Source organism: Ursus americanus, chromosome 22 (genome assembly GCF_024610735.1).
Source record: "Ursus americanus isolate L20-20 chromosome 22, mUrsAme1.1.p, whole genome shotgun sequence".
NCBI lineage: Eukaryota > Metazoa > Chordata > Mammalia > Carnivora > Ursidae > Ursus > Ursus americanus.
The window spans coordinates 15,272,351-15,337,174 of record NC_142148.1 but is presented as its reverse complement, the minus strand read 5'-3'; the positions used below and the strand labels follow the sequence as shown (position 1 = coordinate 15,337,174).

The window sequence follows — 64,824 nt, the reverse complement described above, 5'->3', positions numbered from 1 at the left end:
ACTTTAAAAGCTTCCACCATTCTTTCTTTTCCCTCTGCCATGAGATTAGCACATCCTGGCTGCTCCTTCAGCCTATGTCCACAGAAACAGCTGAAGCCAACCCATGACAAACACAAACACATAAGGATCAAGAAGTAAATCTTTGTTGTTGAAAGCACTGAGATTTTGACAGTGTTTGTTACTGCAGCATAACCTGACCTACCATGACGAACGAGCTCTGCTCTATAATTGCTACTTTGTTACTTTCGGGGGGGGGATGGCATTGGGGAGCAGGGCTCACAGGGGACTTTAATTTTTAATCTTTAATATTTTAGTTTTCTTACAATGCAAGTATATGCGTGCATCACCATGTAACAAAAATACATTATTTAAAATGAATACAGCAGGTGTTTTCTTACTTAAAATTAAATGTTAAAAAATATCATTCTTAAAATACACACACAAACACCCAACAAATTAATGGTTCTTTTTGCCCAGCTGGTACTCTGAAGAAACAGACTGGAGGCGGATAGCTCCGCGAACTTTCCAGGGCTAGAGGAAGTGCTAAAGCATGACAATGCCTTGCCATTTTCTCTGCAGGTAGAAATCTGCAAAACCTAGACACACTGTGAAACTTATTTCTGGTCCAGTTATCATGAAATTGAAATGCAGACTCACAATCTCTCACTCTCTCTCTTTTTAGGTTACTGATACCTGCCTTCCCAATGACCTCATTGTGAAAGCAAAGGTGATTATGTGACCAAAATTCAATTCAGCGATCTTGGAGATTTCTCGTCTCCTGATACAGTCTACTCTTCTGTGGCAAAGTTAGTGAGAGCCATGGGGGCTCTGTTTCTGATCATACCGGTAGACCTAAGTCAGGATCTCAGCCTGTGTTCCATCAAAACAAAAAGCCAGAACGGATTGGATGGTAGTCCTAGACTACCCCACAATTTCAACTTCTTATTCAAGCCAGACAACAGCTCTCCGGTCTTTGGAAACAAATTACTTTGGGAACAAATGTCAGTGGCCAGAGTCTCTGATCCAGTGTCCAGTCCCCAGCTTCGCCGGGTCGGGAAGCCATGGTGGCAGCAGTAGGAGGAGCCCTAACAACGCTGACCTCTCAATCACAGCTGTGGTGACTTTGAAACAAGAGTTGTCCCTCCCCTCCCTGCCCCCTTCCCACCCTCCCCCAGTTGGCAGTGCCAACTCTCTCAATGAGTCTGCAAGCACCTAATTTCCTATATTAAATTCCTTTCTGCTTAAAATATCTAGAGTGGTTTCTGCTTCCGTCTCCTACACAGAGCTCTGACTAAATACAGGTTGGAAGATGATCTTCAGAAAGGAGACCCAAACACACACACACACACACACACACACACACACACACACACACGAAACATAAGAGAAGGAGAAAAAACAATGATATTAGAAAATCATTCCAAGAGCTCAGATATGTGAATAAGTGGGAGTTCCAGAAAGTGAAGACGTAGAAAATAGGGAGATGGAAGAAAGACATCTTCAAAGAAAGAATTCCTCAAAATATCCCAGAGCTGAAGGAAGTGGGTTTTCAAATGGAAAGAGATCATTGAGAAACAATTAGACATTATATGCCTTCGATATGATGCCATAGGAAATACACACTCTCACCTGTAAAATATTCTTGCCAAAAACGGAACTGGAATCTTTTTTTTCTTTAGATTTGTATTTATTTATTTGACAGAGAGAGAGAGATAGCCAGCAAGAGAGGGAACACAAGCAGGGGGAGTGGGAGAGGAAGAAGCAGGCTCCCAGCAGAGCAGGGAGCCAGATACGGGGCTTGATCCCAGAACCCTGGGATCAAACCCTGAGCCAAAGGCAGATGCTCAATGACTGAGCCACCCAGGTGCCCCTGAACTGGAATCTAATACAGGATATTCAAGGCATGGTGTCACATTTTAAAAACACCACGAGGGGCCAATCATCAAAATTCAAACTGAGAAATTCTATAGGATAATTTACCCAGTTTTTTCAACAAATCACTTGTATTTTTTAAAAAAGAGGAGTAATTATTTCAGATTAAATGAGAATTAGCAACTAAATACAATTGGTAGACCTTGAATCCTGACTTAAGTAAGCCAATATAAAAAAGTCATTTTGGGGGGCACCTGGGTGGCTTAGTCGTTAAGCGTCTGCCTTTGGCTCAGGGCGTCGTCCCGGCGTTCTGGGATTGAGCTGGCATCAGGCTCCTCCACTGGGAGCCTGCTTCTTCCTCTCCCACTCCCCCTGCTTGTGTTCCCTCTCTCACTGGCTGTCTCTTTCTCTCTGTCAAATAAATAAATAAAATATATTTTTTTTAAAGTTGTAAATTCTTTTAAAAAAAAGTCATTTTTGAGACAATTAGGGAAAATCAAACATGGACGGTATGTTAATTTCCTTAAGTGAGATCACAGAATTGTGGTTATGTCATTATTAGTTTTTAAATTCTCATCTGTTAGAGCTACATACTAAAGTATTTACAATGATAAAATATCTGGGACTTGCTGTAAAATCCTCTTGCAAAAATGGGCACCTAGTTGGCTCAGTTGGTTAAGAATCTGACTCTTGATTTTGGCTCAGGTCATGATCTCAGGGTCATGAGATCAACCCCCACACTGGGCATGGAGCCTGCTTTAAATCCTCTCTCTCTCTCCCTCTCCCTCTGCCCTTCCCTGTGCATGTGTTCTCCCTCTCTCCCTCTTTCTCTAAAAAAAAAAAAAAAGGTATAAAGGATAGATCAAATATGAAAATAAAGCTGGGTGATGGGTACGTGGAGTTTACTGTACTGTTATACTTCTGTGTTTGAAAATTGTTGTCATAATAAAAAGTGAAAGAAAGGAAGAAAGGAGGGATGGAGGAAATAAGGAAAGAAAAGGAAGGGAGGGGAAGTGAAGGGGAAGGAAGGAAGGAAGGAAGGAAGGAAGGAAGGAAGGAAGGAAGGAAGGAAGGAAGGAAGACCACTGGGTGTCTAAAGGCTATTAACCATGAAATATCAGAGTAATAGGAACAAAAAGAAATTTAAGAGAAACAAATTAGGTTCTTGCTTTACATATCTACGTAAGAATGGCTGAAATAAAAAACAAAACAAAAACAACAAAACCTGACAATACCAAATGCTGACATGACCAGGAAGCATCAGGCACTCTCTTTCCCTGCTGGTGGGAATTCCACTGCTGGTGGAAATTTGAAATGGTACAGCCTCTTTGGAAGACAGTTGACCATCTTTTACAAAGCTCAACATAGTTTTAACATGTGACTTAGCAATCATGCTCCTAGTTCTTCACCCAAATGAGCTGAAAACTTTTGTCCACACAACAACTTGCACACAGAGGTTTCTAGCAGTTTTATTCAGAATTGTCAGAAACGGAATCAAGATAGCTGTCCCTGAGTAGGTAGTATTCCTAGGGCGGCTGGAAGAAAGTACCACGAACTGGGTGGCTGAAAACAATGGAATCTATTCTCTCACAGTTCAACAAGCTATAAGTCTGAAATCCAGGTGTGGGGAAGGCTGACAGGGTCAGAGGTCCCCACCCCACCCCCCCAACCGCCCCTAGACTCTGGGTAGAGTCCTTTCCTGCCTCTTCCTGGTTTCAGGTGGTGGTTATGGGCCCTTGGCGTTCGTCAGCTTTTGGCTGCCTCTGTCACCACAGGGCCTTTTCCCTTTTTTTTATGAGGCCATCAATCATATTGGATTAGAATCCACCCTAATGACTTCATCTTGCCTAGATTACATCCGCAAAGGCTTTTCCAAATAAGGCCACGTTCACAGGTACCAGGGACTAGGACTTCAACGTATCTTTTTGGAAGACATGAGTCAGTCCGTAATAGCAGGTGAATGGCCAAACTGTGGTGCATTCATACAATGGAATATTATTTAGTGATTAAAAGAAATGAGCTATCAAGCTATAAAAAGACCTGGAGGAACCTTGAATCATACTGCTTAGTGAAAGAATCCAGTCAGTAAAGTCTTCAGACTGTATGATTCCAACTATATGACATCTGGAAAAGGCAAAACTAAAGCCAGTGTAAAAGAGAAGTGATTCCCAAGGATTGGGGTGAGGGCAGGGGGTGAGGGTTGAATAATTAAACAGTTGAGGTTTTTTTGTGGTTTTTGTTTTTTGGGTTTTTTTGTCTTTTATTTTTTGCTTTTAGCCTAAATGTTATTTAAAGAGAGCACAGGCCCCCTGGGGACAGGATGGAGCAAAACAAGCAGGCAATTCTGCCTCTTGCTCAGCATCTTCCCTTATTACCCAGGGGGCAGAGGGCACAGAGGAGCTTTAAGGCGGTGAAAGTGTTGTGTATGATACTGTAACGGTAGATACCAGACATTATGTATTTGTCAAATCCAATGAACTGTACAACGAAAAGAATGACCCCTGGAGAACCTGGGTTGCTGGTCTGGTTAAGCCTCTGACTCTCGATTTCGGCTCAGGTCATGATCTCGGGGTCTTGAGATCGAGCCCTGAGTTGGGCTCCACGCTAAGCATGTAGCCTGCTTAAGATCCTCTCTTTCCTCCCCTCTCTCTCTGCCCCTCCCCGACCCCCACTCATGCTCTCTTTCTCTAAATAAAAGACCCTATCGTAAACTATTGAGTTTAGTTAATAATAACACATCAATATTGGTACATCAGTTGTAACTGATGTACGACACTAAGCTGTTAATATTAAGGGAAACTGTGGGTGGGCAGAGATTGGGTCTATGGGAATTCTCTGTGCTATCTTTTTAATTTTTCTATGAATCTAAAACTGCTCTAAAAAAGTCTATTAATTAAAAAAATAAGTCCTTTATGGAACCTAAAGCTCAAGTATCTTCCCTTTCAGAAAGGCTTTCCTGCTCTCCTACCACACTCCCCTTCCAAGATGAGTTGGGGCCCTTCCCAGGCTCCCATAATATCCTGGGCCTATATATTCTTATAGCTGCATCTGTAACATTGTATTTTATGTCTGTCAATTAATAGCTGTGGTTTGCTGACCTCTGGCCTAGAACACAGAGATGGTGAAAGCAGGTAATCCATGCAACCCGAGAGCAGACACTCAGGGATGCCTGGCAAAAGGGCACTTCTGTTCCCTCAACGTAATGATGACATCATTTGGGTGTAATTATCATAAGCCCTCTGACCCATCAAGGCATTTTCTGGATGGGGACAGAAGGCACAGTCAGATTACATTAAGTCTTATTTCAACCTGGGCAATCTCTAGATTATTGATCTTTTTAGTTTGCCAAAGATGGATTCCCAAGGAGAAGTTTTTGCACTGGGAAACTCTTCCAGGGTTCAAAATCCTGTGGTTTTAACGTCAAATCCATGCTGTTTACACTATACAACATTCTCTTTCACTCTTGCTCAAGTTAAAAGTGTAGGGGCCACTGGCCCAAATGCCTTATGACAGATAACATAAATGGGAAAAGCAGACTCAGGTCAGGAGGGGACCCTGACACTTTGAAAAGTCTGTGCCTCACCTAGTGTGGGCAGCCTCTCCTTGGCCTCAGCCACACAGAAATGTAGACACAGTGCTGCCAGACAAGGCACTGATGCAGATTTCTGGTCACACAGAAATCGCTCAGTCTTTAAAAAATGTTGGCAACGAACAGAAATGGTTTAGAAATACTGGAGCTGGCATGGTGGGAGGATAAGGCATCATCCAATTGAAATGGGGTTTTAGGATGGTGGGGAAGTAGCAGAGAAAGGGGCAAGGTTAAGGGTGGCTTCTGGAGAACCTCGACTGTCACACTCAAGAAGCTTATCACTTGTCTTCCAGGACTGAGTAATCACCAAAGGATTTAAGCAAGAAAGTGAAGATAAGAATGGCATTTTTTAAAGATCGCTTTGGCAGCCGATGGGGGCAGGGCTGAGGGCAGGGTGATGAGTTAGAAGTCTATCATTCAGCTAAGTAAGGGTAAAGGAGAGATGACAAAGGCCTATTTACTTTGTTCTTTCTCCTACCAGACTGTAAACTCCAGGACAGCAGGGCCCGGCTGTCTTGCGCTTGTGTGTCTCCAGCACTAAGCACAAAGCCTGCTCCATAAATATTTGTTGAAAGAATGAATGAAAGGGCGGGAGAGGAGGTGAGAGACATTCTGGAGAACTGAGTGAGGGGCTGCAGAAGCCGGTTTCCTTTCCTTGAGCTTCCCGTAGAAGCCTTGGGAAGGGCGTGTCTCAACGAAGAGATCAGAGACACGGGATTCAAAAAAAACAAAAGACTTGGCCGGTTCGAGTCCTGGCACTTCACGTGGCCTCTCCTGTCCACAAAAGGAGAAAATGATGAGTGCCTCGAAGGGCTGAAGGGAAGATTAAGCGAAAATTGAGGGATGAGCAATTTCTGTCCTTTCCTAGGTCCAGTATTCCCAAAGCACACAGCCAAAAGGGATTGACCTCAGCCTCCGACTCGGTGGCGATTCCTTTTTGGCTGGGGAGGGAACCGATGACCCCGACGTCTGTGGGATTGGCCCTGCCGGGTTTCCGAGCCCAAGTTGGGAGCGCAGCACCGGGGGCTCGGGCCCGCCCAAACCTTCGCCTCGCCCAGTACCCCCGGTTCCCACACTTCCCCCTCTCCCAGCCCCAGCTCCGCCCCCTCTTCTCCCACTGCCTCTTTCCGCCCCCCGCCCCCATTTCCGTCTCCCTCCGCCCGCCCCCTCCTCGCTCCCCGTCCGCAGCGTCCGGGCCTCCGCTCTCCTTCCTTCTCCCTCCGTCAGCGCCCCTCTCGGGCGGCCGGGGCAACCCCGTGCCCCGCTCGCCCAATGAGGAGCCGGCGCAGGGGCGGGGCGGGGCTCGGGCCGGAGCGGAAGTGGTGACCGGAGCGGAAGTGGAGCTGCCGCCACCGCCGCCGCCGATTCCGGAGCCGGGGTAGCTGCTGCCGCCGCCACCACTGCAGCCGCCGCCGCTGCCGCCTGAGGAGTGGGCCTGGGAAGGAAGCGGTCACCGCGCTCGGAGCTTCGCTCACAAGCGTCTTTGCCTCCTTTTGCCCTCCCCCGGTGAGTGCGGCGCAGGGTCCGCCCGGGGCCCCTGGGGGCCCAAGCGCGAAGCTCCCTCCGGGCGGCGACGGCCGCGGCGACGCGGGCGACCCCGCGGGTGGGCCCGGGAGGTGGTGGCGCGCAGCTTTTCTGGCCCCGCGCGGCCGCCTGCGGCGCGGGCCCGGCCTGGCCGCGGCCCCTCCCTGTTTCCGGGGCCGGGCCCCTTCGCTCTTGGAAAGGCCCAGGCAGCCCTCGCCGCCTGCGGCCCTGCCCTGCGGGCGGGGTGCGGCTCCGTATGGGGCCGGAAGGGACCTTAAACCGCGGACCCCCGACCCTCCTTCGCCACCTACCTTCGATCCCCGCGCGACCCCTCCCTGTTCCTCGGGCGGCGAAAACCAGCCTTTTAAGCCCTGTCACCCCTGCTCCTTGCTTTCTGGTTTTCAGAAATTAAAATTTAACCAAATACGGGCGAGTTTTCGAGCCCCAGGGTCTCTGTTGACTCTCTGGATGGGTAAGGGGTTTAACCTTGGGAGAGAGCAGAGGGAAAACCCCCTCCCACTTTGCAGTAAAGTCATTTTATCATCGTTCGCTGGTTTGGGAGCCTAGCAGGACCCGAGATTCCCTGAGAAGCACAGGGTTGAGGTTTGAGTCAAGAAAATGCATTTGTTGGAACCGGTTACTGAGTCAGGCCCGATCCCCAGGATAAAAAGATCAGAGGCTGGAAATCGGGAGCGTTTTCCCACGGTATTTACCGTCATTTAATGCTAGAGTCTTTTGTGTTCTCACCCCAGATTCCCCCATACTGTGTGTTAGCACGTTTTTAGGACTGAAATTTGCCTGGTGGCCTCCCTGGTGGTGGGGAAGGGATAGGATTGATTTGGGCCCCTTTTCTTCGGAGGATTGAGTACATCTTTGTCTATTGCAAATGGAGAACTGCATGTAATGGGGTTTTCAAAGGTGGCAGTATTGGTAAGACAGTTTGTCAACCTGTCTCTAAAGATGCACGTCTCTTGTCCTTGTCTTCACTCCCTTTTCTTTTTGCTAAGGCTAGATAGCATCAGACTCTGATTTTACTTGCCCTGTGTGGGAGAAGAGATTTGGCAGGATGATGTTACGAACATACAAAATCAGGAGGCCACAGGATCCAGAAAGAAAGATGAAGCACTTTCAAGAATAATGAAAATTGTCTGTATTTCTCACTGTGTCTCAGTTCATATGAAACCACACACATAGGCAGTTTATAGAACTGGACACGTGGCTACTCAGCTTTTTGCATTTTCTCTTTGGAAATGTATATGTATAAATAATGTTGATTCTTAATGGTTTTCTTCTTGACTGCTTCCAGTGTATCCCATTTCTCGGTTAGGAATATCTCAGTTGTCTGAGCCCTCATTTTTCTTGGATCTATTTCTTTAGCATACAGGAAGGTGAGGGTAAAAACCTGTCCGTTTTTTCTAGACCCAACTTAGAATTTTAGGTGTGGTCTTCCAAATGGAAGAGTAATAATCCAGCAGCAACTGCTGAATGATTTTCCTACCCTCTCTTTTCAGTGAGATAAGAAACCATTCACCCATATTACAGATGAAGTCTTTATGAGAAATGAGGTAATTTGGCCTAGACCACATGCCTAGTTTTTAGATTGAATATCCTCATTCATCAGGAGCAAATATTTCTGGACTGACAGCCCCTGGAGTATGGCTCCTACCCTATAATCTTCTGTACATTTCCCATCATGCAGTGCTTGTGTTATGTTGAAGCCATTTTAGAATTGGAGCTCTATAGATCAGGGAGGCAGCCTCCATAAAACCAGGCTGAGCAAATTCCCATGATGCTAGTTCCGGAGGCAGAGTCTCCAGAGATTTGAGCCACTGCGAAAAGTGCCTTTTGCCCGTTTGGCTGTGGATACAGAAACAAAGAGCACTGGACCTGGAGTCAGATAAATTTGATTCAGGTCTTGCCTGCAGCATTTTCTAACTGTGGGATATTCAGTATGTTACTTAATGTCTGATTCTTAGTTTCTCTATCTCCAGAATTGTCTTGGGGCCTTTTTACAGACTGTAAACTGTTAAATATAAGCTTTTGGTTTTGTTTTTTTAATCACAGAATTCACTATTAATGGTTTTCTTTTTTTCTCCAGCTGCATTCTGATGAGACCCATCCCTGCTTTGTGTACATGTTGCTTTCAAAAATTGATGCATTATTGTAGAACTTTATTTTGTGTACAGCATCTCCAGTCTTTCTGAGCCTATTTTCTCATCTGTACAATGCAAATGGTAATAGTCTTTGTTGCATTCTTGTGATAAACTCAATAATCAAAATAAGCATTTGGGATATAGTAGGTGTTTAATATATGTTATTTGATCATATCCGTGAATATACATATATAGAGACTAGATACAGCATATATGCTATATAGCATAGACACATTATCTGTTTGTGATTTATTCACCAACTGATGAGGTAGCATCAGGACAGTTAGTCTATAACAATAATAATAATAGCTATCACATCGCCTACTATGTGCCAAGCTTTGTTCTAAGTCCTTTACACCTACTAAAGAAGCCTTCATAACAACCAATGATAGGTAAGTACTGTTAGCCCCATTTTACAGATGAGGAAACTGAGGCATAGAAGAGTTAAATAATTTTCCCAGGGGTGTACACACACACACACACACACACACGCACGCACACACACGACAAGGTAAGTAAGTGCTGGAGCCAGGAGTCAAACCAGGCAGTCCGGCTCTAATGTTAAGTGTCTACCTGTGGTGGAGGATGTTTCATGGGAACACCATTTAGTCCTTAATTTTTCTTACATGTATCCTATTAAAGTAAATGTGTTCGCACAGGAATTTTAGCTGTTTCCGAAGATACATATGTGATTTTTGGGCGGACTATATTCATTCTGGCCTGTGGGATGATACTGCTGATGTGCATCAGGAAGCAAGCTTGTGAAAAACCCAGTGTTTCTAGCATTTGCTTCATACTAGTGAGAAAGTTCATCAGTTACTTTGTGGCATGCTGATTTATTCTAACACTTGGTTCTTCATCTAACAGAATTTGGTCAGGACTCCCATCAGTAATTTTGGTTTATCATACTATTTTTTCTGTAGATTTTTAGATTTTTCCATATTTCATTGGGGAGGAAGAGATGAGGAAATAGTAAATTATAATTGTAAAGTATAATGTTCTATTAGGCTACCTGTTCTTTCAATGATGTCAAACTGGGCAATTTTCCTTTACGGAATAAGGATACCCCAGAATAAACTAAGATTTACTTGTAAAGGGACTTTCCGTTCCTTGGTTCCTACATTTTTCTAGGGAAAGGTGACAGACAATTCACACTAGCCATGGGACAAGAAATTCATTGGATAAAAGCAACTTTTAGGCATCACAACCATCTTGGTCCCTACACGAATATGGTTCTGGTAGTCATCTGTATGTCATGAGGGAGAAACTTAACAGTTGGAGCTGGATTCTAAGGGAATTTTTCTAAGGGGAATACTTAGGAAAAAGAGACCAAAGTACTTTCTATTTTGGGATACATGTGCTAAAAGCCAAGTAAGAGAGCTTACTGCTTTCTGGGCTAAAAGGTCTTCTAATACAGGCATAGTTATGTGTTTCTAATATGTACTTATAATGAGATGAAATTGATTGATGGCCTCAAGAGAACAAGTCATTCCCAGCAGACTGTAGGTTAGAGAGAGGACTTTTTTTTAAATATGGCCAGTTCTCTCTTATGTAAGTTTCTTCCTGTTAGTTTTATTTCATTGTTTTCATCTAAGAGACCCAACAGTAAAAGTTATTTCTGAATGGCCTTGACCTGGACAAAGGTGACAATAAAGTAGATATGAGTCCTGGCCATTGTTACTATTTGCCTACAAACTTCACCTTAAAGCTTGTTTGACAGTCTGTTGAGCTTTGGGCAAATGCTGTTTTTAACTTAGTTTTATTTTGATTTTTAGAGCTAGATAAATTAACTGGAGGCCAATCCCTGAAACCTCACGGTAATAACTCTGTATAGTTTTTTTTTTTTTTTTTTTTAATTGTCCATCCTGTCTTTTCCAAAAGTAAGCATTGAGAATCATAGTTGATCGTTAGGAGCTAATAGAGGAAAGCGCGTGTGCCCGTTTTACCTCCGTGACCCTGGGCAAGTTACTCTTGGCATCCATCTATTAAAGGGGACCTGCCTCATAGGATGTTTAGGATTAAATGAGTTGATAAGAAAGCCCTAGTGCTTTACACATTTGGGTAAACTATAAATGATGGGTATTTTTGTTATGTTTACTAAATCAGTTAGCTGGTATGGACTTTTGAAAAGAGGAGATAGACAGAAAGTACTCCAAGGGCTTGTTGAAATTCACTTTGAATCTGTAAGTACAAAAATTGGTAGCTGAGAAACATCAGTCAGAAACTATAGTGTTGTTCCTGATTGGAGCTGGGGTGGCTTTATTCTAAAGTAGACTAAGGCAGAGGATAAATATAGTCTGTACTTTATAGGTCAGGTGTGGTCTACTTACCTCTGTCCACATAGGAAATAATAGCCTTGTTCACGTCTTTTAAAAAGTGCACCAAGTGGGGGCGCCTGGGTGGCACAGCTGTTAAGCGTCTGCCTCCGGCTCAGGGCGTGATCCCGGCGTTCTGGGATCGAGCCCCACGTCAGGCTCCTCCGCTATGAGCCTGCTTCTTCCTCTCCCACTCCCCCTGCTTGTGTTCCCTCTCTCGCTGGCTGTCTCTATCTCTGTCAAATAAATAAATAAAATCTTAAAAAAAAAAAAAAAAGTGCACCAAGTGATCAAATAGTCAAACTCAGCATGGCACACATTGGGTGCCCAAAGATCAAAGTCTGGGTTCCTACCTTAAGCTCACAATCCAGTGTGGGAGTCAGTAAAGATGTTTACAGTAAACTATGCTAAGTGCTACTTCAGAAATAGGCATAGGTAAGTTAACATGTGCCTTTCATTTAAAAGTCTTTAAAGAAATCCATCTGGATGTAAAAGAAATGAGGTGTGTAGTAAGTGTCCCTTCCCTGGCTGACCACATTTGGTAGACTTGTGTGTGGCTGCCATTTGAGTGCTTACAGCGTGTAGAGACTTAAGTATTTTGCGTCATGAACTAACTTACTCTTTCCAAGAACCATACAAAATAGATTTGCCTGTTCTATGCACGAGAAAACACAGAGATCAAGGAACCTATGGCGTTGGTGTGTGGTACTGGTAAATTGGGCTAGGTCACTCCATTACATTGGTGGGCTCAAAGCTTTTGAACCCTATTCACAGAATTGACCAACGGAGCTGTGTTTATGGATCAGAATTAGCAGGTTGTCTTTTGGGATTGATCACCTAACGCCAAGAGGTCAATTTATTGTCCTATCTGCTGTTGATTCACAGTGTGTGACCTTGGGCATATCATTCAATATCTCCATTTTTTAAAATTTAATTTTGGCTATTTGGACATCATTAACAGTGATACTCAACAACTGATGTGGAAGAGGGAAGAGATTTTTGAAATGGAAGTGAAGTTTCCCTCCACAATTCTGTGTTTGCTGGACATCAGTGCTAATGATTTTGTATTTAGGACATGCTGTGTTTCATTTTCTAACACAGAGCCAGCAAATGTTTGAATGGAGTTCGGTTTATGACAGGACTGTGAAATTTGTGTGTAGAATGGCACACAGACATTTTTAGAGTGGGTGTTTTTCAGTGAGTAGTTTTCTTTAAGAGCTAGGAGTACTTCACTTTTTCTGGGTAACACCCCCTAACCACCTGGCCCCACTGCCTTTCTCAAGTCCCTCCTGCTGTAGCTTGGCATCTGTTTTTCCTTCAGCGGAGTGACTCCGGAACTCTTAACTTTGGCCTTGTGGCTCTGTGGATCCTCTGTCTGGAATGGTACGACTGTGCACACGAGTCAGAATTTACTGTCAGTTCCTTACCCCATGGAAGCTTGGGAGTCTAGATTTTTAAGATGCTCCTGTCAGTTTTCTCTCCAGGTTCATAACTCTGCTCATCTCTTTATCTACTTTGGCCTTCGATTTCTTCAGTTTCATCTAGAAGAACATAATATGCTCTTTATTCATACATCAGTGTTTCCTGTCCCTACCTGGAGTATCCTTTTCCTCTCCTGGCAGAACCCTTCCAGCCCAGAAAACCAGTGAGGACACAGGCACTTTTTAAACTAAACCTCTTCCCTCTAATTCTAGCTGCTTGCTTTTTCAAGAAGCTTTATAACCCTCAAATATGGGCCGTCTTCTGTTCCTCCTGGGGGAGTGTAAGCTCTCAGAGGTGAGGACCACGCTATTGTAATTGTATTTCTTGTGAATTCCAAGGAAAGTTCCTGGACATACTGGTAGTGTTTTCATTTACAGTGATTTCAACACTCAATTAAATTATATGCACTTCATTTTTCTGAAGTAATAAGAGTAAGAATGTGTTGGAGCGCCTAGATGGCTCAGTCAGTTGGGTGTCCTACTCCTGATTTCATTTCAGGTTATGATCTCAGGGTCATGAGGTCCAGCCCTGCATCAGGCAGCATGCACTGAGCATGGAGTCTGCTTGAGATTATCTCTCCCTCTCCCTCTGTCACCCCCCCCATAACCCAAACCAAAACAAAAAGAGTAAGAATGTGTCTGTTGAGCCTTTACTCTGACCATCACCATCTAGCCATTTTTTGGTAAATCCTTGATAGCTGCTAATGTCTCCTTTTGACATTTAAGGAAACAGGTTCAGAGAAGTTACTCCAAAAATCACCTAATTTCTCTGTAGAAGGCTAGATTTGTAGTATGTAGGGCTTTCCTAGAAACAAATTCCACTGGTGTGTGTTTCATAATAGAGGTTTAATAATCCTCACACATGATAGACAATGGAATCCTCAATTTTAAATTTCTAGGAAATAATCAAATTCAATTAAAGCTCAGTATTTCAGAATTGAGCATGGGGCGCCTGGCTGGCTCAGTCAGTAGAGCATGCAGCTTTTGATCTCAGGGATGTGAGTTCAAGCCTCACGTTGGGTGTGGAGCCTACTTAAAAAAAAAGAAAAAAAGGAATTGAGCCGGTTCTTTTCCTTGAAAACAAAACATAGCTGAAAGTTCAATACTTCTAAAGGCCACATTTCACGAGGTCATTCTCTTTATTTGCAAGGCTGCTTTTTTTTTTTTTTTTAATATGGATTAACAGGGTAGTCACTTGTATTTTTACTTTTTTCTTCTCTTATACTTGGATGTCTGCCTCTGGCCACTGGGAGATGGCCTCTCAGTATTCTGAACCTGGCTAAGAGAAATCCCTTAGGGAAAGAATTTTGAAATAGAGGGCCTTGGTGGGTTCATAGATACTCTAGTTTCACCATTTACTGTCAGACTGGAGGTTTCATGTATTTGAAGGAAATCCTGTTATTTCACGGGCACCCTTAGAATTATTTTTCATAGTATTTTTAGGCGTGTTTTACAAAAATGAAATACTTTTGTACATCTTTTTCTTCTTCGTATTGTATATATTTCTTTAACAGATCTATGACATTAAATCTCTTCTTTTGACAGCCATATAGTCTTGTACCACCTATCCCTCTTCTTAACCACTCCCCTATTAGATATTTAGATGGTTTCCAGTTTTTCACTAAGCATTGCTGACTTAATCAGCACATGCTTCCCATTCCTCTAAAGCGCTGCATGCAGTGGCTTAGAACAGACAGACACCCGTCGTCGTCCTGTGGCTGTGCTTGAGAACGCTTCAGAGGCATCTCTGTTTCTTCCTGATCTGTGCCCAGCACAAGGAGAAGTTTGCTCTAGTGTCTTTGTGCTATTAGTGCCAGGCCTGATGGTGAAACTGCAGTCTTTTAAGGTTTTTTAAGAGGCAAAGGCTCTCTTGCTGAGTTTTTTCTTGGTAGGACATTGGTTGAAAGTCTCAGAAGAAAAGTAGGTCCTGATTATAAACCATCACTTCTTAGCATTCAATTCAAGAAAATCCAATTAGGAACTAATGGATAAAAGTGTTACAGTTAACATGCGTGTCCGTTGTGAGGCTGTTGGAGGGTGGAGTCCTATCTAAGAATGTTAACACTGTAACACATTCACTTCCTGTACCAGATGAATCTAGACTTGCTTTCCTTCTCATGGGTTGTATGTTAAGTAAGAAAGAATCTAAACTCCCATTGTGGACTGAAACAGTGATGTGTAGATCCTGTGAGCTGCATAATAGTACTTCCATTTGGTTTGCACTATGCGTTTTTTAAAAAAATTTCCTTTAATTCCCTGCATCTCCTCTTCACAACATGTCTTCTGAGGAGGATGCTCTGTCTTCAGTGTAGGGATTGGAAGGCTGAGCTCGAACACATTCACGTGGCTTTGTCGTACACGTCCCGCTCTTAGACCTAGGCTTGCTGCCTTTCTGCCATCCCGAATACAGCCGCCCTGGGTTCTTCCTGCTCTCTCAGTACTGATTTGTTGAAAAAATTTACAGCTACTTATCTGAGCATTAACTTTCTGCTTGGCACAGTGTGAGACGTTAAATGAGAAACAAATGTGAAGCTTTCCTTTGAGGACATATACACGTGGAACTGGTTGTAAAGAGACACTACTCCTCATCTCTGCCAGAAAACACACGGTGTAGGCCCTGGACTGTATGATAGGCTGCAAGTACATTTGGATTCACGGGCCGGTACGTTAGCAGGGGCCGGGGTAGCCGTGGAAGACTTTCTAGCCAGTTGGATGGATACGATTTGCATAGGCAGGAAGTAAATGGGAGAGCATTCTAGACGAAGGAACTAGAAAATTAATATCAGGGGTGTTTGAGCATGACATTTCTATGGTGTTCGAGGTGTTCAGCGGAGGGAAAGGCACATTTTGGAGAGCGGCCGATGATGAAGCCTGACGGATTTGGAGGAGCCAAAATCACGAAGGACTTTGAAGGCCAGGCAGAGTTTAGATGGAGCTGCCAAAAGAGAGTCATTCGAAGTGACTGAGTGAGGGTGACAGCAGGACTACGAGTCACTTTGCTGTTCTTCTTTTTTAATGGAAGTATAGTCGATATGCAGTGTGGTACATTAGTTCTGGTGTATGAGGTAGTGATTCAGCAAGTCTGCATGTTAATTCTGTGCTCACCCGAGTGTAGCCACCATCGTCGCTGAACGACGCAGTTACAGTACCACCACCACCGTTCCCTGTGCCGCACCTTTGGTGGAGTAACTTTGAAGTAGGATGCAGGAGTACATGGAATGAGGTGCACACATTATGAGGATTTCATGTGCTTGTGAAGAATAGGTGCTTTGAATTATTTGAGCAGAGCGAAAACTGTGCCAAATTTGCAGTTTTATTCTTTCATGTGGGTATCTGTTCATTCAGCAGATGCTTGTTCATACCAATGATGTGCAAGACGCTGTGGGAGATCTGCCCTAAAAGAGTTGGTGTGGCGAGGGACTTGAAGAGATATACAAATAATTGTAGTGCTGAAGAAATGTGATAGGACCTCAAGAGAGGTATAGATGAAATGCTTTGTTGAGAATATTTGAGAAGTGAAATTTAATTGTTTTTTAAAGTTGAACTCCATAGATCCAGAATATTACGGTTTCCACATGTGACACTAGCTACATGTGGCTGGTGGCTAGCATATTAAGACATCTCCAGCTTAGTGGCTTCAGATAGGCTTCGTGAAGGGGATGGCACTTGAGCCATGCTCTGAAGAATTTTGTATGCCGAGTAAATGGGAGAGGACATTCCAGGCAGAGGGAGTGGTTTGGTGAGCAAAGACAAGGAGACAGAAAAGCAGACTCTGTAAGAAGACCATTTTGGCAGAAGCACAAATTGTGTGGAAGGCGTGTTCTGGCAAAAGGCTGGGAAGATAGGTTGGAAAATCTTCAATGACAGGAGGGAATCTGACTACTATCAGCAGGAAGGAACTTAAAAGAATTTTGAGCAGGAAGTGACTTGATCAGAGTTTTAAGAATGAGTCTGATCGAAGAGACACGAAGGGGACTGCAGGTAGTGGGTCTGGGGAGAGAGTGAATGGGAGGCTATTGCAGATGTAGAACTAGGAACAATTCCAGATCTCCCTTGTCTCCTGCCTTCTTCCAAACTGCTGGGTGTTGTGTAACCCATTTCCTGTTGAAATTGGTCTAGCTGCTTCAAAATCCGTGTTATATAAGTCAAAAGTTATGTAAGCAGTAGTCATCAGGACATTTAGCTGTGGCTTTTGTTTGTTGTGGTTGTTTTGTGTGTGTGCACGTGGAATTAAATTTTTTTAAACAGATACATTTTTTAAGGCATGCGTTTGGTCTTACCATATCATGATGGCTTTCAATGTCCAAGGGCTCTTGCAGAGATCCTGAAGAAGCTTAAAATAGTTGGCTCCCCAAACAGGCCACATCTGATTTTGAGAGAAGCTGGGTGTGTACTTTTGGGAGCTCCCAAGAAGTAGGATTCTTCAGAGAGGTATGATTTAACTTTTAACGTTTGGGAGGGGCGCTTAATTGGGGGGCTTCGTAAGGCCCAAGGGTTTCATGGCATCTTGAGCAGTGTTGATCCTTTGTATTTCTCTGTTACTCTTTTATTATCCTGCACGGGATGGCTTAGCTCTGAATTGGCTTTTGGCCAGTACTTTATTAATTGAAATCTTTCCTGGTAGAGTTGCACAGGTGCCCTTTGATGAACTTTGGAGTGGGCCACTGAGTGACTGCTAACTTTGATTTTGTCTGCAGACTGGAACGTTTCTGAAGTTGATCGAAAGTTGACTTCTGTCTGCTTTTCACTTTGAGAAACAATGAAGTGGGATTATTTGCTGATGCAGGTTGTATCCTGATTGAAAGACTTTGTGGTCAAGAAAGTTAGACATAAACTGAGAAAGTGTGTAATTCGAAGCTGAAGAATGGTGTCCTTTTGATGTACTTTTTTTTTAAAGATTTTGTTTATTTGTCAGAGAGAGCACAAGCAAGGGGAGCGGCAGGCAGAGGGAGAAGCAGGCTCCCCCCTGAGCAGTGAGCCTGATGCATGACTCGATCGCAGGACCCTGGGATCATGACCTGAGCTGAAGGCACACGCTTAACCGACTGAGCCACCCAGGCGCCCCTTTTGATGTACTTTTATCAGAGTAGACTAGGCTGTGTTGTGGCAGCAGACAGCACCAACATCTCGGGCTTGACACGAGTTTCGTTTTCACACTGCCATGGCCCGTGCTGGCCTGTAGGAGTCTCTGTACAGCAGTCCCTCAGGGACTCAGGCTCCAGGCACTAGCACACCATCTAGAGGATGTGGCCTTCTAGGCAGCTGAGGTCAGAGAAGAGAGCCTGGCAAATGACATAAAGGCTCTTCACAGTTTCCACCTGGAAATAGCATCATTTCTGCTGTTCCATGAGGCACAACTCACCCTGTGACCCATCCTGAATGCCTGGGGGCTGCCGGGAAATGTAGGAGAGCAAATGGAATGTTTCAGAGTCTCATTCCAGTGACGTGGGTGAAGATGCCAGGCAGATTAGGCGAGACTTGCTTCACTGCGTGGAAGCTTAGAATTAGTGAGCCTTACGTAGGACGCAGCTCGAGTATGACTTAGATAATAACCCATGGGAAGAAAAATAGTAGTTCCGAACTTAGAGAACCAACTCCTCCTCAGTTGTCTAGATTTGGGGGGATCTTACCATTGTGCTCCATCTAATAAAACATTTTCATGTGGTAGGGCCCTGTCTGTAGGATTTCTCACTTGAAAATATAGAAATGACCTGAGGCAAAACAATTCTGTGTGAGGAAGGGGCAATACTTCCTTTGCTATTTTAAAAATTAGTAATTGTTTTCAGAGTCTTAAATTGTGATACTGTGTATGTAGTAATGAAAGAATTTGGGGTGTTTTGTTTTATTTTGTTTTTAAGATTTTATTTTTAAGTAATCTCTGCACCCAACATGAGGCTCAAACTCTTGACCCTGAGATCAAGAGTTGCATGTGCTACTGAGTGAGCCGGCCAGGTGCCTCTGTAAGAATTTGTTCTAAAAATACTGATACTTCTACGACAATTTAAAGTAGTATTCACCTTATTATACTTTAAGATAGTAGCGTATTTTTACACTGTGGCACAGATGGACTTATCGAAATTTAAATTAACAGTACATAAAACTTATTGGTAACAAATTTTTTTAGCTACATATTATCCAAAAATTACTGCATTCTCTATAAATGGTGATTATTATAGTGGGGGAATTGACTAAGGTGAGGTGAATAATTTGAGGAGTATTTACTGATCGGTGTATAGAGGGTTTGGTAAACTGAAGTCACTGAAATTTTTGTCTCTTTCAAAAAAAACTTTAAATGAACTCAATTAGGTTTGAAGTTCTGTTGCTATGCATCTTGAATACAAGTCCTTTCTCTTACAGCCTGTACCATACAGAAAGTTAGTGCCTGATATTTGTGCGTAATGCTCTAAACTTCTCAAAGCACCTTCACGTGGATTATTAGGTCATTTGTTCTCACAGCAGCCCCACGGAGAGTAGGTATTGTTACTTTCCAGGAAGGAAATTGAAGCTCTCAGAGATTAAGTGATGTGACCAAGGTCACACTCCACTTGTAAGTAGCAGAGCTGGTGCTAGAAAGAGCCACATCTGCCTGCCTTTAGTTTATGCTCTTGTCTGCAGTGTGTCCTGCAAAAGTTAGCAAATTGCGGAAGATATGACAAAAATGGCTCCTGTGTTTTTAGGTTCCTACTGCTTGATGGGCACTGCCAGATGTAACACTGAAAGGCCTGTCTTCACTTTAAGATTAATCGAAGCAGTCCTCACACTTCAGGTGTTTTTCCCGATGCTGTGGGGGAAGACCAGATTTGGTCAAAACCAGACAATTCTCGAAAGAAGTTAGGAAGTGTCTTTAGCATCAGCTTCTAAAGAAACAGTTGCTCAGCAGCCTGCATGTGTTGGGGAGGCAGATGGGGCTCGTGGGGACAGAGAGACTGGAGTCTGCGGTCTCCTAGCAGTATTGCCGGCACGTCACTTGCCTTTTCTGAACCTCCCATTTCTCCACCTCAGAAAGGTGGGGAAGGGATCGTTGTGAACGTATCTACTCTGTAGGACAGTGTGAGAATTAATTGGCAGAAACCCCCAGCAAGGTCCTCAGCCCCGTCAGCGCTCATGCTCGGCGGCGGAGGGCACCGGCAGGTGCGCGTCCCGCATTCACGTCCAGGCGGGTGGAAGAAGGCCCGCGCGTGCGTTTCCGGCGCCCGGAAGCCTGACGCCGTCGCTCTCCTCTCTCTCTCCTCTCTGTCGCTGCTGTTGTAGGGAACGACCATGGATAAAAGTGAGCTGGTTCAGAAAGCCAAGCTTGCCGAGCAGGCCGAGCGCTATGACGACATGGCCGCGGCCATGAAGGCCGTCACGGAGCAGGGGCACGAGCTCTCCAACGAGGAGAGGAATCTGCTCTCGGTCGCCTACAAGAACGTGGTGGGCGCCCGCCGCTCCTCCTGGCGCGTCATCTCCAGCATCGAGCAGAAAACCGAGAGGAATGAGAAGAAGCAGCAGATGGGCAAAGAGTACCGGGAGAAGATCGAGGCCGAGCTGCAGGACATCTGCAATGATGTTCTGGTAAGAGGCCAGGGTTGGGTTTCACACGGCGATTTCCAGACGGTATTAATGTAACGTTCAAATGCAAACTCAAACGGCTCGTGACAGAGAGGTGTCTGAATATACTGGAGAGCTGCAAACCAGCCGGAACTGATTTTTAAGCATATGATGTGATTTTCCTCACCTCCTATTTGATCCGAGTTTGCTCATCACGAATGGGGTGTTTTCCTCTCCCTTCAGAAAGACCTGTGACAAACAGGAGCATTGAATCCGTGTCCCTCCATCTTTTCTTTAGAAATCGAGTCCACGTAGGCAGGATCTCGGTCGGCGCAGCCGCAGACAGGCTCTTCTGTGTCTGAGCGGTGGTGTCATCTCCAGCCGGGGAGGCGGGAGCAAGAAGCCGAGCTCCCCTTACCCTCTCCTAGTCATGGCCGCACAGCGTGAGGTCCTAAAAGTTAGCCACGTCCGTCCGTTCGGCCTGCGTGCCAAAGCCACATCAAAAATGGTCCGGGGATTGTCCTCTCCTGGGATTTAGATACGCTTTAGTCACATGACTGATCCGTAACTATTTGGCTCTGGCCACAGTCTGGGGTTGGACGGGAGGGGTGCGTATCCTAGAGCAAATCATGATCATATTGTCTTTCTCTCACATCCTGAGCCCACTGGGAACTTTCTTTTTCTTCCAGGTGAAATCAGGTAAAAATGAACGGTGAGGGCTGCTTTGAAGGGAAAAGGAATTCACACTTGTGGATCTACCTCCCCCTGCTGGCTGCCTCTCCGAATTACTGCCCATGACTCCTTTCTTTTGAAAACCAGTACAAAGCTTGTCAGCCGTCAGGCAGTCCTCCTCCTCCCTAACCCATAAGGAGTTACACCCTGTCTGTCTGCAAAGAGTATTAAAATGACTACTGCCCCTTGCATCTTCCCACTTTGATTGATTAAATCCCCTTACAACTAAGCTTTTGCATTGAGCTGCTCTTATTAGACTCTGGTGTGAGAGTGTCAATGGCTGAGTTTGTTGCCTTTTGGTAATTTGGGGGTTTGTTAATGGTGCACTAATTCCTGAATGTTAGGTACATCTGGTATTCAGATGAAGTATGGCATGCATTCCAAGGGCAAGGAAGTTCCATAATTCCTGAAATGTAGACCAGCTTTAAGAGCATCTGAAAGAATGTGAAGAAAAGCATGGTACTTACTGCCTCTTAACCAGTTTTTCAGGATGCCACATTCTAAAACAACTCTTCGAAAATATTGCTCTGTATACGAAGCTTGGACTCCTTCAGAACTGCTTTTGTTGTAAGCATAAATGTTTAAAGGAATTTATTATTAATAATAGTATTAGCTACTTTTTGAGTGCTTACTACGTGCCAGGCATCGTGTTAAGCGCTTTATGTACACTAGCTCATTTATCCTCGTACCCTAGAAGATGGCTATTGTGCTTCCCCATTGCGTAGCCGGGAAAACTGAGGCTCAGGGTGCTTAAATCGTTTGTCCAGGGGCACAGATGGTAAGCGGCAGAGGAGGGATTTCTACCCGGGTCTGATTGATTTTCAACTTAGTTTTTGGCAGTTTTGCTTTATTATCACCTTTTTCCTCTCAAAAGGGAAAGATTTTTTCTTTTTTTAAATTACAGAAGTAATGCAAGTTCATTGTTTTGTAAAAAAAGGGGGGGTGACCAGGCAGAGGAGTATAAATAAGAAAGTAAAAATCATTTCTAATCCGATCACGTAGAGAGTCATTATTAACATATTGATAAATACCCCTCAGGAGTTTTCCCTTATGTATTTGCGTGTACACATACATATCTTAATATTAAAATAGGATTCATGTGCTACTTACGATCTTTTCATTTCACTCAGACTTTTGAGAACCTTTCCATGTTATCGGTATAGTTCTGCATCATCATTTTTAAGGCCTTACGTGGCATTCCATTGTATGGCTATACTTTAATCAACCCTTTGTGGATGGTCATAGTGATTTTTAACCGAAGAATACAGGCATCTGCTGTTAGGACCTGGGCTAAAAGCTTTGGATGCAAATTATGTTTTTTTTAATCTTCAAAATTATTTAGAAGTGGTAGTGTGTCTTGAATCTCAAACATAGTTTTAACATCTTATAATATTTCCAGATTCTTAACAGAATGTGAATCATTTTTTAGGAGCTGTTGGACAAATATCTTATTCCCAATGCTACACAACCAGAAAGCAAGGTGTTCTACTTGAAAATGAAAGGAGATTATTTTAGATATCTTTCTGAGGTGGCTTCTGGAGATAATAAGCAAAGTAAGTAACTTTTTTTTTTTTTTAAGAAATTTGACCAGTAGTGGAGCCAGTCCTCCTCCATAATAATTTTAAACAGTTTTTGCTGTGTAGACAGGAACATCACAGTACTGAGAATTTAAAAGACCATCAGCATGACGCTGACCCGTGGCTAGCGGGTCAGCACAATGGGGGTTGACAAATCAGAATGTATCTAAGGGGAAAGTGCAGAGGGTATGGAAAGTGTGATGCAGTGGTGCATTTAAAGAGATCTTTTTCTTTTAAAAAAAAAAAAAAAGACCTGTTTTTCTTGAGGATTATGTGTGTCTTTGTGTTTAGAAGTAAAACTTTAAAATGTCTGGTGGTGTAAAGGCAGCTTGGTGAGTAGCGATGCGTGTGTTTGATCACATACGTGCTTTGTGATGGTGAGAACTACAGTGCTGCTTCAGTAAGTGCCTACTATGTGCCGCGTATTTCAGAGTCTCCTTTATTCCTTGCATAACTCTAGAGTTCCAGCGGGGATCTGCCCATTTTTCTGAGGAGGAAACCAAGGCTCATGGAGGTTTTCACTTATTCCAAGCCCCACATTTAATGAGTACGAGTTGGGAATTCAAGTTTGAGTCTGTTGACTCTATGAAGTCAGTGATTCTTCCGCTGGAGCATATTGTTTCCCGTGTTCTATCTTGTTAAAGGTTATTTCTGCTTTCCCCCCGCCAAAGCATTTAATGTAGTACTAGTCTGTTGGCTTAGAATAAACATGCAACAAGTGGTTGTTAATCAGATGGTGGAGACACTGACCCTCATATGATGACTCCTCACTCCTGCCCAGTGTGGTAAACTAGCTGGATGGTGGTCCAGCTTGTGATGCACCCAGGAAAGAACCTCCCCTTTAATGTTCTTATCTTTCTTATAGCCACTGTGTCGAACTCCCAGCAGGCTTACCAGGAAGCATTTGAAATTAGTAAGAAAGAAATGCAGCCTACACACCCAATTCGACTTGGCCTGGCACTGAACTTCTCAGTCTTCTACTATGAGATTCTAAACTCTCCTGAAAAGGCTTGCAGCCTGGCAAAGACGGTGAGAAAGACCCTCTGTGGTTTCTGATTATAGTAAAACACTGCGTGTGTGTGTGTGTGTGTGTGTGTGTGTGTGTGTGTGTGTGTGTGAGTGAAATAACTTCTTTTTATTGCCTGAACTTAACAACTCACTGTCATAGCCTTCTCTGAGGATGTTCTGGAGATAGGAGTAGATCTTTTGTGACATAAGTACAGACCTATCACTTTTGATTTCTTCTCAACACCTCCTGCTGATTTTTGTTTTCATTGTGTAATTATTGGTTTGGGGATGGTTGTAGAAAATTCAGGGGGAAGGTAGTTTCTTGTCAAGCTTTGGGCTCTGTAGGCCTCCGTTACGTATTGTATTCCTTGTACCAAGATTTGAAGTTACAGGCTGTAAATGCAAAAAATCAGACCAGGTTTTCCTTCTGTGCTGGGTTACCTCCTCCCTTCTAGCAGTAACTCAGCCGCCTTTTTTACATATTTTTTAAGGCTTTCAACATGCACACTGTTACTTTAAAATTTTTTCTTAATTTGGAAAAAGTACATGAATTCTCTAAAGTCCATCACTTGATTGAATCAGATTAGTGGTGTGAACTTCTGTTCTCCCTTTATTCCTTGTGTGTCCAGACCTTTTGAGTTTTAGTAGAGAAAAGGACTACCAGAAGTATCTTTGGCAATTAAAAAATTATGTGGATTTGTGCTGGGTTGACCTGCTGTCTTATCACATACAGTGAAGTTCTTATCTGGGAATTTTTTGTCATTTTGGTTGGTGCTTTATAAACATGCATTATCTGTTTGCTGAAACAACTAGCAAACAAGGTCGTTAATAATAGCCTCAGTTCCCCCAAAGGTACTGTACAGGAAAAGAAAGTGTATTCATTTGTTAACAGAAAAAAAAGGGGGGGGCTAACCTAGCTCCAGAGAACCTCTGACAGCTCTGCTGAAGCCTCTTTGTTTTAGGCATTCGATGAGGCCATTGCCGAATTGGATACACTGAATGAAGAGTCTTACAAAGACAGCACCCTGATCATGCAGTTGCTTAGGGACAATCTCACTGTAAGTACTGCTGGTTTGCACCACTGCTTCTGGAGGGTTCATAGTCTTGTTCCTACTCACCGGCCTGAGAATTCACTATTGCCCAAGACCCGAGGGCGTTTGTACCCTGTGAGTAGAGTTACAAGTATTAAGTTGTTAAATTGGTTGTAAATGATTGCTCAAGTTTTGACCTTTGCAGTCCTCGCTGTCTGCAGTAATACAGGAAGAATTTGAAGCAGTTCAGTGAGATGAGGTGGTCCAGACTGGGGCTGCCTCCCTGAGTGAATGTTAGTAGCCCCGTTTTGATTAGAGCTCTGTTTTTCTCTTGCAGCTGTGGACGTCGGAAAACCAGGGAGATGAAGGAGATGCTGGGGAGGGAGAGAACTAATGTCTGTTGTGCTTCGTGATCTGTTCAGTGTCACTCTGTACCCTCCACATATATCCCTTTGTGCGATAAAAAAAAAAAAAAAAAAAGAGTCGTACGTCGACTTTCAATTTTTCACAGCCTCAGCCTAGCAAAAGGGTCCATGGGATAAACAGCCGGTGTTTGTATCTAAAACTCAGATTGGTCACATAAACGCCACGGCATTCTGAAGTTTTGATTTTTGATTAACATTGACAGGATTACTGTGTGTTGAATTTTTTTTAAACTGAACACTGTGATTATGGGGTTTTGTAACTTAGCAGAACTCTTACTGATAGAAAAAATAGACCTGAATTATGTGTAACTTTTTGGAAAGTTTGATCTGATATCAAAATAGTCACTGAAATAACAGTTCCATTGTAAAGTTGTACAGAAAGTTATAGAGATTATATTGTGACGCTGGGACGCGGAGTGAGACACCTGCCCTGTGACATTCAAGTGTGACAGCAACTCACAGTAGTTCTGCATGTTTTTTGGGGATTACAGACACTTGGCCGGTTTGGGCTGTTGCCACTCAAAAGTTCATGACTGCAGATGACCACAGTGTCTTCCTCTGAGTAAAGTCGAAGCCTGAAATGGAAACTCTTTGTGGCAGATAATTGGGTTTTGCCACCATGAAAAGGTCCAGTGCTCCTAGAACACGTGACTAACACCCCTCTCCCACAGCCATCTTACTGATTGGCAGCTTGTGCTCCAGTAGTGGAATCTGTTTTCCTTGTAACCAGGACCTAAAGAAGAAAAAAGCCGTGTGTCTTATGAATGGCCTTATCTGTTCCCTGGGTAATACCTTTAGGAGTCATGTTCTGCAGAGATCGCCTTTCACTTAAGAAGTACTCAGTCTTTGGGTGCTTCCTAGCTTGGGGCTTTTAAATTTTGAAATCGAAACATTCTTCCCACTGTCCTTTTTGACTGTTGACTTTGGTTTTTCTTTTCCCTCTTTAAAGTTCTGTCCTGCTTCCTTACACATTTTTCCTTTTTGAATTCTATCGTCATCTTCTGTTCATTGTTTGATACCGTGTGGGCAGGGTGGGGGGCCTGGAGGGGGTGAGTAAAGACGGCGAGCACCTTGGTCAGCAGGCCTCGCTTCAGAGAGTCAAGAAGAGCTTCCAGCACATAGCTCTGGCTTCCTCCAGTTTTCATCACGCTTGTTGCTCTTCAGTCAGACCAAGATCTGAATCAAAAAAGTGTTTTTAAATACCCGTGATTTCTCCCTGTGTTGCAGCCAGCCCTGATAACGCTTGTTAGTACCTGTCACCAGATCTCTCAAGTGTGCTCCTCCAGCCAAGTTCATAGACATGTTCGAACAAGACCCTATAATGCAGGGAAGTTGCATGAACACCACCGTGGGGAGAGTCCAGAATAGCCAGGCCTACCAGTCTCACAGTACCCCCTCTCCCTCGAACATTCCACGTAGCTGTAGTGTCCACCTGTTTGTCCATCTGCTGAAATGAGAAAAGAAACATTCATGCACTGATTTAAAACCAAAAAACAAAACAAAAAAAAAAAACAAAAAAATCCCTCCCCCCCCTTTCTAGCTGAACAAAAATGTGCAGTTGATACTTGGCGCTTGAAAATGCAGTAGTGAATGTGGAACGAGCCTGTCTGTATATCTGGTAGCTCTTTCTTGCTTCGTTTTTCCTTACCAGTATTCTGCCTCACGTTTGCTTCTGTGACGGTTATATTGCCTAGCAAGCACTTCTGTGGTTGTGAAAATAGTATAGCAAAAAAAAAAAAAAAGGAAAAAGAAAAATCCCCGGTTATCGATGTACTAGATTTGTGTATGTCTTTTAAACAGTTCTAGTTTCCACCTTAACACGGAATAATCAGGAAAAGTGTAAAAATTCAAAAGTGAAATAAAAAATTTTATCAGTTGCCTGTGAACTGATGTATGGCGCCATCTCTGTCACTACCAGAACTAGCTCCCTATTCTGGTCTACTCTTTGTTTGAAAGTAGGGGAACATCTTTATTTCATCCTATTTAGAACTGAAGTCAAGGTGGTGTAAAGGGGAAGAAATTACCATTAATAAACGGCCACTTTACCTAGTATGGGATTCCTCTCCATCCTCCACAAGGAACTATCCAGGTGTTAAGTCCTCTTTTGTAGCTTCTGAGATTTGCTAATAACAGTTACTTTGCATCCCATTCAAGACACACACACACTTTTTTTTTTTTAACCCTGAGATGTAACCAAGCCTGTGCCAGATGCTTGCGTGAGGCAGGTGCTTGGCCCAGAGTAGGCCCCCCCAGTCATACCCAGGGTTCTACCAGACTGTCTTCTGTCCTAGCACTTTGTGGGAGCCCGCAGCACTGTTTCCTCATGGCATTTGCCTTCTCTCTAAAAACTTCCACACTCCCGTAAGGGGAGGGGAAAAATGAGGGTATTTTTCAGCCCAAGATTAGAAGTCTGGTGCTTGCTTGCTACTCTGTGCTGCACAACCAGACTAGATCAGAGCTCTTGTGCCTGTCGAAACCACCCTCCAGCAGAGGTCAGTGGAAACCTGCCTGCTTTGTTGCCATTAGGGAACCAGGAGAGTCCCTTTGAGAGGCAGGGGGAAATACTGGGAAATATGGCCCACAATGCATTGGAATTTTCTTTTAAATGTCCCCCACACCACGGCTAGGTTGAGACTGCAAGCTCAGCTTGGGGCCACTGCCACAGCCTTGTACTGTCAGGTCCCTACTGTCCCCATAGGGTAACAGTGAAGCTTCCTGATGGAATGCACGGGGAATGGCTTAGTCAAAAGAAGGGTGGGGTGGGGTGGGGGGTGCCTGGCTGGCTCAGTGGGTTGGGAATCCGACTCTGATGTCCTCTCAAGTCATGATCTCAGGGTTTTGGCATTGAGCCCGCGTCGGGCTCCACGCTTAACGTGGAGCATGCTTAGGATTCTCTCTCTCCCCTCTTCCCTGCCCCGCCCCACTGTCTCTCAAAAAAAGAGTGCGGGCTAGGAATATCCGGAAAAGATGTTGATGATAGGAGAGCCAGTATCAGGGAAGACCTTCGTGGTCTCAAATTCTCCAGTGGAGCCTTCAGTCCCAGGTCATAAGGCCGGTTCCAGAGGGGGTGCTGGATTTGGGCTGTCTTGAGAAAGACAGGAGGCAAGGTGCGCAAGCTTTGAAACTGGGTGTCGGCCTCGGAATTCTCTTCGTCGGTGAGACGCACAGAATGCCCCTGGTCCCTTCTAATCCCGGAGAAGCGCGCCGGCCGGGTTTTACTGAGAAGGGAAATGGACCGAGAGGCCCGGAGGCAATGACCTTCGGGACTAGAACAAGTCTCGGGCCGGCTCTGACCCGCGTCCCCGCAGCCCGACCCCAGGCCGGGTTGAGGGCGCGCCCCGCCTCCGGAGGCGGGGTCCCAGAGGCCCCAGCTGGGGCTCCTGGAGCGCTGAGGGGTCCCAGGTGGGGCGCGGGGCGGGGCGGGGCGCGGCGCGGGCTAAAGGCAGGGGCTGTGCTCGGGAGGAGAGCCCCGCCGCGGCGCCTCGGTGAACGCCATGAACGCCAGCGGCCCGGGCTACCCGCTCGCCTCGCTCTACGTGGGCGACCTGCACCCCGACGTGACCGAGGCCATGCTGTACGAGAAGTTCTCGCCCGCCGGCCCCATCCTGTCCATCCGCGTGTGCCGCGACGTGGCCACCCGCCGCTCGCTGGGCTACGCCTACATCAACTTCCAGCAGCCGGCCGACGGTGAGCCCGGGGGAGGGGGACGGACGCGCAGACGCCCGGCCGCCCCGCCGACCGACCGACGCAGCTCGGGCCCGCGCAGGCATCTCTGGCCGCTCCTGGGAGACTGAGGCCCAGGGACATAGGGCGTGGGAAGGGGCCTGAAGCAGGACCGGACAATTAGTGTGTGCCTACTGTGTGTTTTGCTGCTGCTCCCTTCTACAGAGGGGAAATAGCAATTAATTAAGGCCGAGTGAAAACAGCCAAGGGCCTTGGGGTCAGGCCGACCTCGGGTTAGAAGGGTTAGAAAGCCGGCAGCTGTGTGACTTTGAGCAATTACTCAGACTTTCTGAGTTTCAGTTGCCGATCTGAAAAATGGGGATCGTACCTGCCTTTATAGAGTGGCTGGGAGGATGAGCAAGTCGAAGCACTTGGTGAGGAGGCAGGCGATGAGTGGGGGGCGCCAGGAGAGCTGGGCCTTGGGCTCGCACCCTTCCCAGCGGCCGGATCTGAGTGTGCACGGAAAGTCTCCACCCCAGGCCCCACAACCGATTTCTCAGAGCTGATAGGACTGATTAGTTTGTCAGGTCTTTGACAGCGCAGGGCATAAAGATGGAGAGCACCAGGTTTTGTGAAAGCTCTGCCACCAGGCGTGAGCTTGACCAAGAGTTCACACTCCACACCTCTCCATCTGTGAAAAGGGGCGAAGGCTTATTCTCCAATAACACAGAAGGAATGCGCTGTGTCCGCGAAGTATTTCCGGTATCCTTTGGTGCATGGTAAGGGCTCCTTAAGTGCAAACCTGAGAAAAATAAGGGTAACTCTAATGTTGAGGCTTTAAACTCCAGAAACAACTCCAAAGGCCTGCCCCAGCCAAATCCAAAAGACGCCCCTCTTCCTTTGGGTCTCCTGGGTAGGTGGGAAGGTTTCCTAAATCAGGGTTTGCTGGGGTGGTTCTCCCTGTTTCCCAGCAGGTGACTGAGCTGGATTCCAGAGAGCCTTCTCCTCTGCTCTGCTTACCCACCACTGCCTCTAACCTCTCCTCCAAGCCCTGCATGCTCTGACCTTTCTGCCAGACTTCACAGGGGAGATAAATTGAGCTCTAGGGAAGAGAAGGGATTTTGCCTCTCAGTGGGGAGGGCACAGGCGATAGCAGTGGCAGGAGAATGGGCATAGGCTGTTAGTTTTCAGACACATGACCGTTTACCAAACTCCTATTTTATGCCAGGCACAAAGTGTAAGGCACCTTGCGTATCTTACTTAATTTTCAACCTGTCCAAACCCCTGGAGGTAGATAGTATTACCTCCCTTTGTTAGATGTGGAAAGGGGGTCAACGTCTCATCATCCCCACTTCGCAGGTGAAGAAACAAGCTCAGAGAGGTGTTCTCTCCCAAAGCCCTACGACTTGGGATTGAGTCTCAACTCTGCCCCTCCGTACTTCTGAGCTCTGATTTCCCCTAACTGCTGCTGCTGTTTGTCCTATGGGCCCTCCTTTGCATTGTCATCTAGTCCGTGTGCTTCCGAAAACTGCAGCGGACCTCGCTCTGCCACGGACTCTTCCCCTTTCTGAGCCTCTGTTTTCCTTCTGTGAAGTGGGGATAGAAATATGCTCACATGGCTATTGTGAGGAGCTGCATGAGACCCCAGCGGGGAGGTGGGAGGCATGCCCCGCACATGAATTCTTTCTCAGAACCTGAGGCTCCAGGTTCTTCTCTCAAGTGACACCCAGACAGTGACACTTTTTTTTTTTCCTTTTTTCCTTCCAATGAAGCACCTTGGGGCTCAGGGAAAGAAATCCCCTTACTTGCTGCTTTTTCTTCTCCCTCCGTCCAGCGGAGCGGGCACTGGACACGATGAACTTTGAAGTGATCAAAGGCCAGCCTGTCCGCATCATGTGGTCCCAGCGAGACCCAGGACTCCGCAAGTCGGGTGTGGGCAACATCTTCATCAAGAACCTGGAGGACTCCATTGACAACAAGGCCTTATATGACACCTTCTCCACCTTTGGGAACATCTTGTCTTGCAAGGTGGGCGTGTCCCCTTGTGGGGCAGGGTCTGTGTCAAATACCCGAGTGGCAGAGGGATCCCGAGCCACGCCTCACTTCACAGCCCCCAGGTCTGTTCAGCGCGGCTCTGGGCACGTGGGAGTTACGCCGGTTCTCTCGGCAGATGCGTCAGAAGTCCCTGTGTATCGGTCAGCTCTTGCTGCGTAACCAATGCCGGCTTAGAGGCTGGCAGCAACCCCCATTTCTTTAGCTCATAATTCTGCAGTTGGCAATCTGGGCAGTTCTGCTCTCGGCTGGCTCCTTCTTATGCCCGCTGCAGGCTGACTGGCTCTGTTTCTAGAGCGTGGTTGGCTGTCAGCTGGAGCACCTCGGCTCTCCTCCCTGTGGTCTTTCCTCCTCCAGTGGGCTAGCCCAGACTATTCTCCTGACAAAGTGCAGTGTCCAAGGAGACCGAGTGGAAGCTTACCAGGCCTCTTGAGATGTAAGCTCGGAACTGGCCCTCCTTCCCTTCCACTGCATTCTGTTGGCCAAAGCAACAGTCCGAAGTCATGAGACCAGTCCAAATTCAGAGAGAGAGGACAGTAGACACAACAGGGTAAAGGGCATGGATACAGGAAGGCTGCTAATTAAGGCCATCAGGGCAGTCAAGTCTCGAGGATTCCTCTGGGCCACTGAGGATTGGACAGAAAGCTGGCTGTGACCCGGGCAAGTCTCTGAGGCCTAACGAGGACCCATTGTGGTGGTGGGCCAGGTCAGATACGAGGCACACGGTGTGGGGCCTACCCCGGGAGTTCTCAGGCTGGTTGGAGATGCCGAGACTTTTTGGAAAAGCTGGAAATTGGGCTCTGAGGAAAAAGCCTAGTGAACCATGTAGTCAGAGGCTCAGGATAGAAACCAAGTCCATGCGGCTGCTGGGGAAAGGGTTCTGGAGTGCGATGGGCAAAGCACTGGCCACGTGTAGTCTGTCCAGCTGCCAAGAAGTCAGCACAACATAGTGGGTCAGATCTTGGACTTTGGTGCTGACCGTCTGGGGATCAAATCCCACCTCCTCCGTTTCCTGGCAGTGTGACCCTGGGCCAGCTGTGTAACTTCTCCACACCTCGGCTTCCTCTACAAGGGGGCCATGGTAGAGCCCACCTCACAGGCTTGTGGTGCCTGTATTTTAAGTCTGGTAGTCTTCCCGACATTGAAAGGACACCCAGCACCCTGTTCACTATCTAAGTGGTAGCTGTCATAAGCAGAAACTTTGCTGGCTAGTGACCTTGGCCTAGCCCTCTTATTCCCATTTTCCCCAATCAGGCAGCTGGGGCTCAGAGGTTAAGAATTGCCTGGAGGGGCTCTTCTAGCAAATATGACAAGATGAGCATGTGATCCCCTCAGCAGTGCTTGGTCCAGAGTGGGGCCCCCAGTCAACATGATTAAATCTGGATAGAAGAGCTGGGGGTGGAGTGGAACTTGAAGGGACCCCGTGTGGGGCGCAGAGTCCACACTCAGTCGTTATTCGTCACTTTTGCCATTGTTTTGTACCTGAACCCTCTGTTGGGTGCCCCCCCACCCCATCCTTCTCCCCTGCGGTCCAGGTGGTGTGTGACGATCATGGGTCCCGGGGCTTCGGCTTTGTCCACTTTGAGACCCACGAGGCTGCGCAGCAGGCCATTGCCACCATGAACGGGATGCTGCTGAATGACCGCAAAGTGTGAGTGGTGGCACGTGGTGGGGGGAGGGGGAGCTGCCGGTCACCATCTCATGGGCGCTGGGCGCGGAGCGCAGCCAGAACGCTGCGGGCGGTGTGACCTCGGAAGAGTTTAGTCCCTTGGGAGTTCCCTTGCCCCAGGGAAGAACAGGCCTGTGGATACTCCTCAGAGGATTGCTCTGAGTCGTAAGGAAGGGGATTTTGAAATTCCAGCAGGAGCAGCTAATGGCCAGATCACCGCAGGGGTCAGTGATTTCGTCTGCTTTCCAGCCTTCTCAGCAGGGCTGTGAATTTTTTTCTTAAACCTTTTGTGTCGTTTCATGGGGTTTTCGGACGGGTGAGGGAAGTAGGCCGAAGCTCAGCCTGCCATCTTCATACATGTAAATTCGGTAGCCCCCCCCTCACTTCATGGGGGGCAGTGGAGCTGCAGATGCTGCGGATAATCCCCTCCCCCAGTCTGGATTCTGCCTGCGTGACCACCAGCCCACGCTCAGCGCCACCGAGGGAAGGAGGCTCTAAGCTGGGAGAGCTGAGAGTTGATTTGTCCGGAGCGGCTCAGGGAGGCTCCGATCCGTGAAAGCCAGCCCGGCGGGCTTTCCCCAGGTCGCAGAAGGCCGTGATCTTTGTTAGCTGTGGTTTGCCCGGGTTCACCTTTGCGACTCCATGCTCTGTAATTTTTAGTGCCGGCTACCGCTTGTTTGTGCTAAGGGGGCTATAGATGCCATCGAATTTTCTTATGTTTTCTTCTTAACCTAGGATACTTTCCTAGGTGTGTTTACATGAACTTGGAAATGACAATTTTGAAAATTAATATTTTCCGTCGCCCCACAGTAACCCTGGCGTGGACCATGTCTGCTTCTCTCACCACTGCTTCCTTAGCACATCCAGGACTGTTACATGAGTCAGCAAATGTATGACCTGAGTTTCATCCCCAGTTCTTATTTTATTTTGTATTTTTTCTTAAAGATTTTATTTATTTCAGAGAGAGAGCAGTCATGAGCAGGGGGAGGGGCAGTGGGAGAAGCAGGCTCCCACTGAGCAGGGAGCCCGATGTGGGACTTGATCCCAGGACCCTGGGATCATGACCTCAGTCAAAGGCAGACACTTAACTGACTGACTGAGCCACACAGGTGCCCCTGTATTTTTTTTTTTTTTAATAATCTCTACATCCAATGTGGGGCTTGAACTTACAGCCCTGAGACCAAGAGTTACATCCTCCACTGACTGAGCCAGCCAGGTGCCCTTCATCCCCAGTTTTATAGGAATGAACACTGAGGCTCAGAGAGGTTAAGTAACTCGCCCAGGGTCACACCGCTAGGCAAGCGCAGCGTGAGGATTCAGGCCCTCATCTGTATGACTTCCAAGTTCAGGCTTGCCCTGCTCTCCTGCGCACTCAGCTGCCTGGCAGATGGTAGGAGCTCCCTGTACATTTGCCCCAAGAATGAATTCTTCTTAACCTTATGCTAGAGCATAGAATCTTGGCTGTTGGAGGTGGCCTGGCCTTGGCTGTATTCCATCTAACGAGTGCCCTGCCCAACCTCCTGATGAGGGGTACGGGGGCCTTGGAGGCTGGCAGCAATCTGTGCAAGTGACCCTGGGTTGCTGGGTGGGATGGGGTGGCTGAGGGCTGGCAGCTGCCAACCCCATCAGTGTGTCCGCAGCTTCGTGGGCCACTTCAAGTCCCGACGGGAGCGGGAAGCAGAGCTGGGAGCTCGGGCCGTGGAGTTCACCAACATTTATGTGAAGAACCTCCATGTGGACGTGGACGAGCAGGGCCTGCAGGACCTCTTCTCCCAGTTTGGTGGGCAAGCTCCCCAAGGGAATCAGGGATCACTTTGTCTATTCCCAGGTTGGGCTGGGAGGAGGGGCCTTTCTGGGGGCTTCCTGAGGGGTCAGTAGGGGGCAGCATTAAGTAGTCTAAAACCACATCGTGGGGGAAGGGAGGAGAACATCTTGGGGCTTCCCAAACTCCCCTTTGAGCCAGGTTGGCCCTTCCCAGGGAAAATGCTGAGTGTGAAGGTGATGAGGGACGACATCGGCCACTCCCGAGGCTTCGGCTTTGTCAACTTTGAGAAGCACGAAGAAGCCCAGAAGGTAGGAGCCTCCCCATGGCTCTGTTTCATGGAGGAGGCACCAAGCCAGCCCTAGCAAGAAAGGAGATCAGGTGCAGGGGGCTCCAGCTGCCGTGGAGGAGAGGAAAATCCCTCTGCAGTCTGGGCCCACACCAGTCAGGGCCCTTCCTTCCTGTGGCAAAGGCAGAAGGTTTCAGCCTCCTTTGGGTGCTTCCAAACCCTAAGGCCAACTGCTTTTTGTAGGTTCTTGCCACACATGGGAGGCGGAGGGGCCTCTGAGACAGCCACTGCCCTCTTCTTGAATTGATGGTGGGATTGAGGCTGGGGAGGGGATGTGCTATGTGATTCCTTGCTCCCAGGTCTTTGCAAATGCTGTTTCTCAAAACATTTCTCTTCCCTGGCTCTTTAGCTTAATGCTGTCCAATGGAAATATAGTGGGAGCCACATATGAGATTTAAAATTTTCCAGCAGCCACATTAAAAAGGGTAAAAAACCAAAAGCAAGTTGATTTTTGTAATGTCTCATTCAACTTAACCTACTGAAATTATCACTCCAGTGTATATTAAAATGGAGATATTTGACACTCCCCTTTTTTTGTGTTAATTCTTTGAAATCCGGTGCTCCCAGCACAGGTGAACTCAGACCAGCCATGGTTCGAGTGCTCAGGGGCTACATGTGGCTAGTGACCGCCCTATGAGACAGTGTGGCTTTAGACTACTTAGCGCTTACCCTGTGGGTTTCCACGTACGCTTTCCCTCCTCCAAGAAGCCTCTTCTGTCCTCATGCTTCTGGTGAGGTGCCCCTTCTGCCCCTCTCCATCAGTAACACCGATCTCCATGTAGAGAACCTGAGGGTAGAGACCGGGTCTCATTTCACCACTAAATCTCTGGCGTGGCACCTGCCAGTAGGTACAAGACCATTGGACATGGGGGATCTCAGCTCAGTGTGGATGCTGGCTGGAGCTCTGACCCGGTGCCACCTCGATGGCAGCCGCTGCTCCCTGAGCACTTAGCACGGACCGGCGCTAAGGGCTGCATACGCTGTCCTGTCTGCTCCACCAGTACAGGCTCAGCAGTTACCCGACTGAGCCGCCCGGGCGCCCCTATGTGAAAATACTAACTAGCTGACCACTTAAAAAGTCAGTTCCCTTCTGTTCAAGCCCCATGTTGGGCATAGAGCTTACTTTAAAAAGTCCCCTTTCAAACATTTCTCCTCACTAATGCTAGTGTCTAATCCTAGCCATTGAGCTGGCACTCACAGGAGTCTACCTTTTGCTGATTTTTTTTTTTTTTTTTTTTTTTTTTTGCAGATGAGTCCATGTAAATTCAGTTCAGTATAAACGCATTAAGAGAAGTTGCATGTCATGCAATCAAAGCCACTGACAATTTAGGACACAGCAGTCTTAGGCCGGCTAACTGACGAAAAGAAAAAGAAAAAACGGTTAAGACCTGTTTCTTAAAAACAAAAACGAAAGCCCTCCTAGTTAGCAAAATAGATTCTTTATGCTGTGAAATCCAACATGAAGTGAAGGCTGTTGATTATGCTCTCACGCCATTTTGAAAGAATTCTGCTCGCTGCTCCGTTCAGACAATCAGTGTAGATACAGTGAAGAGCCTAAATGTTAAATATGGGAGATTTGCTTATTTCAATTTCACTTTTTAAAGTATAGCTCCAATCAAATTTTTATTTTTTTATTTTTTAAAGATTTTATTTGCCAGAGAGAGAGAGAGAACGAACGAACAAGCAGGGGAAGCAGCAGGCAGAGGGAGAAGCAGGCTTCCTGCCGAACAAGGACCCTGAGATCATGACCTGAGCCAAAGGCAGACGCCACCCAGGCGTCCCCAAATTTTTTAAATCTACGGTTTATTCTGAAATTTTGTCCCCTGTTTTTAAAAAGTGGATTCACTTTAAGTGGCCTTTATCCTGGTGCTAATTATTCTCAGCTAGCGAGGCTGGCCAGCTTGCAGGTGGCCCCCTTCAGGCCCGGATGCTGGGACTAGAGGCCAGAGCCTCGTGGGGGTGGTTACCAAGGACTCTCGCCCCTTCCCTGGCCAGGCTGTGACGGACATGAATGGGAAGGAGGTGAGCGGGCGGCTGCTGTACGTGGGCCGGGCCCAGAAGCGGGTGGAACGGCAGAATGAGCTGAAGCGTAGGTTCGAGCAGATGAAGCAGGACCGGGCGACCCGTTACCAGGTGACAGCCCCCTGGTGACAGCTGCTGCTATGTGAGCATGTCCGTGTGTGTGGAGGGCCCTGAGTGGGAAGCCTTCCTCCGGCAATCCCACGTCTGTGAACTTGGCTTTGGAGGTTGGGGAGTTGGGGGCTGTAGCTTCCAGGGGATGGGCATGCTGAGTGACGGGGGGGCATGGGTACCATGCAAGATTGGAAACAAGAGGCTGGGTGGCCAGGGCTTCCAGGCCCCCGACACAGGGCAACCCGGGGCTTGGAGGGGAAGGGACGCACCCCGCAGTAACCTCTCTTTCTAGGGCGTGAACCTGTACGTTAAGAACCTGGATGACTCCATCGATGATGAGAAGCTGAGAAAAGAGTTCTCTCCCTATGGCGTGATTACCAGCGCTAAGGTGAGGACTGGGGGCTCCTGCAGGGGATAGAGAGCCTGCCCCTCCTGTCCTCCTGCTGGCTGCACGCCCCTCCCTTCCTTCCTTGTGGCTTCCAAGGAGTTGGTGCTGAGCTACTCCTTGGAGAGTTTGGGGGGCTGGGTCTGACTCCCAGCTTGATGTCCATTTGCAGCCTTGTCTGCTCTGGAGGGGAGGGGGTGGGAGTCCAGTCCCAGTCACACAGCTGGACTTATTGGGGCTCCCTGTAAACTTGGTTCATTCAACAAGCATTTATTGAGTGCCTACTATATGCCAGATTCTAGAAATTCATACCTCAGAATTTCCACTGACTCTTATGTTCAAGACCTCAGTTTCCATTTGGAAAACGAGAGGGTCAGGCTGCTTCATTCATCATTCCTTCTTCCCCATTTACTGAGCACTTGAGTGCCATGTGCCCAGCCCACTTAGCACCTGATGGGTGATAATTTGGCCGCTCGACTCAGTAGCTCTGTGACCTTTAGCCCATGGCTTCTGAACTTCACCTATACGATGAGAGTATTGGGCTCATGGGATGTTTCTCAACCCTGGCTTATTAAAATCCCCTGGGGAGCTCTTAAAGACAGACACTGGAGTCAGACAAATCGAAAGAAGATTTCAGAGTAGGGCCTGGGCCTTTTAAACCTCCTCAGGATTTTCAGATAACCCAGTATTCCTTCATTCCATACTTAAGCACCTCCCGGCTTACCAGGCCCTCTGGGAAGCCCATAGTAACGAGTTAGACGTGGTTCTTGCCCTTGGTAGCTTCTAGTCAAGTGGGGAAGGCAGACGCATCACTAACGCAAATCGATTAGAAGGTGTCCGTGGAGGGGGCTGGGAGTATTGGAGGCAGAGCTGTGGTAAGTCAGGGGAGCAGGAAGGAGGGCTTCCTGTGAGAAGTGGCAGTGGCAGAAGCATTTGGCTTGGCTGTGAGGGGATAGGGAGCTGCAGGAACTTTCCAAAGACATCAGTGTGAGTGGTGGAGCTGGAGACCAGCATATGTGAGGTGATGGTTGAGTTCTTGGGAAGTGGTCTAGAAGTTCTTTGCCTGTTGAATCCAATTTTATTTATTTTTTAAATTTTTTAAAAAATATTTTATGTATTTGTCAGAGCACAAACAGGGCGTGGCAGGCAGGGGCAGAAGCAGGCTTCCCACTGAGCAGGGAGCTGGATGTGGGGCTCAATCCCAGGGCCCTGGGATCGTGACCTGAGCCGAAAGCAGACACTTTACCAACTGAGCCCCCCAGGCGCCCCTGTTGAATCCAATTTTAAATGTCCTTCAGGAAGCCTGGTGTGTAGGGCAGAGGTTCTAACAATTTTTGAGTTAAGGACCTGTGGAGATAATTGTGAGGGAGCCATGGGACCTATAAATCAGCATCAGTAAATTTGCTTAAACTTTACAAAATAGCTGTGGGCCCTCCTTCCCAGCAAATATATTAGTGTGGTATTGTGGTTGAAAACTGGGATATTAAAGTTAATTAGAACTAGGTCTAAATCCCAGTCCTACATTAACTAGCTGTAGAATCGGAGGAAAGTGACTTTGCCTTTTGGATCTGTTTACCCATCTGTAAAATGGGAGCAACATTCCCTACCTCCCAAGGTGTCCTGAGCACTAAAGAGCCTGCAGGCCGAGCACCTGCCCACAACAAGCAGTGAAATGATGATTTGCTTATTCACACGTGGTGTCTCATTTCTGGTGATTCACCGACCTCCTTGAGGACTCCTAGAGGGAAGGGAATCGTAAAAATCTGGGTTGCTCAGAGTCGCAGCACTATCTCATTAATTGACCAGTTAGGTTATAAAGTGGGTATTTTATGTAAGTCTACATATTTATATGATTTTGACTGCATTCAAAATACAGTGAGAATGAAAATGAGTTAAGGCCTATAAAGTGCTAAAAACACTGTCGTGTTTATAGGAAGCTGCATAAATGTATTTCGTCGTTATTTACTACCTAACAGAAGTTCTTATTAACTTATTAAGACAATACTTTTGTGCCAAGAAAATCTGGTTGACGAAAGCCTATGGATCCCTTCTAGAATATTTCTCAATGCATAAAAGAAAATTCAGAGACTTACAGAAAAACAATTATACTGAAACATATTTATCAAGATATGACGGTGATAGCAGTGGGTGCTTCGTTTTTGTATCCAACCGTAAGATCTAGGGAGGTAGCAGTCAGCATAGACGATATTTTGAGGGCAGCAGTGATTAACATGATAGGAAAATATATTCTTTCTCTTCCTGACAAAATCCCAAGCACAGCCAAGACTCCCCTATTTTTTTTTTGTCCATATTCACAATAGAAGGGGATGCTAATGAAAAAGGCCATTTCCCCCCATAAAGTTCACAGACCTCCTGACTCCTATCCACTGGCCTCCCTGAGGGGGGGTCTATGAACTCTCCGGCTCAGGCCCCCGGGTGAATGGGTAGCAAAGTGCAGTTTGAACACCAGTGATATAGAACATGCTCTCTAATAGGGCAGATTTTAAAAGTATGTCAGCTCAAGTCCAAATGTGTGAGCCAGACCAGTGTCGTGACCCTAAAAAAGATTACGAACTATACATGTAATGCGGATTGGATCCTGGAAGAGAAAAATCATATTTATTAGAAAAACTAGTGAAAGCTGAATGAGACCTGCAGTTAATGGCATTGTGGCTGATAATTAATAATATCGTCCCAACGTTAATATACACATGGACCCTGTTCCCAGGGGGGCAAGCTGGCTGAAAGATAGCCACTCTACTATTTTTGCAACTTTTCTGTACATCTAAAATTATTCCAAAAATTTAAAAAGGTGATTTTAATAACAAAGCTGAGAACCTGGCTCAGTGCCTGCAGAGGCAATGGACGTTTACCAGAACACTGCACTGGGTGTGAATCCTGTCCGATGGGTGACCCTGGACAAGTCGCTCTTTTTTTTTTTTTTTTTTTTGATTGTAATAAGGACTTTTCTTTCTACCACAAAGAAAATAGAATAAGACACCAGAAATATAAATCTTAATCCTTTTTATATTCTATATAAATCTAATTTTACTGCACTTTCTAGGAAATGCACTCTTAAGAACATTTTATTCTTTCCCTAATTCCTAAATGAACCAAAGAACTGTATGGGTAGTTTTAAAAAAGAAAAAAAAGAACAGTAGTCAAAATGCAGATTTTCATTACCAGGACCTCAGATGGAGTGTTTAAGATTGTGGCTCTGGCTAAAGGACCCTGCCCTGTTCTTGGATTGTAAGCAATCCTAAACTATCCTCTTCCTTCCTGATAGCCTGTGTGATGAAGGTAGATCCCATTTAAACCAGCTTTCCGTCACAGCTTAGGAACATCATTTCAGAAAGAAAATTAAGAAACCCTGAAATGCAGCGGTTCCCACTCCCTGAGATAGGGGAGCGTCCTATTAAACAGCAAGCAGCCCCCAGTTAGCAAGTGGCCTGGTCTGCGCCAAGTCACTCTGGAGCCCGTTTCCACGGCCTGTGAAGTGGGAGTGGCGGTCCCCCCCCCCCCCCCCGCATCAGGTGGTACCTGTGATGTGAGCAGGCCCATCGTATCTGGCATGTGGTGGGCCTCAGTCAATGTCAGGGGGCACGGTTTCCCCTGGGCCTGCTCAGTGCCGGGCTGGGCCCCGGGGCGGGGCGGGGGAGGGGAGCACAGTCCCCAGGAGTCTTCCTTCCCCACCCCCAGCAGCCCTTGTCTTGTCTTGCTTTTAGGTGATGACAGAGGGTGGCCACAGCAAGGGGTTTGGCTTTGTGTGTTTTTCCTCCCCAGAAGAGGCGACGAAGGCCGTGACCGAGATGAACGGGCGCATCGTGGGCACCAAGCCGCTGTACGTGGCACTGGCCCAGCGCAAAGAGGAGCGGAAGGCCATCCTGACCAACCAGTACATGCAGCGTCTCTCCACGGTGCGGGCTCTGGGCGGCCCCCTCTTGGGCTCCTTCCAGCAGCCCGCCAGCTACTTCCTGCCCGCCGTGCCCCAGGTGATGACCCGCCGGCCCCCTTCCCTGGCAGCCAGGTGGGGCAGGAGGACAGCTTCCTGGTAGATGTGGGCTCTCAGCGTGTTTCTGCTGGAAACTCGGCAGGCAGGCTGTTCTAAGCCCATCCGTAAGAGGCGGGTAAGCGTGTCCTGTCAAGCAGCCCTTCCCAAGCAGGGAGAGAGTCGTGTTCTGCTAGAAGAGTCTCTCTGGTCACATGAGTTGGAGAAACAACGCATTACACCAAAGGGACCCAGCTTTCTATGCTGTACGACGCTTCCCTATCGCATCACTCTCCCCTCACGGGCGGTATCATTAGGACTCCGCAGCCCCGCAGAGCGCGTGTAGCATTTCCCCAAATTAGAGGGTCGTGTCTTGTGGGCTGCCCAGCAGCCAGCTGCGGGAGTCGTGTTCGGAGGAGCACGGCGTGGGAAGGGCGCCCACGGGACCGAGCGGAAGTGGGAGTGTGCGGCCGTGAGCGGCTGCTGGGACGGACGCATGGGCTCCTGGCCGTAGCTTCCGCTCGCACAGGTCCGAGTCGGTGTGTGACCATTTCATGCCGCTCTTCGGGCCACCTGCTGTGATCAGGGGCAGGGATTGAACCTGAGGCCTCGCCCCGAAGGGTTCGGGGCTCACGGACAGCCTGAGCTGGGCAGCAGGGGCCTCATCCCAGCTCGCGGGGCCTCACTCTGCAGTCCCTGGAGGGGGCAGTGGAGCTCCCGCAGGGGTGTCCGGGAGGGGGTGCGGTTTCTCACCTGTTGCAGAGCCCTGAAGCCAGTCTTCTCTCTCACAGCCTCCAGCCCAGGCTGCGTACTATGCCTCCGGCCCCTCCGTGCAGCCCGCCCCCAGGTGGACGGCCCAGCCTCCGAGAGTCTCCTGTGAGTGATCAGCCCCTGGTACCCTCGGCCTGGCCCGCGGGGGTGGGCCCTGCAGGGCAGCGTGGAACCCGGGGCTACGAACACAGGCTCTGGGGGCAAGCCTTGCTCTGCTACTCCCCCGGGTGTTAATTCGGTGGGTAACTTCCCCTCGAGTTTCCTCTTCTGAACGAGGCATGCATAAAACACCACGCAGTAGCCGAACTTGTAAAAGACTCGCGGGTGTAGCCGTTCTCCTCAGTTAGCTCCCAAGACTTGTCCGATCTGTGACCGTCACAATGAACTCCTGGGGCTCTGTTGCTGATGGACGGCTCCTCTCTAGGAGGGCAGCTCACCCTGACTTGACAGTGTCTTGGGGGCCCCTGTGGGTGTGGTCATGATGCCTATGCCTCCTGGGGCTCTGGGTAGAAACAAGTTGGCTTTGTTATTGTAGATTTTCACACACTCCCCTTCCCCCAGAGTTCTGGGTCTGCCCGACTCGGTGAATTCACTTGTCTTTTTGCTGAGAACGTTCTGGTTCCCCTTTCCCATTCCCTTGCTCACCCTGGAACCTTCAGGGTGCAGTGGGCCACTCGGATTGTCCTGCCCCGCCAACCTTTCTCTCCATGTTCTCTGTGCCACAAGCCACCTACCCTCCAGCTGCCTCAATGGTCCGGCCACCAGCCATGTTGCGGCGCCCCCCGGCCCAGGTCAGCAGTGTCAGGCAGGCCTCTACCCAGGTGCCACCCCCGGGGCCCCACACCCAAAGAGTGGGTGAGTGTGGGCAGGGCCAAGAGGAATGGGGGTGTGAGGAGGGCGGGGCAGGGGCTTGGTGCGGGGTTGGCACAGGACTGGCCTCCTCGGTGACCTGGTCGTGTGCCCTCTTGGAGTTGACTTTGGAGGCTGTGGGACATAGGAGTTCACGTGGGCCCCAGAGTCCCACAGACGCAGTTCCCGGGCCCAGCTCGCTCTGTGGCCTTGCTAACTATCCGAGCACCTCATCTTTAAGATAGGGATGAAAACAGCACTCCTGTTTGGTCGTGCGGGTGAACGAAGTCACACACGCCAGGGCTTAGCCTCAGGATGGAACCTTAGCGAGTACGCAGCAGCGTACAGTGAACAAGGTTGTGCATTTGGGCCATAAGACAAGCCCTTCTGTTCCTTCGTCCGGCAAGCGTTCGTACATCTGTGTGCCGGCCTGCTGGTTGGCGCTGGGCTACCATGAACGTGCACCTTTAGGCTTCGTGTCTTTAGGTCGCTGTCAGGCCCTAATGCGCCTGCTTATTTCTTACAGCCAACATTGGTACCCAGACCACAGGAGCCAGCGGGGTGGCATATTCTACCCCAACCGGGCCTGCCCTGACACACAAATATTCCTCAGCAACACACAACCCTGGGGTAAGCATGGCCTGACTGCCTCCTTAGTCTGGGCTCTGGGGGGCTTGGCTCAGGACCTTGGCTAAGGCATTGGAGGCACTGGCCCTTTCTGGGCCTTGCTTTTTCTTTTCTTTTCTCTTTTTTCTCTTATTGTGAAGTTTCACTTACTAATGTGTACAATCAAGAAAGTCCCCCTTACTAACGGAAGGAGGGAAAGGGCCAAGATCACATTTGGTTTATTAATTATGATTTGCTCTGCCTGGGTTATTAGCAAAATTAATCTGGATTTCTTTAGTATTCAGCGTTGAGCAGCAGGGAAAGCTCTTCTAGAAATATGCTGAATATTGAAAGGATGTGATTAATCTACATAACAACTAAAAATATCTTCTGTAATTAAAAAGCTATGTATTTATCTCCCTGCCCCCTGCCCAAGTCCCAAACTCGGCCTTATCCTATCCTGTCCAGAATTTCAATGTGTATACTTCAAAGTCTTTCTTGCAAAAGGAACAGGTGTCCTCTTTAAGCGGCAAAATGCTTTTAAAGTTACCCTAATGTGGAAGGGTCAGGAGGATGCTGGGGATGTGGCCATAAAGCTACGTTATAAAAAGTGCATTATTTGGCCCAAAGTGAATAGTAACGCTTTCCTTTGGCGACATTCGGTGGGGGGCCTTTATAGGTTCCTGGCACCGTGGAAGGCCTCTGAATTAGTGTGTCTAGCCCACTGTGCCCTTGTTAGGGACTCTGTCCCACCCGAGTGTCCATACTTTGCCCCCTGCCCCCCGTCTTCCAGAGCCTTCTGGAGGCCTGTGTTCCCCTGCCAGGGTCCACGTTGTGAGGCCTTGCCTGTGTGTGGTGGTTAAGGGAAGTGTCCCTGGCGCCGTGTACAGGTGCAGGAGCCGGCTGTGCGCATCCCGGGACAGGAGCCCCTGACGGCGTCCATGCTGGCCGCGGCCCCACTGCACGAGCAAAAGCAGATGATTGGTGAGTGGCCTGTCCCCCTACTCTGGAGCAGGAAGCAGGGGGTTGCTGAGAGGTGGCCAGCCTGGTGGGAAAAACCTCGAATGGAGGTCAGACATGTGGACAAGGTCCAGCGTTGCTGCAGACCCACCTGCTGGGTGACCTTGCTGGGGTCGCCTCTGCTCTCTCGGCCGCCCTCCCTCTCTCGTCTTAAAATGCTTTCAGTCGAGATGGTCCCGAGGTTTCCTCAGCTCTGCTGTCCAAGCCCCCGCACGGGCTGGGGAGAGCCCAGCTGTGGGCAGATCGGGGGCCAGGAGTCAGGGTAGGGCCTTGGGTTTCTGCCGGTGAGCGTTGCAGTTCTTCCCCTCTCCCCACACGTCGTCCAGCTGCCAGGGGGCCCTGCATGGTGTGCGTGGGGCAGACACACCTTCCCTGCTGGGCTGTGAGGTCCTCGTGCAGTTCGTCCCCAGCCCGGGGTCTACGGAAGGCCCTGCCAAAGGATGCCACCCACGGTGGAACGAATGACAAGCGTGTTACTGGGTGGCAGGTTTTTTCCTCCTCGGCCATCAAGACGTCCAGGCCCTCTCTGAAGGCCCCCTTTGCCACTGCCCCATTGTTTCCTTGGCTCATTTGGGGTTTTGCCACTTCCCACTGCTCAAAAGAAATTCTACATGGGCTTTGTGGAGGCAGGAGGCTCTGTTAGCAGTTCCCTGTAAACCTCTTGACTTCCCTCGTGGGAAAACCTCTCCCACCCCAGTCCCCCGGGCTGGCCACACCCTCCACACATTGCCAAGAGGGACTGACCGCCAGTGCTAGGCCCTGTCACTAGAAGTGCCTGATGGTAGAAAGTGAATGTATCTTGTGGATGTGGCTCCCCCCTGCCCCATCTGCCCCCCCCTGCCCCATCTGCCCCCCCCCCAAACATCCAGTCCGGCATTAGTATATCTTGTCTAGAATTTCAGTGTGTGTATTGGCAATGAACAATTTCTTGCAAGATGAGCAGGAGTAGTCTTTAAACCCCAAGTCTGTGTCCGACCCTGTGTAGATTATTTTACCTAGAATATCAAATCTGATTCTTCAAGTTCGCCTCCGAAGCAGGGTTTGCTCTGCGTACTTTACGGTTGGGAAAGAGGCTCCCAGTGGGGCTAAGGGACACAGCCTGGAAGGAGCAGTTCTGGGACGAGCCCCCGGATGCCTCCCCGCTCCGTTCCACAGTACCCGCCACCCCCATACCCTGCTCCTGGGCTGCTGGGGTATCAGCCAGGTGTTCTGTACAGGTGAGCGTCTGTACCCCCTCATCTACGATACCCACACCCAGCTGGCCGGCAAGATCACGGGCATGCTGCTGGAGATCGACAACTCAGAGCTGCTGCTCATGCTGGAGTCCCCCGAGTCCCTCAACGCCAAGGTGGTCTGGGGCCTGGGCGGCAGGGCGCCCCGCCAGGGCCGGAGGAGAGCTCACGGCAGACACCTCCCCTAGGGGCGCTACCAGGCTGTGGCTGGGACAGTTTACCTTTTCGCTAAACTTTCAGCTAATACTTGCTGAATCTTTGGGGGGGGGGAGGCCTTAAGGGTTTGCCATTCCAGCCCCTCCAGATTAATCCTCTGTAGCTCTGCATGCAAGGTTTTGGTACCAGGAGCTGTGTTCTGACGGAGTGTAGGGTTAGGATTCTCCCAGCTGTCCAGCGGTGGACACCTGTCTTGAGCAGGTGACCGTGGGTTTCCGTCAGGGGCGCCTGCCAGCAGCAATGCTGTGGAGGGAAGGGACTTCCCGTACCTAGCACGCTTAGGCAGGGAGGCCAGGGCTCTGCTGGGGCCCCGCGGGGCGGCCGCCCTCACCACCATCCCCTCACTTGTGTCCCACAGGTGGAAGAGGCTCTGGCAGTGCTGCAGGCACATCAGGCCACGGAGTTGACGGCCGTGAACGTGCTCTGAAACCAGGTGGGTGGCTGGGGGTGGGACAGATGGGAGACAGAAGCAGCTGCGCTCCCGAGACGCTGGGAAAAACCAGTCCAGGACTGACTTTCAGAAACTGTGTGGCTGGCTTTCTCTGAGGCACCAAGGAGTCTGGGGGGAGCTGCGAGGATCAAAGGAAGAGGACAGACGGTGGGATTAGAATGCGTGTTGACCACCGTGCAAAGTACCGGTGTCCCCTGGCCGGCCGCCCCGCCTGGCCTCAGTGGGCAAGGCCGGGCTGTCCCTGCGCATTGCCTGGCTTCACGCTCCTTGCTGGGAAGCCTGGCTTGGCCCACGGCCTTCTTAGTTGAAAGCCGGGAGTCTGCTGTGTGTTAGAAACATTTCCTCCTATTCTCTCGTCCCCAGAAAATGGAATCCTCACCGCCTCGGCTGACAAGAGGATGGCGTTTCCTGCTCTTGGCTCTCTGTCCCTGGGAACCGTAACTTCTTTCCCCGTGGGGCTGCGTCTGTACCTGAGCTCTGTATGTGGAAGGAAGGCGAGTCACCCCGCCAGCCTGTCACCTGTTGCTTTGTGCATTAAAAGTGCTGCAAACTCTGTCCTGTCTCCCATGAGGCCTTCTTGTGTCTGAGGGAGGTGGGGCAGAGCAAAGAGGTGGGGGCTTGACTGGGCTGGGCATTTGGCTGGAAGGAACAGAAAACCCAACGCGTGCCGAAGCAGAAGGTGCTTACACCCGAGCAGAAGTGCCAGGGGCAGATGTGCACCCGGCAGTGGTCCTCACACGGCACCGAGAGAAGGAGCGAACGCCACCGCTGCCCTCGTCTGATGCACACGGAGGTTTCTGGATGCCTGGCTTGGGTACCCTGCACTGCAGGTCTACACCCCAGAAGCAGCAACTGCTTCTAGGCTCTGGCTGCCTGAGGGATTGTGTCACATAATTCTAGAAGAAACCACATCGAATCGCTTTCAGATACCTTCCTAGGTCCTGATTTTACCATCCGTTTTCATTAGTGAATCAAGATGCTTGCCTTCTAGACCTTGAGAAGAAAAAGTCCATTGTGAATGGATGTCACCACTAAACCTGCTTCACGTCAGTTAAGAGTCTTGCCTGAGAGGTGACAATAAAAGGGGCACAGCTCCCCCCTCTGGTCCCTTGGCCCTGCACATGGGTCTGTGAAGCCTAACATCTGCTCTGCTCACAGGTCTGTGGTTGCTCACACAGCAGACTCGTCCTTCAGAGGTCAGAAGCAGCATGCTGCCAGCTGAAGGGGGCAAAGGGACACTGAAAGTCCTCTGCTCTTAGAGAGTCCTCAAACTGCTTGCTGCTCCATTAGGAGAAAAGAATTTGGGTGCCTGGGTGGCTCAGTCGGTTAAGCATCTGCCTTCGGCTCAGGTCATGATCCTGGAGTCCTGGGATCGAGTCCCGCGTCGGGCTCCCTGCTCAGCGGGGAGTCTGCTTCTCTCGCTGCCCTTCCTCTCACTCGTTCTCTCAATCTCTCTCTCTCTAATAAAAATCTTTAAATTGTCCCCCCGCCCCCTGCCTTTTTTTAACCGGGACAGAGCCCAGGAAAGCACTTTCTGGTCCTGGTCCTCACCCTCTCCTCCCAGCTGGGGCCTCTACAAATGTCTGCTGTGTCTGCTTTTCCGCCCTCTTCACCAGTTAAACTCCCACAGTAGAACCAAGGCAAGCGTTACTTCCTCAGGGACCCCTTTCCCTCCACAGGGTCAAATCCCCCCAGTCAGGCAGGGAAAGCGAGGTGGGAGGGCTTGTCTAAAAGGCTTAGGCACCGGCTGCGGGTTGTTCCTGGGGTTACCTGATGACCTCCTTCCCTGCCCCCCAGAGCCGCAGCCCTCTGAGAGCAGAGACCCCGTCTGGTTACTGTGATGTCCCCAGCACTACACAGAGCCTGACCCATGCAGGCACCCCAGGAAGTGTATTCGGCAAGCGTCGCTCTTCCTTACCGCCAGGTTCCGAGCACAAAGCTGAAAAAGCACAAATGTAAGGATGGCAGACATTTACGTACCAGAAAGCTGTTTAATGCAATAGCTTGCATACCCAGTTCAACACAGTCTGTTTAGTTCAAATTAACTTCACAGTACAAAGAACCAAGAAGCCTGGAGGGGGCCACGGTTGAGATCAAAAGGAAGTCTCTGCCAGGAGGGGCAGGACGTGGACTTCAAGAAGGCCTTTCTCGCCACCCCACCTCCAGAAGCGGCTACACTGCTGGACCCTTCAAACGGCCTGGGCGCCGCCCCGCGGGAGGAGCGGCACAGCACTAGAGACGAGGCCCCCCGGGTCAGGATTCTGCAGCCCTACCAAGGGCGGGCCCAGCCAAAGGCACTGGAGCTCGGACACAGGAACTCTGCCGCGGACGGGCTGGGGACGGCAGCCCTGGAGAACCAGCTCCACAGGCTGCTTCGGGCTCCAGTTGATCCCTCTCCCCCTCCCCCCAGCTCAGTTTGAGCAGATGAACCACAGTGAGACGGGGTCCAGTGAAGCCAGAAGGGCGGCAGTGGGGAGCATGCTGGGGGCAGGGGCAGGGCCAGTGCTCTGCTAGCTGTCCGAGGCAGGGGGGAGTGGGGACCATTCCAGCAAAACAACAACATCTGGGTTTTTGGTTTTTTTTTGGTTTTTTGTTTTTTTTTACTACTCTGAGCTTAATTTGAGTAAGCAAAGCCTCATAAGGGGTGGGAAGCCATCGCCTGTGAGTCGCTTCGGAGCTCACCCGGGGGCACGCTGGGTCCCAGGAGCAGGCACAGAGGAGGGTGCTCGGGCAGAGGTTTCCCGCTAACCTTCTGGGTCTTTAGTTTAAGCTCTGGTTAACTTCCTGCTGCAGCTTCTGGGCAGGGCCGTTCCTGGGCTCGAGCTGCAGAAGGCTGCTGATGTCCTCAAAGCTGGACTGGTAGTCCTGAGGGGACAGAAGGCGGTGAGGACGAGACCTGACTGAGGGGGGCCAGAGCGGCCAGAGCAGAGGGTCTCGAAGCCCAGCCCGTAGGCCTGCCCTGAGCCACCTGGGCTCCCCTGGACGGGAAGGGACGTGCCCCCCCCCCCCCCAGCCCCGCCTATGCTCTGGAAGTGCCACCACAGGCACAGACGGCTCAGCTGGTGCCTTGCAGTCAGGCCCTTTTTACCTTGAGTGCCTTGTAGGCTTGCGCTCGTCTGTAGAATGCCTTCACGTTCTTTCCATCCAGCTTGAGGGCTTCCGTGCAATCCCTCACTGCCTCCTTGTACTGCTTCAGGGCCAGATGGCAGAGCGCTCTGATGGCAAAGACCGTTCGGAGGGGTCAGTCGTGCTTAGAGGCCGCCCACCAGCCATGGGGTGGTCTGAGGGCTGATCTGGGAGTCGGCGGCGGGGCAGCTTTCTCACGCTCGCAGCAGGGCTGGCCCCTCTGCAGCGGGAACCCGCCGATCGGCGTGGAGGGGCGAGGGGACGGGCCGGCACCCAGCGCCGCTGCGGGGGCACAGGAGCCCGGCTTGCAGCACTCCACAGCCTGACCGGGTGGCTCTGTCCCTCGGGCTACCTCGCGCTCCCAGCCTGGGCTCTTTTGCTCCTGAAACCTCCCCCTTGCCGGATTAAAGTCATCCACCTTAAGCACTGGCCCCCGAGGATGCGCCTGTGCACATGTTAGCGGGGAGACGTGAAGAGGTCTGCGGCTCACTCTGAAATGCGCCCAAACTGGGATGGACCGGTCAACGGCTACGGAGCGATGGAGCAAACGTAGCAAAACGTTCACGGGGAATTTAGATGGTGGTTGTAGGAGTGTTCAATGCACAATTCTTTCAACTTACATTGTGAATATTTTCATAATCATGGAAAAAAAAATAGTTGCATACATCCACACAACAAAACGTCCTGCATCTACGGGGGAAAAGCATGGACATCTTCCCCATGCTTTTCCCCAGAGGGCCACTGAGAGCAGGTGTGCTGGCACTCCTTCTGTAACCCCATCCATTCCACCTCACCATTGCCAACGGGGGCAGTATTCACTCAGCTGGGTGAACCATGACCTATTTTACCAATTCCTTATCTGGAAATATTTTCCATTGCTTCCAGTTTGTACATACAGGGTGCTGCCGCGAGCACCCTTGTGGATACACTTGGATGCCTCCTGGGGGGAACGGACGGGTGAGCAGCGCGTTTATAATCGTGACTGTTACTGCCAAAATGCTCTCCAAAGGAGCTGCTCTCCTAGGCTCTATCGGTAACTTTCTATTGTCCTGGACCTGTACCAACCCTGGGCGTCAGTCTTTAACTTCCGTCAATAATGGAAGGAAACAAGGTCTGTTTTAATGTAGTTGCTTTAAATATGAGCAAAGCTCAGTATCTTTACATAGGCTTTTTAACCTTATGAAATCAAATTTACCTTTCCTTTAACGACCTCTCTGGTCCCTATCCCCCACCCCACAATTCTATTTTAATACTGTGCCCTCTGCAAGATAACTATTCCACACATTCTTCCAGAACTTAATGGTTTTACTTTCTTCATTTGAAACTGTGATCCGCTTAGAATTTATTTTAAAATACAGAGTGAGGCAGGGATTCAGGTTCATTTTTCATTTTAAATGACACCCTTCTGAAGGTCCATTCGGGGCAAGCTGTAGGTGCTGGGCACCCGAGGGATAGCCCCACTCGGGAACCAACTGCACAGAGAGAACGGAAGGAAGCCAAAGGCGATGCCCCGGTGTGCAGAGACGCATACGCACAAGGCGGGGCATTAAAATGGCATCCAGGAGGTGGTCTAATTTCAGCCGCAATGGATGGAAAGTTCAGTTTTGTGTCAAGTTATCAGTCCTCGAAATTAAATTTATAAATCCAACGTAACCACAACCAAAAGTCCACCAAGGTACTTTTTGGAGTCTGTCAAAATGATCCTAAGATTTAGCTAGAAGAGCAAAGCTGAAAGTAGCCAGGGATGCCCTGATTGAGAACAAGGAGAAGACCAGCCCGACAAGGTAGCATAAAGCTCTAACAATTAAAACAGTGTGGCACGAACACACTTGCGTGAAAAATCGTATTTAAACAAAACAAAGCACTGTCTTGAATGTATTAAAAAACCAGGAAAATAGGCTAATAGAGGTCTCTCGCAGTATGAGGCGAGTGAGTCCAGCAGGCCCAGGGATGGGGGAGTCAAAGTGCTGATGAGAAACCTAGAACAAACCGGCAGCAGCCCTTCCTTCCAGTTCACCTGACAGTCTGAGGCACCCCTGGTCCAATCAGCCAGTAAAACCACAGGTCCCAAATTCCAAAATCTATGCTTTAAAACAGAAAGTTCTCTTTTGAACTTATTTGACAGCAAAACCTGACCTGACCCGCGCAAGCACGAGGTTATAGTCTTTAACACTGGCCCCATGTGAACGTGCGATTTCCCCGTGTTTCAGGCAGAAATGTTAACAATGAACTTCAGCCACTGCCCCAGAGCCTGCGGGAGCATTTTGTGGTCCAATATACGGACCATATGACCTTACTCAGATCTGGAACACATTTTATCCCAAGAATGTTGGATAGGAAATGGACAGATAGTAAATCCGACATTTTTGAACTAAAGAGTAGTATGCATGTGAGCAGGGTGGGAGAAACAATTTATAACATCTTATAGTAAGTCTTTTATAAGCAAGATTTGGAGCAGATAAGGTCCCTTGCTGAATGTTTCAAGATTCCCACAGTAAAACTAATAGCAAGATCTTATCGGAGCCAGGCTGCAAGTCTGTCTCCACCATTTACTGCCTGGGTGAGCAGAGGCAAAGCGCTTCTGACTCTGAGCTTCTGATTTCTGGACTTTAAAAGGGGGAGACCACCTACCACCAGGACACCTGAGTGTGTCGCAAAACCGTGACTCCCACCCAATAAAGGGATGGTCCCCCCACTGTCGGTGGAAAGAACCAGCAGTCACGGACGGCTCGGGGCGAGGGATGTTCCACTGCGCCACAGGCCACACCCTTCAGGCTGGACGGCACCGTCTCTCCTGCTCCCAGGCCGGGTGATAGTGAGCCCACACCCTGGGTTCCGTCCTGACGCCAAGACAGTGTCAACCCTTCTAACAGGAGGGTCCGGGGAAGCCGTGGGGCTGGGGCCAGGGGGCGGGCTACGAGACACGTGTTGAGGTTGTGTTTATGTAACAGGCACATTGCTCTCACTTACAGAGTGTGCTCACTTGGACGGTCCACGAAACCCTGAGGGGGTGGGGGGCTGACAGAGCCCAGGCTCCATGCTGGCGTTGCTCAGTTTCTATTCCTTTAAGAGAGCGAATGCCACTGGTCCCACCTGCCTCACGGTGACCACAACAGCTGGGCATGCCTATTTTGAGCTGCAACATCCTGACTAAACGCTGGGAACGGAGGAGACTATGGGACAACAGCCACCGTCCTGAAACCCCCCAGGCCAGCGGCTGCGTGGACGATACCTGTTGCTGTAAGTGGCAGACTCCATGTCGCTAAAGGAGAGGCTCTCACTGTACTTCTCAATCGCTTTCTTATGGTTTCCCTTCTTTACAAGCTCATTGCCTTCCTCCTTCAGAACTCTGGCTCTCTCCACATCCCCAGAAGAAGACACTAGATGCAAACGCAGAAGAGGAAAGAGCCATGGAGCGGGTGCCCGAGATCCACGAGGCCTCGCCGACATCGGCTCTTCGAGTCGTCGGCGACCCCCCCACCCTGAGACTCCCTACCCTGCTCTACAGCAGCCTCCCCAAGGAAGGAGGCCCCACGCGGCTTCTGGGCAGTTAGCCAGAGGAGGCTGGGGACTCCGGGTGGAAACACACAGCCATGCACGTAAGGACAGACACGCGGTAAGGAGCAAGCTGGGTTCTAGCCCCTGCACGGCCCCGTAGTAGCCGGGGGCCTCGGGGGACCTGCCTGTCTCTGGGCCCTCAGTTTCTCTGTACGATGGGGCACTAGCTACCCCACCCGGGGCTAGCGTCAGGACAAAACCTGAGAGTCCACCACAAAGTGCAGAACCCCCTATAAACTTAAAGCAGGAGAGTAAGTATTGAACTAAGCAAGCACCTGAGACAGGGTGTAGCTCCTGGGCTTTCAGAAGAGACCAGCGTTCATCTCTGCTCTGAGCCTGTAGCTTCCCTCACCCACCCCACGCAGCTCGGCCCCAGCCTTCACGGACAGACACGAGGTGAAACCCGGGCTGCTCGCCTGGCCCGCGGGCCCTCCACTGCACGGCCGCACCTCCACGCTCCAGCCCCAGCTCCCAGATCACCGGGTTTAATTTTTAAAAACTTATCTTTATAAAATCCTGAATATTTACGACATGGGTAAGGTTTTAGGAACAAAACGAACACCTCTGAACTCATCCCTCACCTTAAGAAATGGAACATTTACTAAGACCCTTAAAGCCCTGTGGGGCCCCCTTCCCAAGTCAATCCACCCCCAGAGGAAACCATGATCCCCAATCCTGTGCTTCCTTCCCCCTTTTCCTTCTTGGTAGCTTAACTATATATGATAGTTCCTACAAACCATTTGCTGTTTGTTTTTAAATTTCACATAAAAGAATAAATCACTCGAAGTATTCCTCTACGGCTTGGCTTTGTTCCTTTCCCCCAGCGCTGTGTTCCTCAGATTCGGCTGTTCTGATGCATATCCGTGTAGCTCGTCCTCACTGCTCGGAATGGCTCTCTCACCCCTTCTACTGCGAGATCTGCGCTGTTTCCAGTTTTGTCGTTTGTTCTTGCAAACATCCTGCCATGACCCTTCCTGCGCGTCTCCTGGGGGCTGTGGCGTCCACACCCCTTCGGCCACCCCAGGCTCTCCACACACCACGCACCCCAGTCGTGCTGACTCCCACCGCTCCCCTGCGGTACCCACGCACTGCATTCTCCAGCTCTCACCGTCTCTCCAGAGATCCCCCTCCCTTCCCCTTCCTACCTGAAGAACGCCCCCCTGACCCCCTCAATGTCCAGCTCAGCATGTCCCCCTCCTCCGGGAGCTCTCTCTGACTCCTCCAAGTGCACACGTGTTAGTTCCTGTTTCCAACTCCCCAGATACTAGAAGCTCTAAAGCACGTGCCCTTCCTCCTGTATTTTCAAATGCTGTTTGTATGTCTCCGTCTCTCGTGAGACAGAGAGCTTCCTGAAGGCCAAGACTGTCTGTCCTCTCTGGGTCAGGCTGCTTGGCACAGAGCTGGAAAACAGACAGCCCGGTGACTCTGAGAGAAGGAACTACTTGGCAGGTGCCCTGAAGCCATCTAGCTCGTTAGCACCCCACATTTCCATTCTGGAGAAGAGCGGGGGGACACTCACCAGGTTCCCTCAAACCGAAGGGAATGCTACCCCCGGCCAGACACATTCCCTCCCGGGAAGGGGAGTGACCCTGCCCTCCCCCCTACCACTCACGGCGAGGCTCTTGCCCTCACACCTGGTGTACCTCTAACACCCAGCTCCCTTGGCCCAGCGAATTCCCCGGGGTGCCGGTGAACCGCCGCCTGAAGAATGGCTATTTTACACGGTTGAGGTGGACAGTCTCCTGTTTGGGGGCTACCTGGCTTTGATCTCCCCTCTCTATTCACCTCCAGGGCCTCACGTGGTGTGTGTGCTCCTGGGGAAGCATCACCCTCTCGCTATAAAGGTGGCGGCTGATAGCTTAGGGCAGAGCTCATCACAAAATCTCAGCCCCTGGTCACAGTGACCAGTTCCCAGAGGCTGGCCTGTGACGAAACAGGCCAGAATACACGCAGACGGGGTATTTAAAGGGACTTAAAGGAAAGAAACCCTCTCTTTCTTAGGGAGCTCTTTTTCTCTTCCTCTGGGCCATGAGGCATGGATTATGGGGACGAGGCCAGGAAGTACTTTATAGCTATTTACCACTGGGAGGGAAGACTGCCCCAAGACAAAGCAGACACACCAGAGGAGAGAGCTGAGAGGAGTACAGAGGAAAGGAGTCCGAGTCTGATAATGTAGTGAGCTGCTGGAGCAAACCTTGCCTGAACCTGACTTGGAACTTTTCAGTTCCGTGAGCCAATACGTTCTCTTTGTTACTTTTATCGTGTTGAGTTTTCTGTTCTTGCCACCAAAAACATCCTAGATCATCCATCCCCGGCGCTGCCAGAGGAAAGAGAAGGGAACTGCACTGCACACTACGCACCGGGCTGAGCGTCCAATGTGCCTTCTCTCTGAACCGGACAGGGGTGGGTGGGAGAACTGAGAGACCGAGAACTGAGAAGACAATCTCTAAGAGGTGAAGACTTTTTGTTTTGCTTCGTAGATAACTTCTATAGCTCAGCTTAAGCAAGGCCAGTTTTTATAGGATTACTCTAAAGAGAGTGGCCACAGGGAGACTGTAACACTCTGGGCAGGAAGTCGCAGCTTACCTCTGCTCTTGGCACTTGTGGTCTCTCTGAATTTGCTCTTAGCGCTCTCTTTGTGGTACTCCAAAGGCAAGGAATCCCACCTCTTCTGAGCTGTGACAGGCACCAAGGGGATGGAGGGCAGCTTCAGGCGCCACTCGGGCCCCAGGGAGTCCACGAGAGCTCTGGTCATTCTGGAAAGGCAGACAGATGTACAGGGAGGTTTCCGGCTGGGGCAGGAAGATAGCCCTCCCCTCATAAATCCAGAGGGGGTGCGTAAGAGCCACCATCCCTGTATAGCCTTCTGACGGGCAGCAGGAAAGGAACAGAAGTCTGCCACCACGGCACTCCCTCCCTGCCTGGCCCTGACTTGGCCACACTCCGTTAACTTCAAAGTGGTGACGGCTGCTTGTTAAGGGTACTTAAACCTTACCCCCAAAGGACCATGCATGCCCCCAAGAAAGGATCCATTTCTCAATGGATCTATTATAAGGCCATGCACGCACCTGACATTCGATTCATGCTCAGAAATTTTTATAAAATCCAAATCTTAGGTCATTCTCAGATTTTAACATCCTCCAGCGGTTCCCACTTCCCTAGGCTGACGGGGCCTGAGATCCAGTCCCCTCCCCCGCCCTCCACTTTTACTGTGTGTCATATTCCCTCTTGATCCGTCTGTTCCAGCCTTTGTCCATGCTTTTCCCTCTACCTGGCATGATCTCTTCACTTTCCATCTCCCCCTTCTGGGCCCAGCTAACTTGCTTCAAATGCTGCTCAGGGACCATGTCCGTTTGATTAAGTGATCTCCAGCCCCTGGCACATCCCTGGACACCCACCTGGGCCCAGTTAAGTATGTGCTCGATCAGTGAATAACGCCAACTGTATGCTTTTCCTGCTCCAACGACTGTGCTCCTGTGTGACTAGAAGGACAGCATCACAGACGTCCTGGTCTGTGATGGAGCCCCCACGGCTGTTTTTCTGACTGGCACAGCTATTTCAAATCTCTGCCCTCCTCGGCCCAGCTCCCTCACCCTCCTCCTTTCTCAGGGCAGACTTCCTGGTCATACAAACACAAACCCACCTGCATGGGCACCGAATCCCTCCTCCTTCTCTCCTGTCACACATGAAGAAGTGACAAGGCCAGTCTCTCCACCTCAGCTCTGGCTCTCGCCTCGTCCTGCCTCTGTCAGGAACCACAGCCAGCGGCTCTCCTCTAGCTTCATCCTCTCTCTACCGACTCCAACTGGCCGCATGTAACTGTTTCCTCGCTTCGTAAGACCCCCCTGGAGACCCCGCTCTGCCATCGCAGGGGGACTCCTCTGCCTCTTCACGGCCGAGCTTCGTGCATCCACTGCCCCCCGGGCTTCTGACCCTTCTGAATGCTTCCATCACAACCACCAGTGACTCTCATTCTTAAACCCGCCCACTTAACTCACGGAACACCTGATGGTGCCCTGATGGGAATGAGGTTTTCATCCTTCTGGAAATACTTCTTCCCTAAATGTTCCAAATTTCCTCCTCCCCTCCAGCTGCTGTTCCCCCGAAGTCCCTCAAATGTAATCTTCAAGTGCCATCCTCTTCCCCCGGCTCATTTGCTGTGGGGGTCTTTTTTTCTCCCACAACCTCAACCCATCTCTATGCTGATGATGTTCGAACCCACAGGTCTGCCTTGTATTGGTCTCTTTTTGCTCTAAAACCCATATAAATATCAACCACTAGCCTCGCGTCTCTCATCTCAAGGTCCCCCTGACTCTACAGGTCAGCCACCAGGATGTTTCTCCTAGTCTTCCCTTCTCACCACCCCCAACACCCAAATTCACTGAACTATTACCTAACTGTCCCCAGAACTGGTCCCACTGTCCTCTTCCCACGATCTCCACCATCTGAGTTACCGCCCAGCCCTTCCGACTCTGCTCTCCTTCATGTCATCCTGCAACACGGCAGCCAGGGACCTTCTCTCTCAAACCCGCTCACACGGCCCCCCTGCTGAGGACCCTTGCACAAAGCCTCACCGTGCCTGGATTCGGTCCGGGCCCCGTGTGGTCTGGCCTCACCTCACACGTCTGAGCTGAGCTCCTCACCAGCAGCGCCAATTCCTGGAACACATCATCCTGCCCTTCCTGCTGCCCTGGCCCCAGAGCTCTTCATCTCTCAGTCTCAGCTCACCTCCTCAAAGTCCTGACTGACTTCCTCCCTCCCCCTGGCTGGTTAGGTGCCCCTCTCTGCCCCGTCGGCTCCCTGGGCTGCCTCCTACTGCAGCACTCACCACACTGTGGTGTGTGTGGCTATGACTGATTGGGGTTCCCCAAGAGACCGGGGGTTCCATTAGGGGAGGAAGAGCTATGTGTCAGGCATCAGCCCAGGCCCTAGTGCAAAGTCGGGCACACAGAAGTGCCAGATTCTGTTGAATGACTGAAAGTAAAGGGAGGCAGAGAGAAAACAAGCTAAAAATGATACACAATACACACGCCACGAAGTCCTGTGAAGGGTTTGCTATGAGTGTGGCATTTGGCTTTTCAGCAGCCCATGCAGGGAGGGGAAACACGATCGGTCACACAAACGAGGGCATCCATGAGGCGGAAACAAACCACCACACATAAGCCCAGAACGGAATGGCGTCTGAGGGCCTCATGAGGGGTCACAGTACCCCAGACCGACCCATCCCCGCAAACACCACCCCACAGCCTCATGCCCCGGCTGCCTGCCCCCATGTCCTACTCTCCCCACTCTAGTTAGGTCTGTGAAGCAAGTGGGGTCCTCCCCGGGGCACCTGGCACGATGCCTTATGCAGAGCTCAGTCACCTATTACTAATGAATGAATCTGAGCAGGCCCATCAAGTCATCAGTCCTCTCACCCTGGCCCCTTAGGGCCCTGCTAAATAACCACAACAGCGGACTCTCCTTCTGCACCTTCCCCACGCGCTCATTAGGTCGCAGGGGACCCCCAGGACATGACCAAAGCCGTGGGCCCGAGTGCATCCAAGAGGCCGGGGAGGTCCAGAGAGACCGCCCGCAGTGACTCAGGCTCACCTGTTGATGCCCTCCAGGGCCGATGCGACGCTGTCATCAATCTGGAGCACGGTCTTGTAGTCCACGTAGGCCAGGGGGTACTTCTCCAGAGCCTCGTAGGCCGATGCTCGCCGCAGCAGGGGCTTCATGCTGAAGGGAATCAGGGCCAGCGCGCTAGAGCAGGAGGCAGAAATGTCATCTGGCTGCTGAGTCACCGGGGCTCCCCCCGCAGCTTCTAGGCAGGGTCCTCTGCAGCATTCGGTATACAGGAGGTCATATCTGGCACAGAGATGCTGCCGAAAATGTCAAACCTTAGCAGAGGGACTTTCCGACTTCGAGTGAAGTGGAGCAGGGATGATGGGCAGAAAACCACTAAGACCGTGAAATCTGTGTGTCCGTGCACCGATTTTCCGAGTTGCAACCGCCCCCAAATCAAGAACAAGTGCCTGTAGCTCTCGTGCTTCCATGTGTTTCTATGGAGTCTGACCCGGTGGGAGAAACAGGCCCCGCAGTCAGACGGACTGCTGTTTGAACGCTACCTCTGCCACCAGCCACGTGACCCCAGGCAGATCACCTTACGGCCTCCATCGGCTGCAACCCACTTCTAGCCTGGGCGGGACAGTAAACTTACCCTGCAGAGCGGTCATGAGCCCTCGGGGAAGGAAACCCAGCCCGGGCCTGGTACAGAGCAACGGAGCACAGGCCCCGTGAGCACGCTCACCGCTCCTCCTCCTCTCTCAGCTACCACCAGGGCATGACCCTAACGCAATGCTGCAGTATATCGGGTCTGAGAACACGGGAACGGGTGCCAGTTCAGTGATGAGGAGAGAGGGCAGTGTCAGACTGGCTTGCAGAAGAAAGAAGTACGACAAACCGCTGAACATTCTTTACACTGGTCATCGATGGACACCTTCTCCTTGCTTCTTTTGAGGCCATTCACTAACCTCTATCCCTCTCCCCCCGCCCCATCCACCCAAGAAAACACCGGGGTGAGCCAGTCACTAGCCTGCAACTCTCCCTCGTCCTCGGGTCCCTGATCTCACAAGGCCTGTAAGGCCCACCTCTAAGTCCCCCCCCCCCACCTGACTCCTCCTCCTTTAGCAGACTCCAAAAACACGAGTCAGGGGCCGCAAGCACCAAGTAGAGCCCCCTATCCTCGGTGAGCTGGTGACACTTAGGGACACCTCCCCATTATCTGACATAGTGGTAACTGCTGGGATCGACCCCAATCAGAGAACAGGCCAGATGAATGCAGCCTCTTCTCCTGAGACCCTGAGGGCCCCAGATCACCCCCGCCCACTTACGAAGTGCAGTCTTTGATGCAGTCCCTGCAGTTGCCGTCCTTTAAGTGGCATGCTGCGCGGTTCGAGAAGAGAATACTTTCTTCTTCGGGGTTCGAACAACCTGCCCAGGGGGAAGCGGAAAGTATGAGATTAACAGGGTGGGAAATGGATGCCTGGGGACTCTGGGGTGTATTTCACACCCAGAGTTCTCTGGGCTTCCTGGTTGGGCTTGTGGGGTCTGATGGGCTGCCAGGTTTGTCATTCGCACGTGGGAGCGAGAGCAGCAAGCTTCCCGCCACTCACGGGAAACCAGACACCTTCTCCTTCACTCACTCCAGCACTGAAGCTAGGACCAGCAGAAGACAAAATATGGACCAGCTGGCTTCTGCTCAAGGAAATCCATGCTGTAACTGTGTGTGTGTGTGTGTGTGTGTGTGTGTGTGCGTGCACGCGTGTATGTGAATTTTGTTACAAAAAGCATGTAAACCCAATAAGAGGGGTTCCTGAAAAAGGCAAAGAAAAATGTGATAAAGAGACTGCGCAGGTGAGACAGAGACTAATCCTACCTTTCAAATCAGAGGGGACTTTGCCAGGGAGGCCTCTGGGTCTGGCAGGACTACGCAGAACTTAATCAGGGGAAGGATTCAAGCGACCCAGTGCAGATGAGAATTATCAGACACTTCTCTAAAGCCCATCCTTATTCTCAGGAATCTCAGAAGCCCATGTTTTTTACTGTGTGGCCACAATGACTTTCAATTTTAAAAATAATTTTTCAGGGCGCCTGGGTGGCTCAGTTGGTTAAGTGTCTGCCTTTGGCTCCGGTCATGATCCTAGAATCCCAGGATCGAGCCCTACGTCTCGTTGGGCTCCCCACTCAGCAGGGAGTCTGCTTCTCCCTCTGACCCTCCCCCCTCTTGTGCTCTCTCTCTCTCAAATAAATAAAATCTTAAAAAAATAATTTTTCTTTTTTTTTTTTTTTTAAGATTTTATTTATTTATTCGACAGAGATAGAGACAGTCAGCGAGAGAGGGAACACAAGCAGGGGGAGTGGGAGAGGAAGAAGCAGGCTCATAGCAGAAGAGCCTGATGTGGGGCTCGATCCCATAACGCCGGGATCACGCCCTGAGCCGAAGGCAGACGCTTAACCGCTGTGCCACCCAGGCGCCCCAAAAAAATAATTTTTCAACCACTTCATACCCACTAGTATAAGCCACAACGGAAATCAAACAAACAAACAAAAAAACCCCAAATCATTAAGTGTTGACTCAGTAATTCCACTCCTGGGTATACACCCCAAAGAAGTAAAACAAACTCTTTTCCGAAAATTACAAAACTTCTAGAAAACAGTATAACAGATACTTGACATCCATCACTGGACTTGGCATACATTATATTTGTTTCCAACCTTTCTCGAGATGGCTAAAGCTCCACTCACCCTGTTCCTTTTCCTTTTGCTTCCTCCCAGACCCCCAGAGGTCAGCACAGTCCTGAAGTTGGTATGTAACGTCTCCCTGTGTGCATGTTGGCCTACTTCTATTCCGTAGGCATTCACAGAACGAGAATATACCATTTCACATCTTTCAAAGTTTTTCGAAACTAAGTGGCACCCTACTCCCTATCCTTCCGCAACTTACTTTTGTTTCACTAAATATTTTACCATATGGAGGCATGATAGCTTTTATTCAATATCAACAATAACAAACCTAGTAAGATAAAAACATTCCCCTTTATTTTGCCAGGCCCTGAGTGAGACAACAAAGTACAGAAAAAAAAGTAAAATATATCCTTGCCCTTGAGGAACACAAGTACTCAAAACTCATAGTCCATCTCAAGTCGCTGGAGCATGGGTGCACAGAAGCAGTAGTGGTGAGGTGGGAAGGGCAGCAGAGGAACCAAGGATCCTGCCCGTGAGCCCGCACAAGTCACCCAATCCCTCTGATCGCGTGTGCTCCCCTATCACGTGAACATACCACTTCACAGACTTGCTGGAAGGGTTCATTTTGTTAGCTTGCTCCCTGCTGTCCTTTCAAGATCAGTAAAACTTATCAGAGAAATCAAGGGATTTGCCCAGAAATTATCTGGAAAATCAATAGCAAGGTCAGAACCAAACGCTGGTCCCCTACTAAATCTAGACACCAGGCCAGCCTTTCTAAGGATCCAGAATAAATCCATACAAAAGCATAAGCTTTTCCAGACCAGCTGGGGTAGGATGAAAGAAAAAAGTAGAAAAATCAGTATCTCAGATTCATCAGTGACTTCATCAAGTGAGGCTGAGATGAGGAGGTGGACCTAAAGAGGAGTGTTCTAGAAAAACAAGATGGGGCAAAAGGCGGGCTTGAAATTGCAAAAGTTCAAACAAGACAGATCGGAATTTGGAGAGGATCTGGGGAGAAGCCTCGCAAAATGATTCAAAACTTGGACTTGCAAATCAGACAGACCCAGATTCAAATCCTGCCTCTAACATGTCTTCATTGTATAACCAAGGGTAGACAAATCTAACTCTTTTGGACTCATCTATAAAGTGTCTTATCTGTAGGTCTGTACGAAGATAAAAAGGAATGAGGTCTGTAGTGTCTGGCACACAGCAAAGCACTCAACAAATGCTAGCCAAGAAGAGAAGGAAGGCAAAGGGAAATAGGTACTACAGAAAATCAGGGCTCATGGGTAAGACACTTTAGAGAAGAGGTTTGGGGCAACGGGCTATGGCTGGTTAGAATGAGGCTTACCTACCTCTTCTCCAAACTGTCTTACCCATGAGCTGGAGGCTGGGAGAACGGATAAAGGACATGCTGCTCCTCTATTTAAAACAAAACTCCCCAGTAGAACTCCCATCAGGGAATAAAATCCAAACTCCTTACCACAGCCTACCATGTAAAACGCCTACACAATACGGCTCTGCTTATCTAACTGCCCTCAATACTTCTTATTCCTCCACGGGCTCACTATGTTCTGTCTCCTGCAACACACCATGCTTACTCTGTCTGGGGGCCAGTTCCCTCCCCATGGAATGCTCAGTGCCCAAAACTCTGTGCACTGGGCTTCTTCTCATCATTCAGACGTCACTTCTTCAAAGCTGTCCTTGACCTTCCACTCCAAAGGAGTTCCCCAGTCACCTCTCTTACCACATCACTGTATTTATATTCTTTGGAGCCCTGATGGTGATCAGACAGGCCTTGTTTACCTCTGGATAAAGAAAGAATGGTATATCCATACAATGGAACATTATGCAGCCTTAAAAAGGGAAGAAAACATCTGTCACATTGCTACAACATGGATTACAATGTCCTCGGGGCCATTATGCTAAGCAAAATAAGTCAGTCACAAAAGACAAATACTGTATGACTTCACTCATCTTAAGTATCTAAACTAATCACAGTCGGAGCTACACAAAGTAGAAAGGTGGAAACCGAGGGCTAAGGGGAGTGAAGGAAGATTAGTGTTTAGGGGGTAGAATTTCACTGCTGCAGATGAAAAAGTTCTAGCGATCTGTTGCACAACAATGTGAATGTATTTAATACTCCACTTAAAAATGGTTAAGAAGGTAAATTTAATGCTGTGGGCTTCCCCCTCCCGCAATAAAAAATGTGATAAAACACCATTAATATGGAAATATGTTTGTGATATATAAGTATGTGAAAAAGCACCAGTAATAAAACCGTATTACAATAAAAAAAAAAAAAAAAGCAAAAAGGGCCAAGGAAGTTTCTCGTAGGATGCCAAAGTGGGGAATGGGCGGGAAGGGTGCCCGGCGGGCCTGGTGAGCCAGCTGGCCGCGGGGAAAGCAAGCCCCAGGCACCCCGGGCAGGAGCGAGGTCTGGGTGACCGCCGTGGGGGACGCCGGAGGGAGAGGCCGGCTGGCGGCGAAACGGGGGCCAGGGTCGTACCTTGCGCCTGCAGCGTCCGCAGCGCGCGGCTGTAGAGCACCGTGGCCTCGGCGAACTGGCCGTTGCGGAAGCTCTGGTTGCCGGCGGCGCGGAGCCCGTCCACGGAGTCCGCGAGTTTCGGGCCCATCCCCGGGCCGAGCCGGCGCACCGGGGGGCGCGTCCGTTACCGCGCCAAGGCGTGCGCAACAGCGTGCGGGCGGGAGCGCCGACCGGCGAAGACTGGAGTCCGACGGCCAACCTGCCCGGGAGGGGGCGGGACGCGCGGGGCGGGGCCGGCGCTGCGCGCGCCAGGGGCCTTCTGCGCATGCTCGGGTCGGGACTTACCTAGCGAAGCGTGCTTGGGTCCCTGGAGGTAGGCTGAGAGCCTGGGAATGCTAAAACTCTGGGCGAACAATGAAAGAGGCCAGGTCCCGGCTCTCGGGGAGCTTACATTCTAGTGGGAACCGACAGGCTATTAACTTGAACAAACGAAGACGATAATCTCATAATGGGATTAGTGCTAGAAGGAAAACAAAATAGTGATGTCATGGAAAGGGACCACGTGGGGACTCTTTTAGATAAGGGGGCGTCCTCCGGTGCGGTAGGCGTCTCTGAGGAAGTAATTGAGCTGAAGAAGCGGGAGAAGGTTTAGGGAGTGCTGTTCCAGACAGAAAGATAGCAAGTGCAAAGGCACTGAGGCTGGAAACTAACTGGTACCTAGTGCTCTGTAGATGTTGATTTACTAAATGAATGCACCGATAGGTTCATGAGGATCTTTCGCTGAGGGGAACTTCAGCTTACCTTCAGCGTCCTCTGGCTTAACTGTGTCCCACTTGATGTGTCAGTGTTTTTAATTGCCTGTTGCCCCCTGCGCCCATGAAGCTGTTTCTCTTGATTCCTAACCTTTGCTTATGTGCCCCCCTCCTGCAGTTCTTTTCCAAACACTTCCTCTTGCCTGATCCTGTCTCCACCTATAATCAACTCAACCGTGGTCTTTGAAAGCCTTTCTTGACTCCTCAGGTCTTTCACCTTGTCCCTCC

The 64,824-nt window shown here is 49.3% G+C and overlaps 3 protein-coding genes across 7 annotated transcripts; 2 read left to right on the top strand and 1 right to left on the bottom strand.

The window, feature by feature from the left end:
- The first annotated feature begins 6,780 nt into the window (after positions 1–6,780).
- On the top strand, positions 6,781–26,992 carry YWHAB (tyrosine 3-monooxygenase/tryptophan 5-monooxygenase activation protein beta). Its single transcript, XM_045804707.2, has 6 exons — positions 6,781–6,967; positions 20,186–20,488; positions 22,626–22,749; positions 23,639–23,802; positions 24,744–24,839; positions 25,150–26,992. The coding sequence occupies exons 2-6, from the start codon at positions 20,195–20,197 to the stop codon at positions 25,204–25,206; spliced, it is 735 nt and encodes a 244-aa protein (XP_045660663.1). The 5' UTR covers positions 6,781–6,967; positions 20,186–20,194; the 3' UTR covers positions 25,207–26,992.
- Positions 26,993–27,244: 252 nt separating this feature from the next.
- On the top strand, positions 27,245–46,937 carry PABPC1L (poly(A) binding protein cytoplasmic 1 like). Of its 5 annotated transcripts, XM_045804709.2 has the most exons (15): positions 27,245–28,924; positions 30,735–30,928; positions 32,488–32,603; positions 34,262–34,401; positions 34,600–34,694; positions 36,728–36,865; positions 37,158–37,253; positions 40,976–41,242; positions 42,030–42,114; positions 42,736–42,864; positions 43,385–43,488; positions 44,355–44,448; positions 45,702–45,832; positions 46,291–46,365; positions 46,747–46,937. In XM_045804709.2, the coding sequence occupies exons 1-14, from the start codon at positions 28,732–28,734 to the stop codon at positions 46,357–46,359; spliced, it is 1,851 nt and encodes a 616-aa protein (XP_045660665.1). In that variant the 5' UTR covers positions 27,245–28,731; the 3' UTR covers positions 46,360–46,365; positions 46,747–46,937. The 5 variants fall into 5 exon arrangements, 4 of the variants coding, with proteins under 4 accessions (XP_045660665.1, XP_045660664.1, XP_045660666.1 ...); XR_006780861.2 differs by having other exon boundaries at positions 45,702–46,365; XM_045804708.2 differs by lacking the exons at positions 46,291–46,365; positions 46,747–46,937 and having other exon boundaries at positions 44,355–45,844.
- A 1,428-nt stretch (positions 46,938–48,365) lies between these two features.
- TOMM34 (translocase of outer mitochondrial membrane 34) lies at positions 48,366–64,049 on the bottom strand. Its single transcript, XM_045804711.2, has 7 exons — positions 63,806–64,049; positions 59,943–60,042; positions 58,660–58,812; positions 55,654–55,823; positions 52,742–52,889; positions 49,472–49,598; positions 48,366–49,248 (listed from the first exon to the last, which is right to left on the bottom strand). Exons 1-7 carry the CDS (start codon positions 63,930–63,932, stop codon positions 49,144–49,146), a joined length of 930 nt encoding a protein of 309 aa, XP_045660667.2. The 5' UTR covers positions 63,933–64,049; the 3' UTR covers positions 48,366–49,143.
- Positions 64,050–64,824: the final 775 nt, after the last annotated feature.

Bases quoted from the DNA above. Each gene is read 5' to 3' on its own strand.
- TOMM34 (XM_045804711.2), bottom strand. From the start codon at position 63,932: ATGGGCCCGAAACTCGCGGACTCCGTGGACGGGCTCCGCGCCGCCGGC. The intron at 58,813-59,942 runs GTAAGTGGGCGG...CTCCTGCTCTAG, and splicing joins TGCATCAAAGACTGCACTTC to CGCGCTGGCCCTGATTCCCT. The intron at 49,249-49,471 runs GTAAAAAGGGCC...CTGTCCCCTCAG, and splicing joins AAGCCTACAAGGCACTCAAG to GACTACCAGTCCAGCTTTGA.
- YWHAB (XM_045804707.2), top strand. From the start codon at position 20,195: ATGGATAAAAGTGAGCTGGTTCAGAAAGCCAAGCTTGCCGAGCAGGCC. The intron at 22,750-23,638 runs GTAAGTAACTTT...TCTTTCTTATAG, and splicing joins TTCTGGAGATAATAAGCAAA to CCACTGTGTCGAACTCCCAG. The intron at 24,840-25,149 runs GTAAGTACTGCT...TTTCTCTTGCAG, and splicing joins TGCTTAGGGACAATCTCACT to CTGTGGACGTCGGAAAACCA.
- PABPC1L (XM_045804708.2), top strand. From the start codon at position 28,732: ATGAACGCCAGCGGCCCGGGCTACCCGCTCGCCTCGCTCTACGTGGGC. The intron at 34,402-34,599 runs GTGGGCAAGCTC...GGCCCTTCCCAG, and splicing joins GGACCTCTTCTCCCAGTTTG to GGAAAATGCTGAGTGTGAAG. The intron at 42,865-43,384 runs GTGAGTGTGGGC...TATTTCTTACAG, and splicing joins GCCCCACACCCAAAGAGTGG to CCAACATTGGTACCCAGACC.